The sequence below is a fragment of the Monomorium pharaonis genome, chromosome 1 (genome assembly GCF_013373865.1).
Source record: "Monomorium pharaonis isolate MP-MQ-018 chromosome 1, ASM1337386v2, whole genome shotgun sequence".
NCBI lineage: Eukaryota > Metazoa > Arthropoda > Insecta > Hymenoptera > Formicidae > Monomorium > Monomorium pharaonis.
In genome coordinates, this window is record NC_050467.1 from 34,097,946 (window position 1) to 34,170,034 (window position 72,089).

At 38.5% G+C, this 72,089-nt stretch overlaps 4 protein-coding genes across 4 annotated transcripts; all 4 read right to left on the minus strand.

Moving 5' to 3' along the window:
- Positions 1–3,290: 3,290 nt before the first annotated feature.
- Positions 3,291–8,850, minus strand: LOC118647202. The gene is made up of 2 exons (XM_036291619.1): positions 5,101–8,850; positions 3,291–4,043 (listed from the first exon to the last, which is right to left on the minus strand). The coding sequence occupies exons 1-2, from the start codon at positions 8,848–8,850 to the stop codon at positions 3,291–3,293; spliced, it is 4,503 nt and encodes a 1,500-aa protein (XP_036147512.1).
- A 54-nt stretch (positions 8,851–8,904) lies between these two features.
- Positions 8,905–10,191, minus strand: LOC105841044. Its single transcript, XM_012688156.1, has one exon. The coding sequence runs from the start codon at positions 10,189–10,191 to the stop codon at positions 8,905–8,907; it is 1,287 nt and encodes a 428-aa protein (XP_012543610.1).
- Positions 10,192–42,281: 32,090 nt separating this feature from the next.
- On the minus strand, positions 42,282–43,471 carry LOC118647324 (putative uncharacterized protein DDB_G0286901). The gene is made up of 2 exons (XM_036291991.1): positions 43,258–43,471; positions 42,282–43,112 (listed from the first exon to the last, which is right to left on the minus strand). The coding sequence occupies exons 1-2, from the start codon at positions 43,379–43,381 to the stop codon at positions 42,583–42,585; spliced, it is 654 nt and encodes a 217-aa protein (XP_036147884.1). The 5' UTR covers positions 43,382–43,471; the 3' UTR covers positions 42,282–42,582.
- A 2,810-nt stretch (positions 43,472–46,281) lies between these two features.
- Positions 46,282–47,481, minus strand: LOC118647207. The gene has a single exon (XM_036291622.1). The coding sequence runs from the start codon at positions 47,479–47,481 to the stop codon at positions 46,282–46,284; it is 1,200 nt and encodes a 399-aa protein (XP_036147515.1).
- Positions 47,482–72,089: the final 24,608 nt, after the last annotated feature.

A 72,089-nucleotide genomic window follows, 5' to 3' on the forward strand; every position in this document is an offset into this window, starting at 1 on the left:
CGTTTTTTGTGCTCGAAGCTCGTTCGGTATGTCTTTCGATAATTTTTGCCTTTCGGTCTCGGATCTTGTTGATCGTTCGTTCCTCCTTATTCGGTCGCTGCTTCCCCTCGTCACTCGACGTCGACTCGATTTTTAACTCTGACGCTGTTGTCGCTTTGGCACTTGCTTCGTCATTCGAGTCAAGTACGTCTATCTCCTCTTCGATTTCGTCGCTGTATTCTTGGTTTTTGGTTTTCTCGCTCGTCGAGATAGGTGAGATATCCCAGCACAGAGGATCTTGCAGTTGGTTGTTCGGGTACAAGTCCTCTCATCGCAGTGTCGTCTCCGCTGAATTTATGCTCTCGATGCGCTCTTCGCTGGCTTGGCAACGATCGGAGTCGAGCTTCGCGCTCCTGAGGCTTTTTACGGGAATCCGGTCCTCGTCTCTGGGTCGCCTTGCCTTTATCTCGCACTCGTTCGTTAGCCGGTACCAAGCGGTTGCGTTAGGGTCGTTGGCCTGTAGTAGGCACGATTCTATCGCCTGGGATATCACGTCTTCGCTTATGGTAGCGTTCGCTCGCGCTCGCTTTTCGCACTCGCGTTTTCGTTTCTCGCTCGCCGTTTTTTCTCGGTTCGCGCTCTCTAATTTTTTCAATGACTTATCTAGTCTAATGATCGCTCGCTTAGTTTTCTCGCGGGTCGCGTTTGTTTCGTTGATATCGCACGTTATCCATGGATCGTTCGCATCGTATGGTATCTTAACCATCGGATATACGTTATAACCTTGCTCGATCGTAACGCTTATCGTTCTGTTTCGCGTTCGTTTTCTTCTACCTCTCCTGAATGCATGACCTTCGTCGGTCGTAACGGCCTGTTCGAAACTGTCTCGATCGTAACGTTCCACTATGTCCGGTTTCGTTGCTCGGATCGCGTCTTCCCTTGTCTCGCGCGTTAATGCGATTACGCCGCGTCTCGCGGTGTCGCTCGCGCTTCGTTCGCTCTCGCTCGAACTGAATATCACGGGCTCGTCGTCGTTTTTTCGACGTCTACCTCTGTCACGTCTCCCGCTCGATTTCACGCTCGGTTCGCCGATCTTCGACCACTCGGTGTCGCTCGCGGTTGTCTCGCTAGCTGCGCTCTCCTCGCCTATCTCGCTCTCGATCGAATCGTCTCGCGATCTCGCAGGCACGGATCGCTCGCTATCCGCTTCGCTTTCCGCACTCGGTTCGTTTTCACAAAGATCGCTCGCTCTTGCGTCTCTCGTCTCGCGTTCGTTATTCTCGGGCGATTCCTCCTCGCCTATCTCCTCCTCGTCTGTCTCCTCGTTCGTTCTGTCGTCTGAGTCAGCTTCTCGTACGTCTGACGTGTCTCGACGGTAATTTTCGTCTCCTGGGTCAGTATCGTCGCTGTACTCGTGTCGTTCGTCGTGGTCGTACCGTCTCAGCGTCGCTCGTCTATGCGGTCTCAGCTGTCTCGTATTGTACGCTCCAACGACCGTTCCGTCTTCTCGTCCTATTAGGTAGGCGTTCCTCCTCAGTACTCTCAATACGTAGTACGGGCCATCGTATACTAGGTGAATTTTTTTCGTCACCCTACGGTTAGCATCCGATTGACGGTGCAATTTCACCCATACTCTGTCTCCTTCTTCGTAATTAGTGGCGTGTGTCCTCTTGTCGGCTTGCGTCTTACGCTTTCGCGCGTTCCTCGCCAAATTCTCTCTCGCTCGTTCGATCTTCTCACGCCATTGTATCGTTCTGTACTTCTGCGGTAGCAGGTCTCTATGCAGACCGAAATTTTCCACTCGGTCGCGCTGAAATTCGTTAGGAGTAAACCCCGTGCTGGCGTGCATGGTGTTATTTATCACATTTTCGGCTCGACTGACTATTTTGCTCCACGCACCTTGTCTGTGGCTTGCGTATGCTCTTATGATACGACCTAACTCGCGCATAACGCGTTCCACTGGGTTCGACTGCGGATTGTAGGGCGTTGTCTTTTTTGCCGTGAATCTCATTTCTTCTGCGAAATCTTGCCATCTTCTCGTTACGAATTGACCTCCGTTATCGGTCAACACCTCGTCTGGAATGGTCATTTCTTGAAAATAGCTTCGCATCTTCTCGATTATGGTATCTAGTTTTTGGTTCGTCATGGGATAAAGTTTCACATGCTTGGAAAACTTGTCCATAACAACCAGGATGTATTTGTATCCTCGCTGTGCGGTTGGTAGTGGACCGAATATGTCCACGGCTATCGCTCTGCACGGTTCGGTGGGTAATTCGTAATATTGTTCCCCTACCGTTGCTTTGGCGTAATACTTGGTCGCGTGGCATACTTTGCACGACGCCACGACGTCTCTAACGATTCGCGCCGTATTTTTGCCGTGAAAGTACGCTGACATGAAGCTTAGGAGTTTATCCGTTCCAAAATGCACCAATAGCCTGTGCGCTCGACTCGCGATCTTCCACATGGTCTTCGCTGGTAATGCGATTCGGTCTCCGTCTTTGTCTGCGCGACGTATGAAGCCGTCTCGCGCGAAGTATCGGTCTGGCTCGTTGTTTGTCAAGTCTCGCAACACTTCGCTCTCTTCTTGCGCCTTTCGTATCCACTCGCACCATTGTTCCGTGTCGCTTCCGTCGTTGGAATCGCGAACTAGTGCTATGGTCTTAACATCGCTCGCTCCGTCGCGCGCGTCGTCGTTGCTTCTCGACAACGCGTCTGCCAATTGATTATCCCTACCGGGTATGTGTATAATCTCGAGATCGAATTCCTGTAGGAAGGTATACCATCTCGCTATGCGGCTGTTATTTCGCACGCATGTGCTGAGGAATTGCATGGCTTTGTGGTCCGTGTGTACTCGCACGTGTCTGCCGAGTAACAGGGTGTGCTATTTTCGCAATGCCACGACCAGTGCCATAATCTCGAGTTCCGTAATCGTGTAATTCACTTCCGCTCTTCTCAATTTACGGCTCGTGTAGGCCACCGTATAACGTTCCTCCTCTCCTTCACGGTACTGATACAAGCGCGCTCCGATTCCTGTTCGGGCCGCGTCGGTTTGTATTCCGAACTTCAGACCTGATCGGATCAGATACAACGTTGGCGCCTCGTTAAAAGCCTGTTTGATTTGGCTGAATGCCTTTTGCTGCGCTTCCGTCCATATAAACTTGCGGTTCTTTTGCAACAGCTTCTCCAAAGGTTGAGTCATTCTCGCTAAATTCTTAATGAATCTCCTGTCCCAATTGATCAGCCCTAGAAATGCCTGTAGCTCCTTCTTGCTCCTGGGCCTCTCGAAGTTTTGTATAGCCATTTTCGTCTCGTTATTTATCTCGGCTTCCGTTTCGTTGAATGTGTGTCCCAGAAATGTGTCCCTTGATCTCGCTGCGTGCAAACTCGCACTTGTCTCTATTTAAGCGAAATCCCGCTTCTCGCAATTTTCTTAGCACGTAATTGATATGCTCCAGATGTTCGTACATGGAGTTTGATGCTATCAGGATATCGTCCAGGTACACTATCATAAATTCCGCCGCTTGCTCGCCTAGAGCCAGGCTCATCGCTCTGGTGAACGAAGCTCCTGCTGTCTTTAAGCCGAATGGCATTCTCTCGAACACATAGGATTGTCCACCGAATAAAAATTCGGCGTATTTCTTCGATTCCTCCTCCAACGGTATCTGCCAAAAGGCTTGCGATACGTCGAGGGTTGTGAAGAATTTTCTCCTGCCTATGCGCCTAAAAACCTCGTCTATCGTGGGAGGTTGGGCGTAATCGTCGACCATTCTTTTGTTCAGCTCGCGGGCGTCTAAGCATAGGCGTATCTCGCCGTTCTTTTTAACAACAACTACCAACGGATTGATGAACGGTGTCGGTGCCTTGGTCACGATGCCTTGTGCCTCGAGTTGGTCGATTTTTCTGGCTACGTCGCTGTAATGTCTCTCGGGTACGGGATACGTCTTTCCCTTAAACGGTTTACGAGAGTTCAGCGTGATCTCGTGCCGATAATGCCGTACTTTTCCGACTTCCTCGTCGAATATTTCCGCGTTCTCGCGCAGTATTTCATTTAATCTTTTATTCGTCTACGCTTATCGCGCATAATCTCGTTGCTGTCTTCAACTCGTACTGTACGATAGCGCGTGATCGTATTCCCACCTTTCGATAGTTCTCGAATAAGCGGGATAGTTTGTATGATTTATCGAGATGGACGGGATGTGTGAAGATGTAAAAAAATGAAATTGAGCTCTGCGTTTAGGGCGAACCCAAGGAGGAAAATCCTCGTCAGCAGTTGCCGACAAAGGCAAAAACCCCCTTTTTCAAGTTTATTTAAAATTAAAGCACTACACTGATCTTACAGTCACGACAAAAAATGTATTAAATGAGGTGCGATCGTTGCGTCGAACGGCTGTGATGAGCGGATTTTAGATCGAGTAAAATCGCTACTCGTGGTGGAGGCGCGGCTCCCGTGAAATTGATGTCGGATCGATTTGGATCGCGACACGTGGAAGACCAGGCTTCCGTTCAGTCGGATCAACGAGATCGCGACGCGAAAGGACGCTGTGGTCCTGCGGATCGGCTGCAGACTCGATCGCGCGGTGAAACTTGAGAGCGACTCAAGATATCGCCCAACCTGCTAGGTCGAGGTTGCGAAGATTAGCTACGTAGCACTGATACGCCGAGAAAATGGCTCGAAAGGTTTCCGTACTGCTTAAAGCTCGAAGTTCGCCGTGGTGCTGGCTAAGGCGTCCAGGAAGGAACTGAAGCCACGTGTCCGGCCGGTCCACGAGACCTCCCCCTCCCTTCTTCCCGCTCGCAGCGCCCACAAACCGAACGCGTCTCGAGTTACATTCGTCGATAGGCGACACCGTCGTCGTGTCGCCCAAAGGTTTTCGGACAAGTTTTAAGTTAGTCCAATTAGGCGTGAGAACGCTCGCTAAAATGCTATGTTCCGACGGAACAGACTCCCCCGCGAAGTGCGAGAGCAATCGAGTAAGGTTTACACCCGTCGCGGGATTGAGATGACAAAGTGTCAGTTACAAAATGTTCGGTTTAGGCGAGTCGTGATCATTTCTCAGGGAGCGGACACAACTGCGTGATGTTGCGCTTGTAAGTCCCGTTGGCTGTCTTGACTGTCGCTACCCGGGCGATGCCGTCGCTCCCAGGATGCACCTCGAGGACTACACCCAGTGGCCATCGTGCGCAGGGTAGATTTTTGTCGACAATGACTACTATCGCATCCTTTCCGAGTGTTCCGTTTGGTTCACGCCATTTTTGACGAGTTTGCAATTCATTCAGGTATTCCAGATACCATCGTCGCCAGAATTGTTGTCTAGCCTTTGTAATGAATCTCCAAGTAGAGAGTCGGTTATCTGGAATCAAAGAAAAGTCGCGATCAGGTAGCATTGTAAACGGACGACCAATTAGCAAATGAGCAGGTGTCAAAGCCATCGGGTCGTTTGGATCGGAGGAGATGGAACAGAGCGGACGCGAATTTAAAATTCCTTCGATCTCAATCGCCAAAGTGTTTAGCGCCTCAAAAGTGAGCAATTGGTCCTTCACGACGCGTTTGAAGTGATGTTTGAAGGACTTTACTGCCGCCTCCCAAAGTCCTCCGAAATGTGGTGACATCGGCGGATTAAAATGCCATGTGATGTTTTTAGTCACGGCAAACGCGTGTACGTCAGTTTGAAACGATTCTGAGGCAAACAACACGTAAAGTTCGCGAAGTTGGTTGTTCGCGCCGACGAAATTAGTGCCGTTGTCGGAATATACATGCTCGGGAGTGCCTCTACGACTAATGAATCGACGGAAGGCTCCCAGGAAACCGTCCGTAGTCAAATCGCTCGCGATCTCTATGTGTACAGCCTTGGTGGCCATGCATATGAAAAGACATCCGTATGCCTTAACCCGTGCTCGATTGCGCAGCTTCTTCTCCTTGATGAATATTGGCCCGAAATAATCGACACCAGTGTGCAAAAATGCGGGTGCTTCGTTCACTCGTGACTCCGGGAGATCTGCCATTCGTCCGTGCAACGGTTTAGGGCGTTGTCGTATGCAGTCAACACATCTACGCACGATTCGTCGGACTTGATCCTTGCCGTTTAGGATCCAAAATCGAGCTCGCAACGCGTATAGTGTGGCTTGAATTCCGGCGTGATATGTTCGGTGGTGAGTCTCTCTAATAATAAGATCGGTGACGCGATTATTTGACGGAAGTATAATTGGGTGGCGCGTCCCGAAAGACGCCTTGGACTTTCGTAGCCGTCCCCCGACGCGAAGCAACCCCCTTTCGTCAATGAAAGGGTCTAGCTCGTCGAATCTGGTACTCTTCCGATAAGGCGCCGTAATCTCACCTAGTTTCGCTTTACGTGACGTCGTAAGTCGTTTAAGCTCGACTGAAAAGTTTTCCCGTTGAATAATTCGTAAGATTCGTGATTCAGCGTCGTTTCTTTCTTCGACAGTGAGCAATTTACCTAATTTCGCCGGGCTCTTGCGTTTGGTCGGAAGCCATCGCAAGCAGCGTGCGACTCCGCTAATCAGTGTCTGATATGAAGATGAACAATGATCAAATTCGCTCTTTGGTCTCGCGTTGGAAATCAAACAGGCGTTCTGTTCCGAATTAGAAACGAAAATCCCAAGATTCGCGGGCCAGTCGGCTTCGGATCGCGAAAGCCACGAAGGACCACCAAACCATATTTTATTCAACAAGAAGTCGCGTGGTAGCTGTCCTCTGGACAATGCGTCCGCAGGATTGTCCTTTGACCCTACATGTCTCCACTCGACCGCATCTCCTATCGTCTGAATTTCTATTACGCGGTTTGCCTCGAATATCTTTAGACTCCGAGGATCCTTTCTGATCCAATGTAGCACGATCGACGAATCGGTCCAAAATATGACTCTATCGAATTTGAGGTTAGACTTCGCGTATGTTTCCTTGTATAATTGAACGAGCGTTAAAGCCCCACAGAGTTCGAGGCGGGGAATAGTTGATCCTTTTACGGGCGTGACTCGAAACTTAGCGCAGGCCAAACGAACCGTTGTTACTTGGCTGTGACTCGAGCGAATGTACAAACAAGCCCCGTAGCCCTTCTGACTTGCGTCGCAGAAACCATGCAGTTCGACGTGGGTTGGATTGTCCATCAATAGTCGTCGTTCCACGACCAGGTTTCGGATACCTCCCAGCTGGTCTGCGAATGTTAACCATGCGGAGTGCAGTTCCTGAGGCACCGACTCATCCATTTTCACCTGGCTCAACCAGCATTTCTGCATAATGACTCTCGCGTACATTATTACCGGACCGATCAGACCGAGGGGATCGAATATTCTAGCAGTTTCTGACAGTATGTTTCGCTTCGTTACCTTTCTGGTCAAGTCTATTGGGTTGACGGTAATGATTAACTTATCACGGCTCGAATCCCATACGACACCTAAAGTCTTTAGCACGGCGTTTGGTTGGACGGCGCAATCTAAATCTAGAATCTTCTCGTTTATGTTGTCGAGTGCGTGTTTGTGATTCGACGCCCATCGCCGAATATTAAATCCGCCGCGTTGCAGAAGCTCGATTACCTCGTCGCGAATTTCGAGAATCTCTTCTAATGAATCAGCGCCAGTTAATAAGTCGTCGACATATAGATCACGTTTCAAAATGTCGCGTGTTCGCGGAAGCTCCTTCCCTTCGTCGTCCGCGAGTTGCTGCACGGTTCGAATCGCGAGGAACGGAGCGGACGCGACGCCGAATGTTACCGTGTTAAGCTCGTACGTTCGAATGCCTGAATCCGTTCTCCAAAGGATTCGTTGAAACTTCCGGTCGTCTGGGTGTATCAGCACTTGCCGATACATCTTCTCGATATCAGCCGTTACGACGTATACATGCGAACGAAAACGCAACAGATGATTGAGAAGTTTGTTTTGAATAGTCGGCCCGATCAATAACGCGTTATTAAGCGAGATACCGCGGTTCGTTTTCGCGGAGGCATCAAATACAACGCGAACCTTGGTAGTATTACTTGAAGCCTTAGTAACCGCGTGATGAGGCAAGAAATATCCGTCCTGTGGATTGCCTTCGACCAACGACATGTGATTGAGTTCGATGTATTCGTTCATGACCTTGCGATATTCCGCTTCGACGCGAGGATTAGCTTTAAATCGTTTCTCAAGCGAGTAAAAACGTCGGAGAGCCCTTGATCGCGAGTTACCGAAATCTATATCATGTATACGGAACGGCAGTCTCACAACGTAACGTCCGTCTGCGTTCCGAGTTGTGTTCCTTGCATAGTGTGCTTCGCACATCTCATCGTCTAAAACTTTGTTGGACGTGTTATCGATATCTTCTATTTTCCAAAGTCTCTCTAACTGAGCGGACAATTCTGCCATTGTGCAACAGACTTGCTGACCATTGTCGCTGTGGATTCCCCCCGCGATTACCCATCCTAACTGCGTTTTTTGCAAAATCAAGTCATTCTTACCGCGAGATAAATTGATCTGTCCTACACACAACATTGACAGAGTGGCCCCGGCGCCGATCAACATGTCAACGGGTCGCGGCATGTGGAACTGCGGGTCGGCCAGCTGCAGATTCGCTGGAATTTGAATAAGTTCGCGAGGAAATAGCCTATCCGGCACTGCGGTAGCGATTTGCGGGATGGTTAAGAAAGTCAAACCTCGTTCGTAGTTGCCACGGAACGATTGTAAGCGAACTTCAACTCGATGCCTGGAAATGGTGTTCATTCCATTGATCGCGTTGACCGAAACTGAACACGCTTGTGTGGGTATTTGTAAAAGGCTAACAAGTTTTTCGGTAATAAAGTGCGCGGTCGCGCAGGTGTCTAGCAGAGCACGGGCTGTTATTAGTTGACCCTTCGCATTTCGAACTCTTACTACCGCGCTCATCATTAATTGGGCCTTGAATCCCGGCGACGCGGTGCTCAGCGTGAGGCACTCTAGTCACGTTTGCTTTGTGCCTCCCGACGCGTTGTTCGTCTGATTCGGTTCGGAACTGATACCCGCGGCCGATTTTGCCTTGTTCGCCGTCCTCGATGATGTCCTCGGTGGATGCAGGAGCGAATGGTGAAACCTTGGGCAAAATTTGCAATGCGTGCTATTACACGCCCCGTTATGCACGCGAAGGCAGTTTCGGCAAAGCCTATTCTGCCGCACGAGGTCCCAGCGCTGTTGCGTGTTTAAGGTCTCAAACTCGGGACATTTGTACAAAAGATGGTCTCCCTTGCATTTTACGCAAGCGCTTGTGGCGTTAAGGACGAGTGCGCGTGCACCTGATCCGACGCGCCGAGCCTTTGCCGTCGGGGCCTTAGAATCCGTGCGTCGTTTGCCGCTCGTTGCCTCTCTACGCGTGTTGTCTTGTTCGAGCGTGGAAAGTCGAAAGATGGCTTCGCTAATAAATTTGTAAAAAGGTGCTAAACCCGGTACTTCGTCGAGAGTTATTGTTTCCTCCCATTTATCCCGAGTTTCTCGCGGTAACGCTCTCTCAAGAATTCGAACGACCATTCTTTCGTCTACTGGCGCCTGAAGTGTTTCCAGCATTCCTATGTGTTGTCGCGCGTCGTCAATTAATCTGGCGAGTTCGGTGGAGGTCGCCTTAGATAATGGTCTAATGTCGAGAATCGCGTCTAAATGTTTTAACACGAGTACGCGTTTCTTCTCGTACGATTCAACGAGCAAACCCCACGCTAATTTGTAATTGGCCGCGCTAGTGTCGTAAACCGATATTTTGTTTAATGCTTCTCCCTGCAACGTGTTCTTTAAATATAAGAATTTAACAAGATCGTCTATATCCGAGCGTGAGTCAATCATGGTGAGATATGTATTTTTAAATGAGAGCCATTTGTCATGGCTTCCGTCGAATTTCGGGAGTTCGGCTACCGGTAGCTTTAAAAGCCTTTGCTTCTCGAGGAAAGTCGTCTGTCCCATGGCTTGCTGAACAGTTTCGTCCGGATTCGACATGCCTTGAACACGAGAAGCTACATCGTAGTACGTATCCCGGATCCACGTGATCTTACCGACGAGTTCGTTATCGCTGTTCAATTCGACCAATTCCTCGTGCAAATTTTCATACTCGCAAAAAAGATCGGTTACTCTCTTGAGTCTCAGATTGACGTTGATTCTGCTGCATCTACCTTCATTGAGCACGTTATCTAGCTCTATCAAATGCTCTTCCATCGATTTGAATTTCCGCGCGATAAACGCAATTCTTTTCTTGGACGCCGCGTCCATGATGTATACCTCGGTGCAAGAGTAAGCGAGACGAAAGAAAGACTCGAATCTTCTTCGCAAGGAAAGACAAAGAACAAAGTGAAAGCGTATTCCGTCTTTGTCTTACAAACCGGTATCGATCGTTTTGCTGTCGCCGGGTCTATTTGCTTAGGGTCGCGCGACTACCTGAGCGTCCGACCCTAAAAAGGGGGGGACCCCCCGAACATGCACAAGCAGGCAACTGAGCTACACGAGCAGGCCGAAAGGGAGATGGCGAAATGGTGGATAGAGAATAAAGAAAATGAATTTATTGTCAAGAGAATTTCACTTATCTTGTAGTAATCCGCCCAATGCTGGAAGCACAGATGTCCACCGGGTGAGCGGGTGACCTAGTGCGAGAGCGACGGTGACGGTGTTGTTGATGCGGCGTTGAGATGGTGATCTGCAATTGCTGCTGGCCGTTGCGTATGGCGCGGTTATGCGCGGATCGTCCGCGTGCGCGATTTCTCACCTCAACACAACGTAATAATTTCTCCACCGTCGCAAGATCGAACCTCACAGGAGGCACCAAAATGTACGATAGCGCGTGATCGTATTCCCACCTTTCGATAGTTCTCGAATAAGCGGGATAGTTTGTATGATTTATCGAGATGGACGGGATGTGTGAAGATGTAAAAAAATGAAATTGAGCTCTGCGTTTAGGGCGAACCCAAGGAGGAAAATCCTCGTCAGCAGTTGCCGACAAAGGCAAAAACCCCCTTTTTCAAGTTTATTTAAAATTAAAGCACTACACTGATCTTACAGTCACGACAAAAAATGTATTAAATGAGGTGCGATCGTTGCGTCGAACGGCTGTGATGAGCGGATTTTAGATCGAGTAAAATCGCTACTCGTGGTGGAGGCGCGGCTCCCGTGAAATTGATGTCGGATCGATTTGGATCGCGACACGTGGAAGACCAGGCTTCCGTTCAGTCGGATCAACGAGATCGCGACGCGAAAGGACGCTGTGGTCCTGCGGATCGGCTGCAGACTCGATCGCGCGGCGAAACTTGAGAGCGACTCAAGATATCGCCCAACCTGCTAGGTCGAGGTTGCGAAGATTAGCTACGTAGCACTGATACGCCGAGAAAATGGCTCGAAAGGTTTCCGTACTGCTTAAAGCTCGAAGTTCGCCGTGGTGCTGGCTAAGGCGTCCAGGAAGGAACTGAAGCCACGTGTCCGGCCGGTCCACGAGACCTCCCCCTCCCTTCTTCCCGCTCGCAGCGCCCACAAACCGAACGCGTCTCGAGTTACATTCGTCGATAGGCGACACCGTCGTCGTGTCGCCCAAAGGTTTTCGGACAAGTTTTAAGTTAGTCCAATTAGGCGTGAGAACGCTCGCTAAAATGCTATGTTCCGACGGAACACGTACGTCTGTTGAGGTATCGGGTCGAATCTAACCTCTATTCTATCATCTACGCACTCCATTCTCATTTGGTATTTCAATTGAAAATCGACGCCTAATATTACGTCGTATACCATTTTTTGTACTATATAAAATTCATGACGATATTTCTGTCCTTCGTAGCTAAATTCCAAGCTCACTTTGTTCGCTATTACTGCTCCTCTCTCGGAGAATGCACCACGTAACACGAACTTACGTATGGGTACCGTGTCCATCGGTTCATCGCCGTCGAGCAGTGTGTCGTAGGGTTTTGGTTAACGCCGATAATTGCGCTCCCGTGTCGACTAATGCTCGGATTTGGACATTGGTCAATCGAATGTCGATCATCGGTGTTTGAGGCTCGCTTTGTCGCTTTGCCTGTTCCGTTGCGAAAATTTCATCGAGATCCCTTAGGACTGTCTCGGTTCTCAATATGTTCAAGTGTCTATCGGTCTCGCGTTCCTTCGTATCTCCGGAATCGCGCTTCGTCCGTTTTTCGCCTCCAATGTGCGTCTTCTCCTGTTCGCTTTCCGTAATTTCCTCCGTATTTCGACCTCTGTCGTTCGTCATAATCGCTATGTTTCCCTTTCTGAGCGTTTGTCGCGTTTTTGCGCTCTCGGCGCGTCGCGTTTGCTCGTCGCTATCACTCAACTCGGTGATTATCACTCCTCCTCTACGCGTTTCGCGATTGAACGTCGCTCTGGCTCTCGCGCTGTCACCCTTTCTCCACGTTGTCGGGTTCTTCGTCGCGTTCGTACGCTCCGTCGCCTCGATGGCTCGTGGTGTCTCGCGTGTCCATTGCGCTGTTCGATCGTTCGTACTCGCTTCGCTACGAGGTCTCGTGCCGTCGCGCCACGTAAGCGCTCTCGCACCATACCTCCAATTACGGCTCGCGTCGCCGTTGTTTACGGTCGACTGCCGCTGATTCGGCCTGTCGCGTCAATTTCCATAACTACCGCGCTCCTTTGCGCTCACGTTAGTCGGTGTCCTCGCGTTTCTACTCGCCGCGTTCTTGGTTATCGCCGTCGCGTTTCCGCGTCCTTTTCTCGACAACTCTATAGAATCGAGCGTTTCCACAAGCTCAGCCATACTCGTCACTATTGACGGTCGCAATTCTCGTGTAACGTCGTTCGGGTAATGACTACGGATCAGATGCACTATATCCGCGTCGTTCATAGGTGGTTCAAGCACTCGCGCTTGTTGCGCCACCCTCATGGCATATTCGGCCATGGATACGCCTTTCGCGCGTTCGTACTTTCCGATGTACAATGTCTCGCGTACTCGCGTCTGGACCTCTCGGCTCCAATAATATCGTTTGAATTCGGTTTTGGCTTGCTCGGTCGTTGTCGGCTGCGTTATTTGGAACCAATCTCTCGCGCTGTCCTTCAACGTTCTTGCGAAGTGATGTAGCTGTTCGCTAGGAGGGACGCGTTCGTACTCGGCCGTACTCTCGAATTTTTTCAGAAAGACTACGGGGTTCTGCCGGTCAATGCGCCCTCTGTAGGCTAACTCCTCGAACGGATTTCGCAACCATCCGCCTCTGGGTAATCTAAGTCCCATCGTCGAATTCTCGCCGATTGCTACTCTCGCGTCTCCTTCGTCTTCGTTCGCGTTTCGCGCTAGACTCGATTCCTCTCGCGTCGCGATCTCGTCGTCTCCTTCGATCGTCTCGCTCGCTCGCGCTCCATGGGAATGAACGTTTTTCGCAGAGGTATCACCGTAATTTGCCGTACTTTTCGGTCCTTGAACTGACACGATCCTCCGTTCTCCCTCGCTCGCGTTTTCGCTCGCGTTCACGACTCGGTCGGACTGACTGATTTTTAATTCGAGGCTCTGCATTCGCTCCTCTAATCTTTCCATCAGGCGTATCAGGTCGATCTGTCGCGAATCTGATACTCTCGCCGTTATCGCGCTTTCTCGCATCGTTTCGCTCTTTGTCGCGCGTATCTTCTCGTTAATCTCCTCGTCACTATCGGTTATATCGGGGTCTACGCTAAAGTATTGCGTTGCCTTCGCGAATTCGACTCTCTGCTCGTTATCGTCCGTAATTTCGCGGTTTTTTATCTCTTCCGCGTTTCTTTCCTCTCCCGTCTTGCCACTTCGAGTGCGTTTCGGCGACATGGCGGTCTCCATATCGCTACGCTTCTCGTTCTCGCTCATATTCGCCGCGTATTAACGATCTCCTTGCCGTTCTCGAATCTCCTCCTACACACTCGCCTTGTAACAATATGCTCGGTCGTCGATTCGCGCTTGTGAACTCTCGGGTTCGCGCTTCGGACTCGTCGCGTTCACGTTCGCGTATGATGATTCGATGGTAACTCGAAGGCTTAGTTTGGTCGATTAGTCGCCTCGCACGTCAATCACTCGCGGTCGATAATGCAGTTCGCACCGTTGTCGACCGTAGTTTCGGGTAACTCATCTGTCTACAGTTACCTCGCGGATCTTCCGTCTCGCTCGGAAACTATCTCCGTCCTTTTCTTTGTTCGGCTTTCCTTTGAAGTCTGTGTCGGCTCTAACGACAAAGGTTTGCCGCTTTCTCGTGGCTCTTTCGAGTTTTTCTCGTTTCTATCTCGCTATCGGGATCAAAGGCTCGCCGCTTCTATTGATCCTCGCCGCGTCTATCGTTCGGGTATGCCGCGTCGTTTGCGCTTGGGGTGTGTCCCCCTCGTCGCCGTTTTGGCGTCGGCACTCTTTGACTTCGCGTATCGGTTTCTCTCTCTCGCTCTCGCGCGTCTCGAGTCTCATGGCGCGTTTCCGCCCTTCCGTCGCTCGATCTTTTGACGCGTGCCGCTCGCACGTACACTCGCAAGATTATCGAGATGACCTTTTGCCGGTGGATTTAAATTTCTCTCAACGCGAAATTTACTCGTCGCGTCTAATTATTTCTCGTTCAGGTCGGTTCCGCCGGTGTACGATTTGCATCACCGCTCGTACGGAACGACAGTGCTCGCGCTTATTTTAACACACATACAGAAATATATTCGTATATATATATATATATATATAGTCGCATGCGAATTTTTTCATGCATCCACGACTAACATGCGCGTGCGTAACGTCGCTCGGGGTCAATACCTTTCCCGTCTCTATCGCGTTCGTTACTCGCGTCTTTCTTTCTCCTTTCCGCGCTCTGTCACTCTCTCGATTCTTTGTTCACGGTCGCGCGCTCTCGCGCTCAGCAACAGCGTTTCGTCGCACGAATCTCCCAAGGTCGGGAAAGATTCCGCTCTCGCTCGCGCTCTCGCCTCTTCGTCGCGTCGTGTTTCCGATCGAGTTTTTTCGCGCTTCGAACGTATCGTTCGCTCTACTCGGCTTGTTTACCTGTCTCTGCGCGCACTGTTTACGTTTGCTATTTAACGCGTCGTCTCGCGTTTCTCGACCGTTTCTCGAATTTTATCGATCGTTTTTCACTTTTCCGTCGCGTCTTCGCGTTTTCCGCGTCTTATCGACACTCGCGCTCATCGAATCTGACTGGGTCGTCCTGTCACGGTCGCCATTTCGGGAAGTAGAGTGGTGGTATTGTCTCCCTTTTATCTGTTTGCATGCAGATTCTACTTTTCGAGTTTGCGACTGACGGATTGTCGACGACTAGCGTACTGCCCGATTATGTCGCTAAACCTCGGCTTTTCAAGCACCGGACTCGAATTCACCAAAGACGCCGAGGCCACGCCGCTCTCGTGTGAGGGTTTTCCGCGTGCACAGGTTCCTGACGACACCAGAAAGTCAAATCGCGCTCGCACTATCACTGTAGCCGGACGGGTCTCGCCTGGTCGCGAAATGCCGGGAAATTACGGTCACTCGCGGGTCAGCTCGGGGATCGACGCGTCGCACCGTTATTAACAACGACTTACCGTTTGGTGTCTTCACACGCCCCCCCCCCCCCGGCTCGCCTCGTCCGTCCTTCCTCTCCTTCTCTTTGCTCTCGTAGTCGCGCCTCTCAAGTTCGGCGCTGCTCACGGTCGCCAGATCGGTTTAACCTCCAACCGTCAAGGTCGCTTGGCCTCGTCCGGGCCGCTCGGCTGCGTCTGACGCGTGTGCAGGTCGCTACGCGTCTCGCGTGGCAGGGGCGGGTATGTCGCGCTCGAAATAACTGAACAACTCTGCGTAGGCTCGGAAATTCTTCGACACCTTTATTTTCGCTTTTCTCACTATGTACACAACTCTCGCGCTATCTCCCTCGCTCGCCTCTCGCTCACGCACGCACTCCCTCTCTCGCACACTCGCTCGTCGTTCGCGCCTCTCGCTCTTCGTGTGTATCTTTATTGGGCGTATCGGGTGTACACGATCGCCTGGCTTTCCGTGGGCTCGTCGAGTTACACTCGCTCACGGTTGCACGTCGTTTTACGATTCGTTACAGATCGTTGCGGCCGCTCTCGCACACGGTCGCACGATCGATCACGCCCGCGCTTCGCGCGTCGCGTTTCCGATGTTCGGGAAAATTTTACGAATCTCAGCCGTTCGCGTCGCGTCTCGTCGTTGGCGCGCTATCACCGATGCATATCCGTGTCGACGGGGCACGACGTATTGATAATCGCGTCGCCACGACTCGCGTTAGCTGTCTTGAATTAATAATCGCACGAATAATATTCGCGGAGCCTCCCGTGGTTTGCGACTTACTTCTTCGTTTGTCCGGGAGAGACTGTCGGTTGTCGTCGGGACGATCTTACACCTCGGTCTCTGGTTTTCCCCCGCTCGCTGTACGCGCGCATGCTCGCCACGCCCTCCTGCGTCGGGGTGGGGCGCCGTAATTACGGGGTAGCCGTATTTTTCCGTTTACCGCGCTCGGACTCTTCGCCCTCGCGAAAACTACGGTTGTAACGTAAGGACGGTACTTTTGCGGATACGGTTTGCGCGTCTCGCGTCATTCAAACCTCGATTACGGCGAATCGGTCTCGTACTTGGAACGACGTTCCTGTCGGTTCCATCCTTCACCCTGGTCGTCGGGTGTAAGGGCGCATGCTCTTTCCCCGGCGTCGTCCCAGGCTGCACCGGACTGCTGCTCTTTTCTCTATAATAAGATACAGCGGCAGTGTTTGTCCCTCGACTTTCCTACGTACCTCGGTACTGTAGGTAAATACTTGCCCTTATTCGCTGTCCTCCGGCTGTCCGGGGCCCCGCCGCTCGGTCGTTTATGCTTCTTATTAACCTTCCCTCGACGGCTGGTCCATTAATTACAATTGGTAGTCGTGGCACACCACTTCTCCTGCGGATCGCGACTTCCGCTTGGCGGATACCTAAGTGACTTAATACTAAAGAAATATTACTCAGGAAAGGAGAGGCCGCTCTCCCCCTCGGGGTAATAAGCGGCCCCAAATGACCTTTCCCGGTCGGGCCACCCGACCCTTGTGACTGGCGAAAAACGTCACGTCACAATATGTATATGTGTGTGTGTGTACGTGCGTGCGTGCGTGCGTGCGTGTGTGTGTGTATTAAAAGTTAAGAAAATAGGACCGTTATATCTAGACCTTAATTTTATAAAATTTAATAAATTTATTAGTCCAAGATCTAGATATGACGGTTCAATTGTTATAATTTCTAATCTGTAATCCAATTGACATTATGTAATGTTATAATTTGTCATTTTTAATTTGTTTAAATTTCTAGATTTTTTAGGTTTTTTTACAGCAATTTTTATTCCAAAATATTATAAAAGAAAAAGTTATAAGAATATTTACCAGTTATAAAATAAATTGATATAATATAAATAAACTGAAATAATATAAATAAATTGATATAAAATAAATTGATATAATACAAATAAATTAATATAAAATAAATAAATTTAACATGTACGATGTTGAAAAATTAATCAACATCTTAACCAGCGAAGGATATAAGACCATAGATGATAATGGTAAAGTTCTACCACCAACTCATCCTGTTTATCAAAAAGTTGCTGGGGCTATGATAAATAGTGGGTCCTGTATGACTCCCAAACATATTTATACAATAATATGGAAAGATAGGAATCATATACGCCAAGCCGTATTGAAAGCATATTTTATTAAAGAATCAGAGATACCCAATGAATCAAATAACGATAGCTCTTGAAATGTAATTAACTTAAATGATGGTTCTACTCGTGAAGAATCAATAATAAAGTTCAAATTAATAGTTTCAGAAGAAAAGTGGACCCAAAGCCTACTAAAATGCAATACAGATGCAAACGACAAAATAAACGTAAATATACGTCATTACAAACAGGAAAATGGACCCACATATTTGCTGATAACATATGGCAACAAACAAAAATACCATGTGCACTAACATTTAAGCGTGTGAAAGTATTTGAAAGTAGCAATGCTAAATGCTACGTAAATTCTAAAGGCAGTTGCAAAGAATGTGGTGCAAGACTTACAGGTTTTTTATATAGTAAGCCTAAAAAAGGAAATGATGACATTTTTGAATGCACGCTTACCGGTTTTTCTTCAGATGTCAAGCACACTAAGAAAAGATAATTAAGAGGTGCATTACGAGAAAAAATTGCAAACGAGTTGGTGGATGGAAATAAAAACGCTAACGTATGGCACAATGAGGAAGCCAACAGAATAATGGAATTTATTGATAATATTCCACCAATTTTATATGATACAACAGTTCTGCGCAAAGCAAAACAAGAAGAAATTGCTAAACGATTACAACTGAAAAATACTAATCCAATAGAGAATTTATATACTGCAAAGTATATTAGACTGACTGGCATTATCCATAATATTGGAATGGATCCATTTTATTGTATATATTGAATTTAGAAGCAACAACTCATGTATAAAACAGCTTATAAGGATAATAATAGCTTTTTAGCAATAGATGCTACAGGAAGTATAGGAAAGAAATAACGCCTTCCTAACGGCAAAAAATCCTCACATTAATTTTTATATGAATGCGTTTGCGTATCTAAATACGGCAACTTTCCAACTTTCCAAATGATATCCGCAAAGCAAGATGCAGCGGTAAAACCCAGTGAACACATTTTATAGCGGCAATGTAACATGGAAGTTACATGTAATTTAACATTGTTATTCTTGTGATATGTAGGTGCTATATGACATGGAAATAATCTGTTACGTAATATTTGTTATACGCAAGTAATATAGCTGTTATACATCGTTTTGGCGTTACAGTTATTCAACAAAAATTGTATAATCGTAACATAACACGTTCGTATCAATATTATTACAGAACGATGCGTCGTAGTTGACTCAGAAATCAGACATTATAACATCCTGAATGACAGATCTATTTAATAATAAAAAAATTATTATAAAGATAATGTTTTCAAAAATAACAGTTTGTCTACAATTACTGCGCACAAAAAATGCACAAAATCTAAATTTATCATGTGCTGAACAAAACATAACAATAAATGTATACTATTCAATTTTTCTTAGAATTATGATCTATATAGTTAACCATCTAATTAATCATTTGAACGCTTCAAAGATTAGTGCTAAATAGATCGCAATTTCCATGAAATTATTAAGGTTATGGAAAAAGATAAATTTAACAATGAAATTAATAAGTAAATAAATTAATGCTATTTATTTTTAATGTGTTTTGCAAAATTTAATTGCTTTTATAAAAAATAATATAGTTGCGTCAGTTTATAACATATAAGTATATGTAGACAATAACAAGTACCCATATCGATGAGTCAAATTGGCGTAGCAGGTAGAGTACAAGATTCGTCATCCTAAGGTCCCGGGTTCAAACTTAGCAGCGGCAAGTAAGAATAAAATAAAAAATTACATAATTTAAATTTAATTAATTAATAAAAATTTATTCTAAATGTAGTATGTGCTGTTGATAAAAATAATTTTAAAAAAATGAAATTTTTATTTTATTTTATTTTTCTTTGTAACTGTTGTGTAACGGTTAGATAACATGTAATTATAACATGTTATATTGCTGAGTCGGAAATTGTAACTTACATGTAAGTTACGTGTAATTTCAGAGTAACGTAACCTGTTATATTCGGTTACATTGCTGTTACACTGCTGCTATATTATTGTGTTCACTGGGAAGCTACTTCTTTTTGGAAATTGTAAGAAATGGTGCACCAAAATTTCGAACAGTTGTGATAGATTTTGGAAAGGCAATTTTGATCGCTGTTGCACGCGTACTTGCAAATTGTATTGATTTAAATCATTATTTGCAAATATGTTATAAAATTGTTAATAATAAATATACGGATATCCCATCATGTTATATGAGATTAGATGTTAGTCATTTTATAGCTATGATTGCTAAATGGGATTGCTTAAGAGGTAAAGCGACAAAAATACGTCAATTTTACTTACAATGTTTGGCTAAATTATATCAAATGGATAATTTTAAAGACATTTGTGAATTACTAAAACATATACTGGTCGTAGCATTAAGTAAGGATATAGGCGATGGTGTGATTGACCCGCCACTGTTGCTACCATCTGAAATATATCTTATGCAAATTAATAATATGATTAAAGGAGTTACGGTTAATAATCCGAACATGATGAAAATTACGAAAACGTAGACAATGAAATTAGTACAGAAGGTTGTTGGAATACTTGGGCAGAAGATATATTTGTTAGAACTGTCCTTGCTTGCAAAAATGGAACTGTCGTAAATGCATTTTACAACGTTGAAGCCGCAAAAAGATCTTATATGTTATTTACCATTATGGACAGGAATAATAAGATCGTATTGCAAATATGGTTTACCAATTGCCACATCATCCTTTGTTGAAGCTGAATTTGCAAAATTAAAGACCAGAGTTTTTAAAATAAGTTACCCATGCAAATAGACAAATTTATATTTCAACATATTGATTACCTTGATGGTAGACTTAAAATAACATGTGGTTTATCCAATAAAAAAGTAAATTTGAATAAGACAGAATCGACAGAACCAACAAAAACATCAAAAAAGAACAAAATAAAATCATCTGCTAATGATAAAGATTTGAATGCAAAAGAATTAAGTCCAGTAAAAATGTCTGAAGAAGAAAGTCTCACAAAAATACTAAATAATACGGATTTAAATGAAACAAAATTAAGTTCAACAGAAATGTCTGCAGAAGAAAGTCTAACAAAAACACATTCAAAGAACAATACTGATTTAAACGAAACGGAATTGAATACAGTAAAATTGTCTGATGACAAAAATTTCATAAAAACGCTTTCAAAAGAGATTGTGGATTTGAATGAGACAGAATTAAATCTAAAAATATCTGATAAACAAAGTCTCAAACACATTTTCAAAAGAAAACATTGATTTGAATGAGACAGAATTAAATAAAGAAATGTCCAATGACGACACTCACAAAAACGTCTTTAAAAAATATAAATTTAAGTGACAAAGCATTAGTAGAATTATTTGATGAAAGTACTTCAACAAAGTCATTTTCAAACCAAAATAATCCGGATGAATTATTTATAAATATAGATAAAGAAAATGTAGAGCCAAATTCATTAAATGAAATCGAAAATTGGCGATGTGAAATAAAGAGAAAGGCATCTATAAAACATGAAGCACACGTTTCCAAACGATCAAAACCCAATTACCTAACGCCATACGCCGATTGGGATTTTAGTAATACATCTAAGACTATAGGTCTACCAATTTAAAAAAATAGTTGTATATGTAAACCAACTGTTATTGATAAAAGAAAGATAGTTATTCGTGAAACGTGTGCATTTGATTCTATTTTTCAAGTAATTGGAACGGTATGGGTATGCACGATACGTACAAAACAAATATGAGTGCATTTATATCATCAAATATTTTTGTGAAATTTGCAATAGATATATTAAAACGCGGAAAAATTACTGCAAATGATTACAGTACAAGAGCCTCAATATTATGGGATATATCAATTTAATAAAAAATCATATCACGCGTACTAATTTGTCACTTAATGCAAATTGTAATGTTGTGCATTTGACAGCATGTTTATTTAAAAATATTCCGGGTTACACAACTAAATACAAATGTAGCAAATGCGGTCACAGTTATAAAAATACATCATCAACGTATAACATAAACGTTGATGAAATTTTAAGAAACGGTTTCAATAATTTGCAACAAGCGATTGACGATAACATTATTTGTGCCAAAAAACAACATGTCATAAATGTAAAAATACCATTTATTGTAATATATCATATGGACCTCAAATAATTATTGATACAAGTGTTTTAAGTGATACAAATTATATACAAACAATTGGCGTGCAAGAGCGAAAACATACATTAGATGATGTGATTAAGGCTATTACAATTGAAAATAATAACTACTCTCTGGCAGGTCTTGTTTCATATAGGAAATGTGGAAAAAGATACAACGATAGACATTATGTTGCGTTTGCATATACAGGACTACACTGGTATATGTATAACAACATGCCTATAAAGCGATCTATAGTCATTGGAAAAGAAGAAATATGTCCACACGTATTAATGTATGTAAAAATATCAAGATAAATTAAATAATAATTAAAATTATTGTATTGTAAATACTAAAAATTGAAAGAAAAGGAAAAGGAAAACTGAAGAAATAAATATAAAAAAAGATAAACATAAAAATATTTAAAAAATACACAAAAAAACATTCGAAATAATAAATGAAAAAACTAAAAACAATATTAAAGTACATAATAATTACTGTAACAATGCATTCTGTGTTATACGCAGTGATGATTACAAAAATGCATTCTGCGTTGTGCGCAGTGCTTATGAAAATGCATTCTGCGTTTTGCGCAGTGCTTATGAAATGCACTCTGCGCTGTGCGCAGTAAATTTTATTAAAAAATTCTATTACTTAAGTAAAAAGTTAGTAATATTATTATTATATTTAATAAAATGGCAAGGATGTATTTAAACACGCAAGGAATGAGAAAGAACAAAAACCCAAAGAGAGACCCAAAAAAGAACAAATGCGCATGGGTGCATTTATATCTTACCGTTAGAGTTCATAATAAATATTCTCTAATGGATAGACATGATTGCAACTCATGTGCTTATCAACAACAGGTGACCAGAAGATTATCCGGTAAGTTTAATTAAACGTTACTCAAGTTTTCGATCTTTTTAATAATCTGATGGAAATAGTTGAGTTGTCAACAATTAAAGTAAATTGATAAATTATTATAGTGACCAATCTGACAATATTTATTTATATAATTAATACCACCTATTTTTAATAATCTGTTACTTTGGTTTAACGCTTCGAGCTTTAAAAGTCATTGGTAGAACTCCTACTGGGACAAACAAAAATATCAAATTTTCACAAAAAAATTTACACATTGTGACGTTGACATTAATTTTGAGTATAGAAATTTTTTAATTCGCGAAAAAGTTCTGTTTTGCACCCGCACAAGTTCTTTCAATGTCTTTTAAGGCTCAAAGTGCTAAACTCTAAATTAACAAATTTAGCCATTCAAAGTTTCAGCTTCCAAAAATATTTAGCAAGGAGAAGATGCCGACTTGGGGCCTCCAATTGGAAAAAAGCATTTTAGATATTAAAGTACTCCACCAGAAGAATACTTCAGTGAAAGGATAGAAGTAACAAAAACGTTACAATTTATTGTAATATTAATATATAAAAAATTATTTATAACAGTTTTTATAATTTTTAATAATAATTGTTACTAATTTTTTATTATTTTCTATAGCGGCGTCAAGTTTTTCCCAATAAGAGATTATCTTTATTATGTTTTTTTGTTTTTATATAATATTAATAAATTAATTAAAACACTTAAAACACTTTATTATTATTACAATATATACGGAACCATATTATTGAATGTGATATAATATTAAAAAGTAATAATAATTTTTATCACTTATATAAATAATTATGAACGTCTGTTTTTATATTTAGCGCATTTTATATTATTTTTATAGAGAAAATACATTTTATATTTAAAATAAGCTTTATTTAAAAAAGCAAATTCTTACTGATTTATAATTTATATTCATTTCGTAGAAAAATGAAAAGTGTAAAATAAAAATGTTATTACTTAAATTTATATAACATAATGGCGTTTTTCTTTTCATATAGACATTTGGCGCACTTTTTTAATTAATTAAAAAAATGTAATTTTATTTAGATATAATACATTTTAAAAGTATATGTAAAGCATTTTTTATTGTCGAGTATATTTTTGTAATAAAATCTTTTTATGATCATGTCTTTTATTTGTAATATTTAATTATATTACATGTGTGAATGAGGATGGATGGTGTGAATGCTTTTTCCCTCTCGTTGAATGTGAGTGTGATGTGATGTGAGTGGCGAAAGTAGTTATAAGTTAGATATAAGCTAAAATGTAAGCGGAGCGGAGATCTGCTTGTACCCCGCGGGAGAAAAGCAATAAAGATTATTATTATTAATTAATTATTTAATTATATTATTATATAAATATGTATATAGTAGAATATGGTTATATATTCTACATCGTTATTTTGTTCACATTAAAGAAAATTTATTATCAGATTATATGATAAGTGTATTTTTATTATGAAAAAGGCTTTATTTTAGTCTACAAATAAACATTTTTTTCCGTTTTTTAAATATTTATTATTAATTTTCTATTTTCACATTATTACTTATTATATAAATAACGGTATACATAATATACATTTTTAATAGAAATAGTATAAGATATTACTATGAATACTTCAATTATTCAAGTTTGTAACAATTTAATTGCTTCGAACAATTATTACTGAAAATTATTGAACATTAATTAAATGTAATTAAATTTTTATATAAATATTTTCAAAAATTATGTTACCATAAGAAGACTTTTCTTGATTTTTCATTATATTGCGTAAGATATTTGGAGTCGAATTTTTCCGTTACTTACAACTTAGTAAGTGTAAAGAGTGATCGTAGATAAACATAAGATAAAGCACGTTAATGCAACGTCAATTAATATGGATGTACATCACACAGCATCTGATCCATTTGTTTCATCGTCAATATCATAAGTACAATTATGTCAACATTTTAAGAAAAATTTGTCTAGATATTCTTATTGTCTAAATAGTCTTATTTAAACATGTCTAATGCCAAGATAATGTTTAAATAATTACTTAAAATATAATTATTAAACGATATTACTAAACATTAGTTAAATTTATAATTAAATAATTAAACTCGAAGTGTTAAAGTCAACATTGACGAAGATGCAGCCACAAAGATTCAGATTTGAAAAATTTTTAAGTCCCCGAGCGAAAATTTTTTTTCAGAATTTCGAAGTTCTCGCTGGAGTTCCGTTGGCCCCCGCATGAGTTCTATCAATGTCTCTTAAGGCTCTAAGCACTAAAATGAATATTGACGAAGATGCAGCCACTTAAAGTTTTGAAAAATTTTTAAGTTTAAGAGCAAAAAATTTTTTTCATAATTTTAAAGTTCTGGCTGGAGTTCCGTTGGTTCCCGCACGAGTTCTTTTGATATGTATTAAGGCTTGAAGCGCTAAAGTCAAAATTAGCAAAGTTACGACAAAATTTTAGTTTTAACTTTAACTTTAAATTCTAACGTTATTTTAGCAGAACTTTTCCGGAACTCCTCAGAGAACTCGAGAACTCTCCGAAATCTTTCAGAATCCACCGTAAAAAATTGGTTTTTCGAAAAATGGGGGGGCTGTGTGAAGTTAGCTCCCCCCCCCATTTTTAAATTGCAGTTTCTTCATTTTAAACGGCGGAACTTTTTTAAAATTCGATTGGGAACTCTAGAACTCTTGCGAGGGCAAGCGGAACTCCGATTAATTATTTCGAAATCCAAAAATGGGGGGCTAACTTCACAGTCCTGGCTATTAGCGTGTACTGAGTGCGTTCGGAGTTTTGTGCGGCGCGGATTACTGCGCCTGGCGCCCAATAGAGAAAAGTGAGCACGACGAAGTTGCTGACGCGATCGGAATTCACGTCGCAATATATATATAAGTACTTTAATAAATAATTTAAGTACTGTGTATGTATATATATATATATATATATATATATATATATATATATATAGACACTGGGGCAAAAAAGAAAAACGAAACAAAATTTTTGACCGATTTTTAGGCAATATTCAAAGTGATGCAACTTTGCGTAAAATCATCCAAATTACATGTACTTTTTTTTTAAATTAAAGGACAAAGACTCTATTTTGAGAATTCCTACGCAAAAGTTTGATTTTTTAAGTGTAATGTTTTTGTATCGCATGAACACCAAACATGTTTCTTTTAATTGAAAAAAGTAAAAGTTTGTTATTATTTTGCACAACTTTCTCGTTAAAATCTTGCTAATATTAATTCAGATTCTTAAAGTTCATTCTTTTCTAAGCAATTTAAAAAAAACATGTCGATACGATGTTTTTTGTTGATTGCACGCGAGTTTAAAATTTGCATTGCATTTTAAGGTATTTTAGCGAATAAATACGGTATTTTTTGAAAACATGAATTTTGAGTATCAGTTTGATATTGCACATTAATTTTATTCGTATTTAACTCAATCATACCGCCGTCATCAGAGTGACTCGATGTGCACCATGTGGAAGTTCAACGGTCGGATTTTGCACATCATGCGGCTCTGAAATTCATCGGTGGAAATTTGTACTTACTGATCTAAATATATCGGATAGCTGATATAGCGCCAATTTCAAGTCAAAGATTCGCAGCCATTTTAGCAGCCTGCTCAGATCAGTATTTGCATTGCATTTTATGTTAAATAAAAAATGCCGCAGCATTTAACTGAAATTCAACGTGCGCAAATTGTTGCTCTTCTATAAGAAGAAAATATGATGCGTTATGTTGCAGAATGAATGCAAATTCATTATTCTGCGGTTTTCCGTGCTCGGAAAAATTTCGAACAAAGAGGAAGATTTGATCGTCGTGAAGGTTCTGGTCGAAGGCGAATCACTACGCCTAGAGAAGACCGTCAAATCATCTATGCTACCATGCGAGAACCTGCTCAAAATGCGCGTCAAATTCTTGATGGATTAAATTTTGGAAGACGAATTTCTGACGTAACTGTCAGAAATCGTTTACATGAGGCAGGTCTGCATTCACGCAGCAGAATTCGAGATCCAGTGCTAACCAGATACCACCATCAAGCTCGTCTTTACTATGCTAGAACGTATTAGAATTGGACTCAAAGTCAATGCCGCAATGTTTTATTTACTGATGAGATTTTATTAAGAACAAATAGAATTGAATAAATGTAAAGTTTTTAAACGATTATTATTTATATATATATGTAAATAACATTTTGGTTTATATATGCAAATACATATATTTTTTAATAAAAAAGCAATTAACTTATGAATTAAATGGCATAATATAAAATATTGAAAGAACACATAAAGTGGAAAGTATATTAGAATAAAATTAAAAGAATGAATAAAATGAATTTATTGGTGGGAAAAAAGGATTTGTTTTGTGAGAAGATGACGTTTACGAATAGGTAATAGAATTTCTTGATTATAAAATTTAGAATAACTATACAAACGAATTTTTATGTATCTATAAGCTACTGCAGTTATTAGTTTTACTTTGTGTGATGTTTCCAGTAATTCTACATTATCACAAGATAAATTTGAAAAAATTGTCTTATCTAAAGATAATGTTTGTTTTATTTTATTTAATATTCTGAGAACAAAATTCTTATTTGTTAAGTCTGTTAAACTAAACGTTTCTATTCGAATATATTTTTCTGTATTTATTATTAATATTTTATAAACACTTCCAGATGGATAAATTAACCTACCTTTTGTACTATGATGTACAAATTTTGCAAAAGGTTCTAGTGCATAATTATGTTTTTGTTGTGCTTGTGTTAAACTTACATAACAATTGTAGCAATCTATGTTTTGTAATTTACGTACAATATAACCACTTGTGTAATATATTACATTTTCACTAATATTTTCTAAGTGCGATGGAATTATTAATTCTTCTGATAATTCTTCTTCCATATTATTAAGAGTATCATTATTCATGTTTAATATAAACATATTTTCTTTTTTTTTTTGTTTCCATGTAATATCAAAGACAGCACCAATCGGATTATTTAATTCCATGCAATTAAGAGGCTGGCTACTTTTAATGTCATTATGTAATAGTATTTATTTCATAACATATTGAAATTGTAATACATTAGGATTATTGTTATGGCCATGTCGACTCCTAATTTTTGCAAAGAACAGTTCGAGGTGGTCTTACGAAAATCTGTAAGTTAACAAATATTTTAAATATGCATTTTCTCGAAAAAGAACTTCAGCTACATTTAAAATCGATTTAGCTGCTATAGCCAAACCACATAAGAACGATTTACGTCTTGAATTACTTATTAAAATTTCGTCATCAGTTTTTAATGAAAACAAGTAATTAATTATTTCAATAACTATCAGTTTTAATGTACACTTCTCGCAAAAATTAAAGGAACAAAAAAATTTTCTAAATTTTTTGCCAATTTTCAACAGGCTGTATTTTAGTGAAAAATGGTCGTACAGGAAATAAAAAAACATAGCTTTTGAAGCTTGAAGACTCTAGTTTTAGAATTTTTTGGTTAAAAATTTTTCTGAGCACCGGTAGCCATGCAATTCTTGGATAAAGCACGAAGAAAAAATTTTCAAAATTTTTTACATCTTTTTTTCGCTCTACGGGCATGAAAAAAATTTTTCGAGCTAAACCAATGCATAGGTCGCATAGCCTGTTCATTCAGCTTCAATTTGCTTTTTTCGGAAGTCAGATACGACTATTTGTCTTCGAGATATCGAATTTTGAATGCAAAAGGACCCTTTTTCACTCAACTGCCGATATCTCTGAAACTACTGGTCGCCTAGCGAGCTGACGAGCGGTTTCGTTTTCTGCAGAAAATTTCCTACAAAAATCTGTCATGGTTGATTGAAAAAAAAATTTTATCCCACCTGAAACGGTAACGTGAAAAAAAAGCAAAAAATGCCATTTTCCCCTTTTTTGGTAAATCGACTGTGTCTTCGACAATATTGGGGCAAAAGCTTAGGTTAGAAGAAAATTTTACAGTCTAATGTACCCCAAAGACCCCCCTAAATTTTTAGATCGATTGGTTCAGCGGTTTCCCCGGACCGATTGATTGAAATTTTGAAAAAATTAAGGGAACAAGACTTTGTTCCTTAAATTTGACCTAATCTTTTTAAAATTCAATAATTTTATTTTTTTTTACTTTTTACTCAATTTTGAGTTTTTTGAAGATTGAGTAACAAAAAAAAATCCAAAAAAATTTTTTCAAAAATTTTTATTCAAAAACATTACATTGTTGAGGCATCCTGCAATGAGTCCTGACCTGAATCCGATAGAGCACGTCTGGGACATATTGGGCCGCCGATTGCGTCAAAATTATCCGAATCTGAATAATTTGGCAGCATTAGAGAACGCTTTGATAAGAATTTGGCGTCAGATCCCTCAACAGATGATCCGAAATTGCATTTCGAATATGCGACAAAGATTGCAAGCTGTGATTAGGAGTAGAGGCGGGAACACTCGATACTGAACACGAGACACACACACTTTACACACACACACACACACTTTACACACACACACACACACACACACACACACACACACTTTAGAAAATGAGTTTGGAATCGCAAAATACTGTGGAGCTGACGAACCACGGGGTCTCATTTTTTTCGAAGAATCATTAACACACGTGCGTAAGCACAAAAGAAGCGTAAATCCGACCGTTCAACCTCCACGTGGTATGCTTTGGATAACGCTAATGCCGGCGGTAAATCAATCATCAATCAAAATTTTCGTCAGAAAGTTTGATTTTCTTAAAAACGAAAAAAAAGAAATTTTTTTTTTAATTTTTTTTTAAATTTTCAAAAAAAAATTTTTTGGAAATTTTCGAAATTTTTAAAAAATTTTTTTGGGATTTTTTTTTGTTACTCAATCTTCAAAAAACTCAAAATTGAGTAAAAAGTAAAAAAAAATGAAATTATTGAATTTTAAAAAGATTAGGTCAAATTTAAGGAACAAAGTCTTGTTCCCTTAATTTTTTCAAAATTTCAATCAATCGGTCCGGGGAAACCGCTGAACCGATCGATCTAAAAATTTAGGGGGGTCTTTGGGGTACATTAGACTGTAAAATTTTCTTCTAACCTAAGCTTTTGCCCCAATATTGTCGAAGACACAGTCGATTTACCAAAAAAGGGGAAAATGGCATTTTTTTGCTCTTTTTTCACGTTACCGTTTCAGGTGGGACAAAATTTTTGTTTCAATCAACCATGACAGATTTTTGTAGGAAATTTTCTGCAGAAAACGAAACCGCTCGTCAGCTCGCTAGGCGACCAGTAGTTTCAGAGATATCGGCAGTTGAGTGAAAAAGGGTCCTTTTGCATTCAAAATTCGATATCTCGAAGACAAATAGTCGTATCTGACTTCCGAAAAAAGCAAATTGAAGCTGAATGAACAGGCTATGCGACCTATGCATTGGTTTAGCTCGAAAAATTTTTTTCATGCCCGTAGAGCGAAAAAAAGATGTAAAAAATTTTGAAAATTTTTTCTTCGTGCTTTATCCAAGAATTGCATGGCTACCGGTGCTCAGAAAAATTTTTAACCAAAAAATTCTAAAACTAGAGTCTTCAAGCTTCAAAAGCTATGTTTTTTTATTTCCTGTACGACCATTTTTCACTAAAATACAGCCTGTTGAAAATTGGCAAAAAATTTAGAAAATTTTTTTGTTCCTTTAATTTTTGCGAGAAGTGTATTTAAATTACTTCTATTAATAGGCCTTTTGAAACCTTTACCAAACGGATTTCTTGAGTTCATGAAATCGAACAACCAGTCTATTGTTATAATAAATTCAACTGTAGCTTCGCAATTTTGAAATTATTTCAAATTTTCATTTCTTAAGTATTCCATCAACGCACTTGCTACTGAGGCATTGAATGTGTGCGCTGCATATTTTATTTTCATTTTATTTTGATGCCAGTTGATACACTGTGCACACAATTTACTTTTTAATTTAAATGTCAATTGACATTGAATATATGCAATGATATTATACAGGGTGGCTGTAATTTTTTGACACAACACTTGCATAGAGGTAGAACGGACCAAACCGAGTAGAAAAGTCCTCTACCATTTTCCAATTGTGCTATAGTTAACGAGTTATTAATTAAAAAAAAATAGCCATTTTGCCCAGCCTACCGCCGAATGCCGGCAAGCGCGCGGCAGCGTGCGGCAGCGCGCGGCGAGACAGGACCGCCCAGCGAGACGCCGCGGCGCGCGGCGCGTTGGCGGTCCTAGGCACGCAGAGAATTGTTTACAAGCAGCAATGGCTACGCCAACGCACGAAGCGCGTGGCATCGGATTTCCGCTTTATACTATTAATTATTCCCCGTTTTCCTGGATTAAAAGAAAATCTTTAAATAAAAAAAAAATATTTTTATATGACGTACGCGTGCATAAACAACGAGGGTTGTGTAATGCAAGACCGCACAGCGAAAAATAATTTTATAATTTTCATTCGTCTTTTCCGTAAAAAAACGACAGAGCGCTATCATTTCCACACCACCTTGCGGTAGATAACATGGTGCATTTTTTTTATAGTAGTTTCCCCAATAGGCCTAATCCACTCTCACATTTTAATGTAAAAATTGTTCAAAGTGTTGCCCTCTCTCTCGTACGCAAAGTTCGGCTCTTCGAATAATACTATATGTTGCACGATGCGCCATTTCTGGCGTAATAGTATTAAATGTGTCAATTATCGCTTAACGCATTTCTTGCTCCGTGCCATTACGCGCATGTTCGACTAAATTTTTTATGTACCCCTATAGAAAGAAATCTAATACATTTAGATCTGGCGATCGTGGTGGCCAGATAATTGGATCACCTTGACCCATCCATCTATCGGGGTAATGCGCGTTCAAGAAATCGCGAACTTGTCGGCTAAAATGCAAAGGAGCTCCGTCGTGCTGATAAATTATCAGTGCTCGCACATGAAGTGATATATTTTCTAAAAGCACAGGCAATTGATTTTGTAAAAAATCTAAATAATTCTCGTTATTTAAACGCGGCGGGAGAAACACTGGACCGATCTGAAAATTATTGATAAAAATATTTGCATTTATCAGCAAAATAAAATTATTTATACGATTAACACTTACTACTTGGTTCGCGATCATTCCTGCCCATACATTTATGAACCATCTATATCGAAACGCGCCTTGGCGAACGACGCGAGGATTTTCCTCTGCTCAATATACATTATTTCGCAAAGTAAAAATGCCGTTTGGTATGAATGTTGATTTATCGGACCAGCAAATTAATTCACAAAAATCTTCATTCCGCCGACATTGCGCGAGAAAGCCTAAACATATCTTATTAGTGATCATTATATGCTAGAAATATCACGAATATGAAAAGTTAGTACTGACAAATACCTTCACAAAAATTAACGCGTTGTTCATAATCTCCCGGCAATTGCACACGTTGGTAATGATATGGGTGCTGGTTGTTCATACGTAAAACCTGATGGTCGTAAATTTTGTAGACGTGTACGTTGATCCGCCAAAATCGTCGTGCTTCACGGTCAGGCAGTAACATTCGTCGCACGCTTGTCTTTTGTTTTTGTCGCAAATTGTCGCGTATACGTCGATTGTTTCTGCCTGGCCGTGCAGTGCGACGTTGTTATTACCTGGTCGTGTAATGCGACGATTGTTATTGCCTGGCCGTGCAGTGCGACGATTTTGGTGGATCGACGTACACGTTTACAGTCGCGGCATTTACGAGCCTGTGTATTTTCTGTGGCAATTATAACAATGAGGTTTACTTCGCAAGAATATACCGACATAGTAATTGCCTACGGTTTAGCGGGAGAAAACGCGCGTACCGCGGCACGGATTTACGCGGAGAGGTTTCCAAGACGTGCGCGACATCCAACGGGTCGCCAAATTTATTTAATTGTGCAAAAGTTGAGAGAAACGGGGTGTCTCGTGCCCCATCACAATCGTAGAGCTGCTGGTGCAGTGCGTTGGGCTGTCCGACGTGAGGATCAAATTTTAGAGACATTTTATAACGAACCCGGAAGCAGCATACGTCGTGTGGCACGCAATCTTGGCGAATCACGGTACGAGGTGCATCAGGTTTTATATATGAACAGCACCCGTATCATTACCAACGTGTGCAATTGCCGGGAGATTATGAACAACGCGTTAATTTTTGTAAAGGTATTTGTCAGTATTAACTTTTCATATTCGTGATATTTCTAGCATATAATGATCACTAATAAGATATGTTTAGGCTTTCTCGCGCAATGTCGGCGAAATGAAGATTTTTGTGAATTAATTTGCTGGTCCGATAAATCAACATTCACACCAAACGGCATTTTTACTTTGCGAAATAATGTATATTGAGCAGAGGAAAATCCTCGCGTCGTTCGCCAAGGCGCGTTTCGATATAGATGGTTTATAAATGTATGGGCAGGAATGATCGCGAACCAAGTAGTAAGTGTTAATCGTATAAATAATTTTATTTTGCTGATAAATGCAAATATTTTTGTCAATAATTTTCAGATCGGTCCAGTGTTTCTCCCACCGCGTTTAAATAACGAGAATTATTTAGATTTTTTACAAAATCAATTGCCTGTGCTTTTAGAAAATATACCACTTCATGTGCGAGCACTGATAATTTATCAGCACGACGGAGCTCCTTTGCATTTTAGCCGACAAGTTCGCGATTTCTTGAACGCGCATTACCCCGATAGATGGATGGATCAAGGTGATCCAATCTGGCCATCACGATCGCCAGATCTAAATGTATTAGATTTCTTTCTATGGGGGTACATAAAAAATTTAGTCGAACATGCGCGTAATGGCACCGAGCAAGAAATGCCACAAGCGATAATTGACGCAATTAATACTATTACGCCAGAAATGGCGCATCGTGTAACACATAGTATTATTCGAAGAGCCGAACTTTGCAGATAGTCTTTGCTATAGACTTTTGTTTTTCCTGGCTGTCATGTTGCAATCCTTCTCAGTAGTGGGTGGCATCTAATAGTTGATTTTTATTGTCACGTTGCATTTTTCGCTATGGCAGAAAGAAGAAAAAATAATCCAGCAAGAATTAAACAACTAAAACTGGAATACGAGGGATACACTTTCTATCACAACAATTTCTGCGGAGATACAGTGTAAGAGTAGAAATAGAGTATGAGTATGAGGGTATGATTTAGAAGAAAATATTTTCATTTATTTACATAATCAGTGTAAGAGTACATGAATTGCATTTAATTATGAATAATTTTCTCGCAGATATTACGAATGTAATTTCCGCAAAGACATGCAATGTAGAGCTCGTTTAAAAATAAAAAATGGGAAATATATTGTCAATGGAACACACAATCACGAAAAACCTGTGCTTGATCTCGGAGAAATAAAAAAAGAAATCGAAGCATCAAAACCATTTGAAACAACAAAAATGATAAAAAAGAGAATAATTTCCAAATGAGTAAGAGGCGATGAAGAAGAAAACAGTAAATGCACAACAGTTATGAAGCTAGACGATTTATTATTATTCATAATTTGAAATTTGTACATTTACATATAGATATGATCATTTGCTGGACCTGACAACTATTGTTAATATCGAAAAAGCCGTTGAGTGGAATAGAAAGCAAAATATGGGATGCAGTCCAAAAAATCTTAATGATTTATGTGATTTATTAAAAATACATAATTGGAAACAATTATTAATGATATACACAGCAGACCATTTCCTCGTTGAGTTTGTCATAAAAAATAACTGCACAAAAGCAGTTATTTTTATTGATAAAATTCGGAATATTTTTTCGGAGAAAAACGGAAATATTAAATAATGAAATGAACGAGAAAAGAACAATTTGTGTTGACGGTACTTTTGCGACAGTACCCCAACTTACTAATAATATTTGTCAATTGTGGATGATTCTCATGAGACACAATAATATAGTAAGCAAAACAATTCATTAGTTCATTAATTAATTATTTACTTCATTTAATTGCAAGACACTTTATTTTCTATGTGAGTAAATTTAATTGCTTTCAAATTTCAGACATTTCCAATTGTCTACGCCATAATGGAAGGACACAGAACAGAAAATTATATTGACGTCTTGAGAAAAGTAGTGGGTATTATACGATTAACACCTACTACAGCAATGTCTGACTTTGAAAAAGCTGAACAAAAAGCTTTGAAAACAGTTTTTCCTTACGCTAAAGTTATTGGTTGCTTTTTCCATTATAGCCAGGTAACAAAGAACAATACACAATAATAAACATAAAATGCACATAAATTTTCTTCATGTTGGTTTCTTCTTACAGGCGTTAATAGATGATGCTGACAAACACTTTAATTTTAAAAGGAAGTAATTTTAAGGCATTTTAAAGGCATTTTAAAAGGAAGTAATAAATAATTAGGTTGGGATGCAACTAAATTGTTGATATATCTGGCTCTTTTACCAGAGCAATTAATAGAAGAAGGCTTTCACATAATAGCCAATATTATTTTTGACGGTTGCATAAATGTACAACCATTTATCAATTATTACAAGACACCTGGCTAAATGGCTTTAAGCCCGGTTCGTTTTGCATTTTTCGACAAAAACATAAAACGAATAATATTTCCGAATGCCACAACCGGGAGTTTAAACAGAATCTGAGAAAATGTTCGACAATTGTTGAATTTTTAGGTATATGTAAACGTCTCATTGCAAATACTTTTCCTTCCAGAATATTTATATTCTTCTTAAAATTCAATATTATTTACAGCTTATCTTACCGAGCACCAGAAAAATATTTCTGGCTTGACAAGGCATCCAAAATTCTGGGCGAGATTGAAGCATGATAGCCTGAAAAAAGGGAGAACGAATTAAAAAAAAATTTGGACAGAAATAGAAGAAACAAGCGCAGAAAATTTAGATTTAACGCTAATTTTAAATAAATTATTAAAACTCGTCGGGAAAAGAGAAATAAATTAATAAATACTATAATTATTCTCTATTTTTCTTTAATGTTCCTTCTTTCGCAAAAATAAAGACAGTGTAGTAAGATCAAGTATACAGCATCACAAGCCATTGCGATTCCTTGATTTCTTTCATTATTTTCATAAGTTTCATAAGACTCTTGTATATCTTCCATTTACAATATGTTAATAATTTTTTCAATTTTTGTATTTTTAATATTGCCATATACACTGCGTGTTTTGACTTTTGCAAAAATTTGTAAGACCTGTAAAAAATTCTTTATATATAAAGTTTGTGACGCTTAAATACGATATGTAATATATTTAATATGTATAATTACACATATTTGCGGCGGTTAATCATTTTCTTATTAATTATTAATATCTTTTTAATTATGTGTCAAACAAATTGTTTCTTTTATGAATCAATCCTCGATTTTTTGAAGAAATTCCATCTTCCATTCCATCTTCAATTCCAAAGCTATAAAATAGAAAATTAATGAAAGAGAGAATCGGTCCAACAACATCAACAATTACAGTGCGCATATAGATAAATTATCTTTCACTTTATAAGAATATTAACTATTTATCTGATATTTACCTATTCTTTATGTAGTACTTCTTCCCTATTCATCTCTTACAGGTTTCATTCTTTAGTTGACGATTAAGACAAATTGATTCGTTGATTCGACGTTTATCTATTAGGCATGTCACAAAACTGAAAAAATAATATTGTTTAATTACATAATAATAATTTATTTACTTTTATATATATATGTACATATATCCAGACAGCATACAATATTTATATGCTAAATATTCATAAATATTTATTTCTATTTATTTTTTAAAAATATATTAATATTTTATACATTTTATAAACGTGAAGAAAAAATCTTTATTCAACATATTATTAAAATATAGACTATTTTATACAATATTTATGGTAAATAAAAAATAAGGATTTGTAGTAATATTTTGTAAATGTTCAGAAATATGTCATAAATATTTTTCTAATATTTATAATTAATTTTTATGATCTGTTCAATCTAAGATCACAAAAATATTTATGAAATATTTTGATAAATATTTATTAAATATTCAAACAATTATATTATTATAAATATTTTGTTAATACATATTTTATAAATATTGTGTGCTGCCTGGGTATAAAACACAACTTTTTTATCTTGTTAACCTATATGCACTTTATAATGTTTTCAGTTATTTGTGTTATTTTTATTAATGTCATAATGTCTTTAACATTTATATTAAATAAAATATTTATTGTTTTACATATGCGCGCAACGCGCACGCATATGTCAAAATGTTTCCGCAGACACAACAGATTACTACTTACACAATGTTACCAATCCGCAGAAATTAAGGATGTCTTCCGAAATGCTTTGAAGGTTGAAGGTGACAGTTTTCGTGTTCCAAAATTGTTTTCAGCGTGCTGCAAGAGAATAATAATTACTATCTTTTTAACGAAACTTGACCCTAGGGAATTGCTAACGTCCGGCTGATTCTGCACATGATCTCGAGGTAGTGCAAGTTCAGTAATGTATATGGCGGCCAGTCAAAAATGATTTCTTGAAACGATATCATTTCGATGTCGTTAATATCGAAGAGCTGTCGATTCGAAACTTGTGTCGAAATTTCAACATTTTCGAGTAACCAATAATTGTGTATAAATAAAGTATAATGAAAGTTTTCAACATTTTTAATTTTTTAAGTATATATATGTGATATATAATCTTATATTACCAAAGATTTTATTCAAAATTCGAATCGATGTTATTTAGATCTCATTTCGACGTTTTGACAGTTGATATTATTTCGATCTTATTTCGACATTTCCGGACGGAGAGAAAATTGACATTTAAATAATTCTGCCAATTAACTAATGCAATTAGTCAATTCTCTTTTCACTCGAGATTTCAGATCGATTTTTAATATCGGATAAAAAATGCTGTCGCCATGGTACAGATTTTTCCCGTAAAGTATATCGCGTGATCAATTATATATAGAGATGTAAGGCCCTGCGCACAATAGAGAAAATATTAGGAATAGAAATTAAATATTAGATACCTATTAGGAAAAGAGAAAGAGAAAGATCTTCCCGCGTAATGTTTTTGATTGGTTACGCGTAAGGGTTCCCGCACAGACTTTTGCATAACGCATAACATAAATGCATAAGAAATTCGATTGGTTGAATTTCTTATGTACTTTGTTTATGGACCAATCAATTTGCTTATGTACATACGTTATGCAAAAGTGTGTGCGGGGGCTCTAACGCGAAAAAGTTTATAATAATCTTATATTTTTCAAATTCAACCGTCTTTTATCTTAAATAAGTAAAAAATAAAGGAAGTATAATGCAGGGGGTCGTAACTCGCTCTTGCTAAAAGAGTGCACATGTTTCAGCGCCACCATACCTTGTACCCCGGAATTAACGAACTAAAAGGTATGCGCGCGCGATATAAATCTATAGATTGCTCTATATATATATGCGGTATATTTATATATATATGTAAATACTAAATTATTAATAATTATTAATTTAAATAAAATGCAAATATTATTTTTTATTTTTATTGCAATTATTTATTTATTTATAATATAAATTCTTACATGTACAATATCATACATATATAAAACTCATTTCTTTACAATTATTTTTATAATAACAAATTTATTACATATAAAAAATGCAATGCACCTTATTTTTCCGTCCCACTTAACAGACTACGGACTGTCGGATAAACATAGATAGACATTTATTGAATATCCGGTGTGGTTAAAAAATGAGATGCACAGCATGTATAATTACATGTACCACAGCATCTCAACACACATCATTCATACTTATAAAAATAATACAATAAAGATCATAAAGACTATAACACATAAATATAAAACATAAATAAAATAATATTAATTAATATATATATATATATATATATATATATATATATATGACATCGCGTTCCGAACATAAAATAAAAAAACAAACTAAAAATGTACAAATGTTAAAAACATAGAAATTAAAAAATTATGATTACATATTAATTCATACATGGTACATTCATACATCATACAGCTGAAATTATAATAATCAAATTAAAATACATAAGTTCTAATTACTAAACTATATATTCCCTAATATAATTTTTTTTTGCAATACCACACTAAAGTTTTTTTCGCTACAATACGCACTATTATTTTAAATATATTGTCATGATGTTCTATGCATTTATGCCAGTCCAAATTAACATTCCAATCTTCAAAATGTTTTACAATAACTTTTAAAATATTATGTTGGTGAGCTCGCGTTTTTAATAACTTATTAATAGCACATATTATTTGTCTAATACAAACTGAAAAATTATCATTTTTTAAATTTTCTTCGCATTCTGAGCAAAAATTAATTCCTTTCAAAATAGTTACAACAATTTCTTGTAATTGTTCGAATACTAATGATACCATTGAATTTTCCGAAACAATTTTATTGCTAATTAATTCTACCTCTTCATCACGATCATTGTCGCAATCATCACGCACCTGAACATTTGAAGTATTACTTTTCAAATATTCTTCTAATGAAAACAACATGAAGCCATCATCAGCGATTTCGCAATTACCACCAATGACTTTAATAGACTTCATGTTGCTCACCAATAAAGTGATGAACAATTCTTCAAACTGTGCAGGTGTCGGATTGATATGACGAGCAGCGTGACTTCGAATTTGACCAAAGAAATTTTCTATCGGATCTTGATTACAATATCGCGTATATAATTTATTAAAATTATATTTTAAATGAACAACTTTCCACAATTTTTGAAAATTATTAATAGTAAAATGCCAATTTTTAATACTTGGCACTGTTGTCTTTATTTTTTGCGATATTTTATTGACATAAACCATATTTTTCAATGTTTTTTTCGCACTCACCCAGAACGCATGATGTGCGCTGTTCTCAACAACTGGACATCTCAGTTCATTATCATCATCTTTTACTTTTTCGCAACTATTCACCGAATCAAAAAGATCGTTAAAAAAATTTACAGCCTTCGCAGTCGCAAGACCTTCTTCTTCATTAATTTTGAAGAGACTGTCGTCTATTAATACGTTATCTACAACAAACGTGAAAATGTCATAGTTAATATATATTTCATCGCATAAAAAATGTCATAATTAATATATATTTATATATTTTTTAAACCATTTTATAAAAATAAATTAAAATTTGTATATTAATTATATTTCCTATTTACAGATTTCTTTGTTTTATAAAAAAAATTTGTATATTACTATCAAAAATTAAAAAAAAAAACAAAATTGCTTCTATGACAAACACATATTTCTTATTTATTGCTTATAATTACTGTAGTACTTACATTTCGATCTAGCTAACGTTTCTATATAGCTCGCTACTGTCCCGCTCAACACTTGAGTTGCGTATTTCACACGCATCTTCTTTATTTTTTTTTCTACTACATGCTCCTCAGTCAATTTCTTCAATTGCGGTCGAATAGTATTCACTGTTCTGTCTATTAGCCATGCGGTCTTCACTACATCCCATGATGCCACGGAAACAGTGTCGTTTTTATTTAATAATAAATTTTTTGTTAAGAGGTTGTTTCTCACGCCTTTTATTAAGTGGGGGCAATCAAATAGCGGTATGATTTCCACACCATTCACTTCGAAAGTTTTACCTATTAACATTGTAAATAATTAAAAATTAATGTTTATATTATTACGTAAAGCTATAATTTAAAACAGAATATTAATACTTACTTTCAGGTTTATTTTCCAATCTTCGTTTTATGTTAGTGCGCAATATCAACTATTGCGGTTACATTGCTTGACCCTTGATCGCAAACAGTACAAACGATGTTAAAGCCTGCTTTATTAATATCACGAATATGGTTTTTGATACAACGTAATAGCTGCGCGGTTTTCGTTTGTTTATTACAAAAGCTGTACGAAATCGGCATTTTCCATCCCGAATTTATGCCACGTAACATGAAAACTAACGCATGATCTGCTGTTTTAGCGGTACGATTGGTGCCCCAGTCTTCAAAACCATATATGATATCCTTTTGGGTATCATAAGTGAAGGAAGGTTGTATAGAAACCTCATCCCACATTAGAATACACACCTTATTTTTCAATGACATATTTGGAGATATTTTCTTCAAATGTGACAGAATAAAAGGGTTTATTCCAGTGGTAAAGGTATTCTATGTAGCGCCAACTGCAATGTTTTAATTGACGGAATATCTCTAAAAACTTCGCGTAAACATGTATATGCACGCTTTCCCATCGTTTTGTACATTGTTAGTGCAAAAGCCTTTTCTTTTTCATCGTATCGGTGACCCTTCGCAATATAAAATCTTATTAATATATATTAATTATAAAAATTATCATGCAAATATAAATAAACATGTATTATTTCAGAGAAAGTAAGTATACGCATTTTAAGCAAAGGCTATGATAAGTACATATTAAAAACTTATTTAATAAGTTTACAAGCATTACAAGCATTGCAAATATTAAAGCATTAAAGCATATAAGCATTACAAACCGTATAACAGACTAAACATTATATAATAAGCATAACAAGCATGCCTGATATAAGAATAAACATGTATATATTTTCAATAAAGCACTATCATCAATAAAATCTATTTAATACTATGAATTATTAATTACTGTATATTCATTAACATAAAAACAAAAGAAATATTACATGCAACCAATTTAAATTCATAACAAAAAATATTTTCAATTATATCAATTTATAGTTATTAAAAATGATGTGCATTCTAAAAAATAATTAAAGAGTAGTGCAGAAAATAGTGTAACAAAGAAAAATAACGATATAAACATAAAGGATATTAAAGCTACGACATACATATACTTACATCTTGTGACACAACGTATTCTTCAATGTTATGAAATATCCCATTTATTTGTATTTCTTTTCCCATCCAATACTTATATCTTTCAGTACGAAATTTGCCATCCACAAATGATGTAATATTCTTTCAAAATATAAAATATTTGAAAGATTATTATCAAGTTTCTTTACACTATTGCTAAAAAACCTAGCAAAAATTGTCTATAACCCGGACATTTCAAATATAATGTAACATTTTGTATTACAACAGAACATAACATATTAATATTTTGCAATTATTACATATATACAATTACATTACAACATATTTTACAATATCATAATATCTACTAGACATATATATATATATATATATATATACTATCTATCTAATACTACATATTAATATAAATATCTAAATACTAGATATTTATATAAATATTATTATTACTACCTAATGATTTATACTAGCTAAATACTACACACATATATATAAATCATAAACACTATCAAATTAATTTCTAAATTAGTATCGTGTACGAAATAAGTGTTAGTCAAGCATAAATACATAAAACATTTATGAAACATTAAAGCATGAAAATTGAATTTTAACAAAGAAATAATGACATTGGCAAAAATATAATTTTGAATATTGATTATCAAGTATTGAGTAGTTTTTTTTGTAATTGTATGTTAGGATAGAATATATAAAACATTTTTAGTTTTTGGAAATTTTACTTATAAAAAACGGTGTGCAAATTTTATAATATAACAAGTACAGTTAATGAAAAAAATATATAAATAAAAATAGGTGAAGAAAAGTATGTATTAGAATAGTATATACACATGTGTGTGTGTGGTATATTTTACGACAGATAAATGCATGAAAATTAGGAAAAATAATAATTCTGATATTTTTTGTTCTGGTTAAGATCTCATGAAAAATAAACATACAAGATTGGAAAACATAATACACTTTTTCAGATCAAATATATTCTGTCACTAACAACTGTATGAAATTTGATAAAGTGTTGTTAACGTAGCAAATATTAATGTTAATTTTAATATTACAATATTACTAAACATACTTGTAATTTACGTTTACGATTTCTTTGCATCATCTCAAAAAAAAATTTTTTGTGTCTTAGTCATATTTTCTGTTATATTTTCCCATGTGTTCTCACAACGCAGTTTTTTTAACTTTTGTTGTAATCTTTTCAATTTGATTTTCTTCATGTATAAATTTTTTTTTAATCTTCTTATAGTTTGCAATCTATTTTGTTGCACAGTTCTTTGTATTCTTGATGTAATGGTCAAATTAACTTTGTCCTGAACATTTTCCACATACATGTTTTCATTAATAATATTTAAATTTTGTAAATTTGTATCAAAATTGCAATTAGAATCATCAAAATTATTTAGCAAATGTAAACTATTTGCATTATCATTCTTTTCTAAAATGTTATTATTAAAATGTGGCAAATTTGTATTATTTTCATTGTTTTCTAAGGTATTATTATTAAACTGTGGCAAATTTCTATTAGGCATAGCATTATCAATTAAATTCCTTTTCATTCCATAAGGTTTAATTATGTCTTCTGAAAAATGTTCTGTACAAATTCTCAATTTGGCCAATACTTCTTTTGATGACACTGTGACAAAAATTTAAACATTTTGTACAATTATTATACACACATACATATATTTAAATAAAAATGTCAAATATTAACATATATGTATATACAATATAATTTTTTACATCTAATAATCAATATTGCTATTATTCTTATAACTTACTGAGCATATCAGTTTTTCCAATAATTTTCAACCATGCTTCTAATTTTTCTGGTTTTGATGGAAATCGATGCACTGGAAATTTACTGGATAGTGTGCAACCTGGCACACAGCATTTCCAAACCATTTTGCATAACTCTATAATCTTTCAAAATCTAAAACTAATGTTATCATAAAATTAAACTCTTAAATCTATTTACTTCATTAAATAAATCCTTAATTGTTTTGTTTAATAAATCTACTGAAAAATAGAAAAATAAAAAAGAAAGTTAAAGATAAGATAAAGAAAAGTTAAAGATAAGATAAGCGAAAGTAAAGATACGAAAGAATATAAGAGAAAGATATAATTTTAAAAAATAAATAAAACAATGTTTTTATCTCATTGGAATTCTCCAACGCTGTCCAACGCTGAAGGTTGCTGTGAACACAAAAATCCTTCACAAAATCACAAATCTTTGCAAGACAATCTTCTTCTTCCCGGATGAGTAGGAATACAAGACCGGTTCTAACTCGGGAGCTCTGAGGGGGGTGCGGGTGTGCGGGGGGAGGTTGTGGGCGCGGGGGGGGGGTACGGCGGGGAGGGGGTGACGTCACCCGGGGCTCCGGGAAAAACCGCTTATCAGAAGTAAACTGATATCCCGCTTATCAGACGTAAACTATTTTGCGGTGCCTTTGAAAAAACTTGATATGTTTTTGAAAACTTGATATGTTTTTATAAGGGGGTATTGATATAAAAAATGCTACTTTTTTACCTTCTCCCTGTTTTGGGTGTTAGAGGGGGGGGGGGGCAACGTTGCATTAAACATGTTGCAACATGTTTCGCGATAACGTGATTGGCTCTCGATGATCACGTGATTTAAACGTTGGCAACGCTGTAATTTTATAAACGTCGGCAACGCTGTAATTTTATTGGGTGTGATAAGTGCTCCAGTTGAGACAAAGGATTAAAAAATTTGTGGAGGGGTGTACAATATAAGAAGAGTTCTGACAATGGTACCGCATCACTCGCGTGTTACAAGACGGACAGCAAAACTTCTCGTTTGCTCCTCAGTCGGTGGAAGACAGACTTCAAAAGCTTCCCGAAACGTACAGCATGAACTATTACGTTCCGATCCAACAGAACGAGGCGAATGATAAACCGTAAGTATTTTTTATAATTTTTAAAATTTTCTTCGTATTAATATCTTATATTTTTCTATAGCGAGCTATATTTTTTTTACAGAGCATTATCGCAGCCGCGTTATACTCCACGCATCTTGGGTAGGAGATACGCCTTGACCGCCACGGCATACAAATACTTGGATATTGCAATCGGCGTGGGACCTATATCTTATGTGGAAATACTGCTTGGTGACAACAGGGGCAATCAAATAATTTTGCCATACGCAACATGGAAAACGTTTATAGATCGACGGGTGGATATTGAACGATTTGTGCGGTCAGCTTATTTTGACTGCACAACGATTTGTGCAGTATCTTCAAGATTTGCAGTTTGTGATCTGATTATAAAACTTGTAAAAATGCGCGATGAAAATATTATAAAGTTGGTGTTACATGATAATTGCATGTACATGAAGCCGTCAACCTTACTGTTCCTATATGAACTTGAAGATTGTGTTGATTATGTATGTCATCAATTAGATCAACATACGTACAGCGTGAGCGATAAATATAAGAAGTTTATTACTATTTTGCGTCAAAATCATATTACTAATCAAAGCGACGCTGCAAAGTTATTACGCGAAAAATATGATAAAACATGTCTCGTAGAGTGTGAGCTAATTGCTTACGCTTTCGATAATATTGTATATGATGCTTTATATGACAAGTAAAAATGTGTAAAGAAAACCAATCTTGTAAACTGTAAGCTAATTACGTTGTGAATCATATTGTACGTTATGCTTTATATAACAAAATAAACCCAGATAGCCAAATAAAGGCAACGTGTTGTTATTTTGCTGTCACTTATTCCCTATTAATTTTATCAAACTAAAGCCAAGGTGTTTCCTCAAACTGTCTGTTGTTCTGACATTATGTAAAATTCTACATTAGAATTCAACAAACTGACGGCAAGTTGTCAACATGCATGCACAATTGCTGTCAATATGACAAGTTTATTATTCTTCAATGCATGCACTTATAATTTTATAAACTCATGAAGGTTATTTGCTCTCCTGATGTTAACTTCGTTCCACGTTAAATTACAATGACAGCAAATTGTAGGCAAGTTCACAATATACATGCAGTGCATTAATTTGCCCGATATGCTTAATCTCGCTTGGCTATCTGGGAATGTATAAAAATGATATTGTTCGAATTATTTTTTTCTATATAGTTTTAAGTTAAAAATTATTGTATAAATAAAACGAGATGGGGAAAAAGAGAAATATGAGGGGGATAAAAGAATGTAAAAATGGATACGATATATATTTTTTATTCTTAAACCACCAATTAAACAGCTTAAATACATTTTGTAAAGCACAGTTGTTCACATGATTCTGACATCGTAAAGTGTACATAATGTCCAACTTGTTTAGAGGTTCTATGTCTTCGTAATGCGTCTCGATATTCTCGACGTAAGCTTCCTGTCTCGCCTCGTCCAGAAGCAAATCACGCAACCATTCTCGTTTCTCACATCCCTTGACGTACACGAGAATTTCATCATCGGTTGCAGTTGTACCCATTACCGAATTTGTAATCAAACTCCTAGCCATGCTGTGTGGAATTAATCCATCCTCCCATGATATTCCATGATGATTCACTTTCAACCATGCCACCTGACATCTTTCTGCCTTGGTAAGGTATTCCCATGGATAAGTGGGTGTAAACAAGTAGTGGGTGAGTTCAAATCCATCTTTGAGAGAGGCAAATTCCTTAACGATAAATTTTCCTCCAACGATGAAACCTTGCAGGTCTACGAACGTTGGTACAAGCATGACAGCTGTCGTTGAGAATACTGTGATTGACTTCGATGCGTCGTAGAGTTATATATTGTCTTATCTCCCTCTCCTTTAATGTACAACGTTGTTAGGTGATTTTGCGCACAACGTTTGTCAACGGGTTGTACTGAACCACGCGGTCGTGTATGATGAGGCAGTACGCGGTGGTATTCATCGACACATTCTCTTTGCATTCAAATTCTATGCGCACGTCCACGGTTGCGCTCTTGATCGATTCATTTTGTCGAGAGCAATCGATGATTACGAATGGACCGTTAAGTAGAAAAGTTGAAGTGGTGAGGTTCGGCTCGAGATACTCGTATCCATAATAACCCTTGCAGAAACGCGCGTACATGTCGTACAGAATCGCCCATTTATTTTTATCGAAATCCAAGTTCATATCGTCGTATGGATAACATTCCGAGTTCAGATACAGTTTCACGTTTGTCAATTTGCAATGATCGAATCGGCTTGGATCCTCGGACACAATGTTCTTTCGACCCGTCTGCAGAGCAAAGATAACATATCGTGGCTTCTCAAGCTGAGTAGCGGTCTTGATGGCCCACGAATGCTTAGTTGTTTGCTGAAATAGTGGAAACTCGTACAGATCCCACGAACGAAAAGCCATGCTCAGGTACCGTCCGCTCTCCAGAGTACGCAGCATCGATAACTTATGTATCTCGTTCAGCAGTACGTGAGGCATGCGCCATTGTATCTTGAATATATCAGTCGTGGGTTCCAACTCCGAACTTCCCATTAGACTGTTGTTATCGTTACGCGCGCGTATTAAAATTAACTCGTGACGAGCGTTGATCACCACGCGTCTGTAATCCTCGCAAAACCCCAACAACATGTTGAGTGGTACGCAATAATTAAAGTATCCATTTACGTCCCAACCCGAAATCCATCCTGCGTTCCTCAGAATCACGTTTTTGTCTGACGACACAGTTGCATAGTTTTTCAGTGTGCTGGTTATTCCAACATTTCTGTTGCGATCAATTTCTACACCGTCGAGTTCGTATCGAATCTCATCGAACATGAACGCAACACAATTATTTCCCAGTACCACCGAAAATCCCTCGGCTGGTTTGTTTATTGTCACTTTTTCCTCGATGTATAGAAAACTTTCGAACGGCAATGTGTACAGATCCTGTTGGTGTATGGGTATTCGTATCTCGTCGCTGTGCCCGAACATTGTGTTGGCAAACGGATTGTACGTATGAGTCTCGATCTTGACGATGCGATCATCGAAGATCGGCTCGTCTCCGATGTTTAGAATGTCAGTCATCGTTATCAGACGTTTCGCACCGCGAATCACAGAGATTGTAAAAATTTAACGTTTGACGCGTTGAGCTTCTTTTTCTCGGGACAACAGGATGATTGAATATTATTAAACGTTGTCGCAAGAGTATCGGGTGACTGTTGGAATGTTGGCACTGGTGTAGAGATAACGTTATCTTTCGCGCGCTGCGATGTGTTTAGCACGAGCATCTCACGTTCGCGTTATTGTTGCGACCGTCGTCGCACGTGCAGTCTGACGGTGATTTCTTCTCCTCGAAAATCAAGCAATCGTCCGTTCTGATCGACGGCACGTATTGTCAGATCCGTAATGCACCGCACGATGATTGGCAGATAAATGATTTGTGTGGGCCTTTCCGATATCTTATATCCTGGTGGCACGCTCGGTGAAAACTCATGTATCGTGTGTACACTCTTATTGTTGCTGTACGCGCACGCGGTCACGTTGCATTCCACGCGAATAATGTTCACGTTCATTATGTTGATCGACACGTCCGATTTGTGCCATTTTCGCGGTAGCAGTACACCACGCTTCGGTGAGAATCCTAGCAGCGGTCCTATGTTGTTGGGTTTACCAAAATGTATACTGTAGGCGCATTTGATCTCACATCTCATTGTATTGTAGTTGGCGCGAAGCGTTATCGGATACTCCCCATCATTATCATTATCGTTGCCCCCACGCGTAACGTCACCGGAATGAGTTCCATCGTGTTGCGGACGTTTTCGTGAAATTGTGCGTTTCAAAAATTCGTTTATAGCTCGCAGTTCGTACGATCCCTCGGGAATCGTAATCTCCGTGTTATCCTTGTCAAAGTAAAATCCAAATATTGTTTGAGGCATTCACGTTCGGTATCGTGTTATAGGTTTCAAAAATCGTTAGACCGAGCTCATAATCATCGTCGCTCAAATCTATAGCTGGAGAATAGTGTGCCGCGAGAACGCTGCTCTTGCCGCTCAGAGTAAACGTCAGCGACATGATGGTGGTGAAATACTGAGTCTTTGCGGTACTAGTTCAGCTTTTTAAATTTACACGCGTTGAAGAAACTGCAGGCAGAGTTGTCCACAAATGCTCTGATCGTACGTTTGATAGGACGTTCGATTATACTCAATCGTTGTCACCCCGTCCCCAAAGTATCGTATTAGTTCTCTAGGTGGTCGAAGATTGCCGAAACTATCGAAATACGCGACGTGGTTACCCCTCTTTGCGTACGCCACCCAGTGAGTGCCGGGGCCCGTCGTATCGTCCAAATTTATGATACCACTCTCGTTTAGACGCGCACCACTCGTCGGTAACGCGTTACGCATAAAAACACCTTTGAAATATGGAATACGCGCGCGTTTTGCTAGTTGCGTCAATTGCACGTTCGTCGTCGCACCTGTGGGTAGTGTTAATGTTTCTTCGACGTTTTTTTTTCTTCTGTACACCTTTTCCATGTTTGTACGGGGCGAGATACAGTCCTCGCCCGCGTTTGTATGGGGCGAGATATAAGCCGTGACCTTCCATCGCGCGATTGTGACGCTGTAACTCCTCGAGCTGACGTCGCGCGGCTTTGTTGTTGTTCACCGCCTTTGCCACACCAGCCGCTCCACCAATCAAGGATCCGAGTGCACCCAATATTGGTAAAATCGGTAATGCACCACCTCGTTTTGCAGCCTGAAGTATGTGTTTTTTTTTCGTCGATTTTTTCGTTGAATTCTTCTTCATACCCATACCAATCTTCGTCTTGGCTTTCATGGCTGCCCAGACAGCAGCAGCTGCTGCTCTTTCCCCGAGAGGTGAATCTTTCGCGATTACCCGTTTTAGCGCTTTGTCCGCGAGTATCTTGTCCGCCGCGTGTCTGTCGATGAGCTCGTTGCTCTGGGAGTACGCAATGTCGTGTTCGCGACACGCCGCGTCGAGCGGATTTATACCTTGATCACCTCTGGCCAATCGCTTTTTCAGCCGAGTACCCGGACCGCAAAACTGGTAACCGGGAATATGTAATTCGAAAGGAAGAGCGTTTATCGCGCGATTCAGCAGTTGACCACAGCCGCGTTTTACCGTTGCGACAGCCGGCATTCGACACAATTTTTGATCAACGGCGCGGGTCCGTCGATGTGCGTCCGCTGCCACGGTTGATTGTAATGCTCGTAGCAACGACGATAGCTTCGAACCTCTAGATCAGCCCTTATATGTTCCGGAAGCCTGTCCCAAACGTGTTCGATGTAGTTGCTACACACGCGTAGCAAAATAGGTTTTGGCACAAATTCTAACTGCTCGGCGCTCAATTCGAGTATATCGGAGGGGTGTGACAGTATAAGATACATGTTCGATACTGAGCGATGCGTGATTTTACACGCCTATAAATAGCCTCAGATCGCAACATGTTTCGTTCTAAATAAAGAAAAAAATATATAGAGAGATGTTAAACATGAAACGGTTATACATATACGTAAGGATGTTTAAAACGTGAAATGAACGTAAGAAGTACGTGAACGAATGTGGAACGAACGTGTGAAGTATGTGAACGAACGTGAAATAAACGTAAGAAGTATGTAAACGAACGTGGAAAGTACATGAACGAACGTGAAACGAACATAAGAAGTACGTAAACGAACGTGGAAAGTACGTGAACGAACGTGAAACGAACATAAGAAGTACGTAAACGAACGTGGAAAATACGTAAACGAACGTTAAAAGTATGTGAACGAACGTAAAAATATTAATTCTATATTAATTTAGCAGTCATCTTCAACAGGATCGCCCATTAGTACGCACGGTGATAAATTGTGTCACGCCCGACTATTGATAAACACAGCGATCACGCCCAACCATTGCGGGGTATAGCGTCACGCCCGCGCAGCCATTGATACACGCTGCGACGAGCTTATCTTCCTTCTTCGCGCGGCCATAAATACGCACCGTAATGAGCTTATCTTCTTCCTTTATGCTTTCTCTATCCGTACGCTGCATTCACACACACGCACACATACTCATATACAGCATACGCTGCACTCACTCGCCTATAAATAGGTCGTTCGATTCCACTATATAATCAGATTCCGAAAACATGAGATTCGTGCGACAACCGTTGGCGATATGCGTTACGAATTACGATGACAAGTTACGACTAATGGGGGATGACGGAGAGAGGCGCAAGCATGGCGCGATGCTGCCTACTACCATACGCGCGATTATTTGTGGCCAATCGAACTGCGGTAAAACCAACATTATGATAAACTTGTTGGAATGTCCGCAGGCTGTACGTTTCGAGAACGTGTACGTGTACTCGAAATCTTTGCAACAGCCGAAATATCGGTATTTGGAAAATTTGTTAAGATCGATGAATGAAATTAACTATTTTACGTTCTCCAATAACTGTGACGTCATTCCGCCGAATGAAGCGCGTCCAAACTCAATTTTCATCTTTGACGATATTGCGTGCGACAAGCAGGATGCCGTGAGAGAGTATTTTGCGATGGGTCGGCATTCGACTGCTTTTATCTTTGTCAGTCGTACGCGAGAATACCTAAACATCTTATACGCGACAACGCAAACCTGCTGATCCTGTTTAAACAGGATGGTACCAACCTGAAACATGTGTACAACGATCATGTTAACACCGATATGTCATACGATGATTTTTGTGCGTTATGTCGTGATTGTTGGCGGCGTGATTATGGATTTCTAGTAATAGACAAGGATAGTTCACTTACTAACGGGCGATATAGAAGAGGATTTAACGAGTTCGCGACGCTGCGGAGCGATTAGTCGTCATCGATACTTCGTTGGGGATGAAACGTGAGCGATCGACGCTGTCTGTCAACATGATTGGGAACAACGAAACGCGTGAGCGCGAGAAAACCGCGAAGGAAATTGAGAAAACGAGCGAATCGATTCGTAAGAAACATCGCGCTTTGAAGACCGGTAGGATCGAGGAGAATATCGCGGCGAAGAGACACTTCGAGCCGCTCATCGAGCCGCTGCAAAAGATCGTCGATAATTCCGGCGTCCGCGTGATAAAGGAAGAACCGCGTGTCGATGACGTAGGCATCGAAACATCGTTCATCCAGAAGGATGTGATAAAAAATAAGAGAAAACGAAAAGACAGTTCAGTGGATCATGCATTAAGTGAATCGAACAAATGGATGCGATATATGTCAAACGATGCAATGAATTTACCGTCGCCATCGGTGCAGCATACGTCAAACGATGCAATGAATATACCGTCACCGTCGGTGCAGCGTACGTCCAACGACGTGATAGATCCGTCAGCGATAACGTCCACACCGCGTACGGTAGCTGTACAATCAACGATTGAAGCTCCAAAACCGTTAAATAAGGATCTCGAGACTGTTTTTGAATCCGCCGACGATTCGTTTGCGACAACCATTCGAAATCGATTACAAACGTCAGAAGGTCTAGAAACGTTATCTCAGCACTTGGGGCCGCTGGGTCAAAAGTACATCGGAGATTTTCTCAGCGGTCGTGGTGAAAAAGAGAAAATTATGGATACCGTGTACGGCGTTCGTTTAGACAAGGATGGTATGATGTTGGGTAATAAAACGTTTGACGTCAACAGTAGTGATCACATTATTATCGGTGATGTAAAATACGTTGGTACACACGGTCTTTACGAACTGATCTTTAAACGATATCCCAACAATTCAGTCTACACGGAAAACGATAAAGGAAAGTACAAAGATATATTGTTGGCTACAAACACGCATAAACGTAATTACGTTACACACGGCCGATTATTAGCCAATAAGGGATACAAGTATAAATATATAATTGCACCATTATTAAAATATGATTTTACGAGCGGAATGGGATTACCTCGCGCTATGACACCAAACGATGATGCAATCGGAAAGGAATTACCTTGCGCTATGACACTAAACGACAACATGATCGATTACGTGCATTGGGACGGTCCTAACGAACTGGTGGATCGTCTACGGTTGCTCGAAGCCTCGCATCGGGCTGGTCATAACGCTCATGACAACGAGATGCTGTCCATCATCGAAGAACTTTGCGAGGCAGGCCTTATTATAAATTAACTTGCGTATCGTCAAAACAAATCAGTTGATCGACGTCACCCCATACATCAAACATGAAATTACCGAAATCTAATGTTAGTTCCGAAAAACGACGACTCGTCGAGGAACTGCACGCTTCAGCGAGAAAAAATTTTCCGCGGAGACACGTCATAGTTCGAGGATACGATGATCTGTGGCAGGCCGATATCGTCGAGATGATTCCGTACTCACGTTTCAACAAAGGTTACCACTACATACTTACCGTCATCGATGTGTTGAGCAAGTACGCGTGGGCTATACCGCTCAAGAGCAAAAGTGGAAGCGAGACAGCTGACGCTATCGCTGAGATAATACAAGAGAGCGGCAGACGTCCGAAAAATTTACAAACCGATATGGGGAAGGAGTTTTACAACGCCGACGTGCAGAAACTATTGCAAAAACATGACATTAACCATTATTCCACGTACTCGGTAATGAAGGCGTCGGTCATCGAACGCTTTAATCGCACGCTGAAGAACGATATGTGGAAGCAGTTTACGCTCAACGGTAATTACAAGTGGATTGACCTGTTATCACGTCTCGTGTCGAATTACAACGTTCGGAAGCACCGAACGATCGGTGTGCGACCCGTCGACGTAACTCCTGCGATGGCTGAAAGACTCTTAAATACGATATACAGCACTATAAAGATTGCTGGTCCAGCGAAATTCAAAGTAGGCGACTCTGTACGCGTGAGCAAGTACAAGACAATTTTCGAGAAAGGTTACACACCAAATTGGACAACCGAGGTGTTCAAGATCGTTAAAGTGCAGCGTACCAACCCCGTAACTTATTTACTCGAGGATTATCGTGGAACATCTATCGCTGGAGCGTTCTACAAGCATGAGTTGCATCGCGCGACTCACCCGGATGTATTTCTGGTAGAGAAAGTATTGCGCAGGAAAGGAAACGAGGTTTATGTCAAGTGGTTGGGATTCGATGGATCACACAATTTGTGGATACACAAAGACAATGTGATTTAATCAGTATAAAAAATTGTTTTTTATTATAAACATAAAAAGTGTAGTGCATACATTATATAAAAAATATATAATTTTTTGTGACATGTATGAAGCATCTTTATTATTCTTCCATCGTCCATTTCTAACGTTACACATAAATTATCAAATAATTTTTAAAAATACATATAACATAAAATACACAATATGTGTAACACGTAAAATATATGAAGTATTAAATGTAAAATTATAAAATAAATGTAAAACGTAAAATACATAAAATATAAACTATAAAATATGTGAAACGTGAACATTAAAATATAAATGTAAAATATAAAATACATAAAACGCAAATATAAAAATGGCTGTACAATACAAAAATATTATAAAGGTATTTGATAATGCCCCCACGGCAACGTCTTTACCGAATCAGGTACGAGATACCGCTTGTCGTCGTATGGACTTAGAGCGATTTTCGTTTCACGTACCGTGTATACCTCATGCAATTTAGATCGTATACACGTCTGATGACGCGTCATCTCTATCTCATCTCGCAGACACCGCATGTAGTCGTCGAATGTTATCGTTCTTGCGACAACGTTACACTTTACACCCTTTGCCTTTTTAGCGTCATTCTTTCCATCCACTTTTAACGCGTACATTTTCGCTCTGAGTCCAACGAACTCGGTCATTATCGCACCGTTGTTTTCGTCCTTCATTAGCCCGGGAACTTTCTTGTTCGCAAGAGGCATACCGTACGCGTTACCAGTCGGATAATCGCTCGTGTCGAACCTTGCGATATCACGTTTTATATTTTCATATACGTCGTCGCACTCGATGTGATACACGAGACTATCAGTATCTGTGTACATCACTCTAGATTTGTCATGGTACAAAGGTAGCATGTACTCGTGGTGAAATTCATACAAGCAAATTTTCGATATGTCTAGTATACACATACCTACATAGATCGGCTTGTTGAATTTCACCTCAAGTTTTCGGAGTTCGACTGCAATTAAATTTTCTGCAAAAATACTGCGACTATGGAAATTTGGTTTAGCGATCATTGCCTCCGCACCGTATCGTCCTGTCCATTTTGTCAAAAGTTTTACATCTACGTGATTGCGCACATTTTTCATAGTTTTTCCGAATACGGCGTTATTCATCAATTTATATAAATTTTTCTCGAAATCGTTTTTTGCGAGGGTACGAAATTGTGTGTTTAACTCGATATAATCGCGAAGCCAGGCGGATTGAACGAATTGTAATACACGGTGTATCTGTGTTATACGGAGACCATGACGAGTGCATTGCTGCAAGTTGCGATAATGTATGACGTACCGCTTCTTATCGTGCAAGGTCGCTAAAAGTTTACGTTCTCGCTTACCAGGCGGCTTATCGCGCGTTGAACAGAACGGTAGGTCAGTGTGTCGATCATCGAAAATTTGCTTGTATGAATTTCACCTCAAGTTTTCGGAGTTCGACTGCAATTAAATTTTCTGCAAAAATACTGCGACTATGGAAAACCTATAACCCTTTGTCTTCCTTTGTCTCAACCAGAACATAGGCATCGCCATTTTTGTTTATATATAATTTCAAAGAAAGCTCCTAATTCTGCGAACAGCTGGATATCGGTGCTAAACCGCGAATCGCATCCCTCGTAGCGATTGAGGTGTCGGTGGGACAAACGTCTTTTATTTCTTCATCCTATACCACTTCTCAAGTTTTCACATTATTTTGTCTTCGATGGATTTCAAGAGTATCTTCTCCCATGACTACGCGTCTCATAAGTTAGCAGCCGACAAAAAATTATAACATTGTTGTTTACAAATTTTAACCGTTTGGACAATAGATTTCGTCTATCGCTGATAGTAGAGAGAATTTCAAAATTTTTTTTCCAACGACTTCCCCCCTACCCACATCTAAATTTTGTTTTTTAACTATAATTTCACAGCGAGCCGCTATTTTTACAAGCAACTATCAGGTATCGATACTTAACCGCAAATCGCATCCCTTCCACGAATCGCATACCTTATTTACAATTCAGTTAAAACGTCAGTCGGTGTGACAAACGTTTCTTATTTTAAATTATACACCACTTCTCAGATTTTTTATATTATTTTGTCTTCGGTAGGTCTCAAAAGGTATCTTCTTCCACGACTACGTGAATTGTCCCCCCTCATAAGTCGACGCCGACACAGAAAATTACGGCGTTTCTATTTACAAAATTTTAACTGTTATGGCGACACATTTTGTCTATCACCGATAGCAAAGAGTAAGATTATTCCCACGACTTCCCCCTCCCCACGTCTTCCCTTATTAATATCATGAGCTTGGTGTGAGTAAAAACGTGCAAAAATATATATGCGGTGAATGAGAGTAAGAGCGCGCGAGAGAACGCTAGATCGCATCCCTTATTTACAAGTTGTATCGATCGAAGCGTTGGCGCTATCTTATCTAACGTCTAAATAATAACTTCCGACTGATGAAAGATTCCGCTACGTACGCAGCATCTCGCACAATAAGAAAGGTGTACTTACTCATTGTCAGTCAGTCAGTCTCGAGTCGTCCACCCGTCGAGATGGACATTTCCGCGTCGGGACGGGCGTTTCCGCGAATTCAGTTTTTTTACGCTTGTGAAAATTACATGCGATCGGTCGCATGGTGGATGACTGCACTTCGCCTTCGGAGTCCGAATCATTCATGTCGTAACTGTTTTCCCCTAATCGATAAATTGTTATATTTGTAAAAAACTGGTAAATATCGAGGTCTTGCGTTAGATCTTGAAAAATTTTTTTACAAATATAACAGTTTATTGATTGCGGGAAACAATTACGACATGAATGATTCTGACTTCGAGGGTGAGGTACTTTTATTCATCACATGGCCCATCGCCTTATCAACTGTGTTAGTGAAAGTGACGAGTCGCCTGATGGATGGGCACACTTCGCATCACCAACGAAAAATACATTCGCGTCACTGCCATATAATCGGCAATGGCATGTTACGCTATTGATGCAAATATATTTTTCTTTGGTGATTCGAGGTGTTCTTATGCATCGATCGACTTGCCACCATATCATCGTAATTAAATTCATTTGTGTGGTAATTTCAAAAACGGGAAAGGGGAGGGGAAGATTTTTTGGACTCTGATTAATACTAGAAAAATTAAAAAATCTATTATTGCTCAGAGTCCATTAGCTCTTTTTGCTCCCAGTTCAACACACAAGTGACATATGGATTACGCAAGTGACATGGATTACGTGAAAAAAATATCTCCTAACACGACGAAAGTCGTAATGTAAGTCTAAAAACTATACGTTTCTAATATCTTGGGGGAGAGGGAATCTTTTGGAGTCGGCTCATCGTTAGAAAAATTAAAAAATCTAATGATGGATTGATTCCAAAAGATCTCTTCATTCCCAGCACAACATGGTCTACAGTGACATATGGAGTACGTGAAAAAATCGAGGGGGGGGGGGGGTTATTGGTTCAAAAACTCCTGAGCTCCGAGGGGGGTGTGGGGGTCTCTTGCTGTTAAAGGAGGAGGGGGGGGGTGTCACGTTGGTGGGGAGAAAATGACGCCTCCCCCTCCCCTTTACCAGCAAGAAATCCCCCGCACCCCCCTCGGAGCTCCCGAGTTAGAACCGGTCTAGCTTTCCTACTCGGATGGTTTTCTGTCCCTCGCAGGACACATTACCACGAAAACAAATCTTTACCGTGAACTATTCACCTATTCACTATTCACATTTCACAATGTTTCACACGTAAAACCGCACCATAACATAACCGTCATAACCGCGCGATCAGCACGACAATGCCCACGTGATGACTATTTCAAGATGGCGGGCGATAGTGCTGCGATCTTCGGTTGTACCATCAAAGCTGAATTTCCGTCCATCAAAAAATACGCGGAGTTACGACCCCCTGGTATAATGTTACCTTCCCAACTTGAATCAATGGACGAGTTCAAGTCAGCAAAGCGGCTAGGCCTGCCAAGCAGTTGAATATGATTGGTTGGATCCGAAGGTGGAAAACAATCATGTTTAATCGCTCGGCAAGCAGACCTAGCCGTTTTGCTGACTTAAACTCGTCCATTGATTTACGTTGGGAAAGTGAAAGTATTCTTCCTTTATTTTTGGCTTATTTAAGATAAAAGACAGTTAAATTAAAAAAATACATCATTATTATTTATATTATTAATTTATATTATAGCCGGCTTGAACTCGCTCAATAAATCAAAGTAATTTCAATTTCTAAATTAATTTCCTAATGAGAAATAGATTCTCGAAACGACGTCGTTTCGATGTCAAAACGAAAGTCGACAATTACTCGAAATTGGAGTCAAAAATCCATCGAACCGAACAGAAATTTCGAAAATTTTCAACTTCTCTTTTCAACATCGAAACGACGTCTTTTCGAGAAATCATTTCTGACTGGGTGATCGTTTTGTAAAAAAGTAAAAAGTAATTTCACAATGTCGTTAAAAAAATATTCCATATTAGATGTAAAAACTAATAATAATTATGAAGTATTCTTAAATCAAAATGATTACGAGAAGGCATTAACAGGTAAGTAATAATTATTGAAGAAAATTTTGATTAAAATAAAGCAGTAAGAATCTTCAAATAAGTTACCCACATAGAAATGAAATCTCCAATAGACGTCCATTAGACATCTGCCATTGAAGTTTGAACTTCCAGTGAACGTCCATTATACGTCCAATATAGAGCCATTAGAAATCCACAGTTCCGCACTGTGTACGTTTATTAGACATCCATTAGATGTCGTCAAAGAGGTCTATTAGACGTTGTGTGGATTATCGACGATGTGGATTATAGACGATAGAGGCTTCACGAAACCTCGGTGGATGACTGGCAGATATTTTGTGGATCATTAATAGAGACTTCATGGAGTCTCGATACATGATTGACGAAATAAAAATTTAAAATAAAAATTTCATTTTTTTAAAATTATTTTTATCAACAGTACATACTAAATTTAGGACAAATTTTTATTAATTAATTAAATTTAAATTATACTATTTTATTTTATTCTTACTTGCCGCTGGTGAGTTTTGAACCCGGGACCTTAGAATTACGAACCTTGTACTCTATCTGCTACGCCAATTTGACTCATCGATATGGGTACTTGTTATTGTCTACATATACCTATATGTTATAAACTGACGCAATTATATTATTTTTTATAAAAGCAATTAAATTTTACAAAACATTAAAAACAAATAGCATTAATTTATTTACTTATTAATTTTATTGTTAAATTTATCTTTTTCCATAACCTTAATAATTTGATGAAAATTGTGATCTATTTAGCATTAATACTTTGAAGCGTTCAAATGGTTAATTAGATGGTTAACTATATAGATTATATATTCTAAGAAAAATTGAATAGTACATTTATTATCCTGTTTTTGTTCAGTACATGATGAATTAGATTTTGTGCATTTTTTGTGTACAGTAATTGTAGACGTTATTTTTGAAAACATTATCTTTATGATAATTTTTTTTAATATCAAATGGATCTCTCATTCAGAATGTTATAGTGTTGTGTGATTTCTGAGTCAACTACGACGCGCATGGACAGTTCAAAAATCGGACAGCATTGTGATATCTTTTATGAGACATTAAGGGGATGCTAAAGTTGTCCTGTTTTACCGACAATTTAATTTCTCACTAATCTTTTAATTGCGTTTACAGAATGAAAAATCCTTCTCCAGAATTAAAATATAAACGATAACAATTCTGTATCGTAACGATTTTGTAGGAAAAACGACAAAAAATTATAAAATTGTTGGCTTCTGGCGCCGACTTGTAACAAAATGTGCCTGATATAAAAATTTTAGACCTCGTACGCATAAATCAAGCCTGCAGGCAAGAAAAGTGAACATTTACGAACAATATTACGCTTTCAGATTGAGCGTAGGTGTTCTAATAAAAAAGATTACTGTGTAACAAAATTTCATGTCTGAAAATTTCGTGTGCCTGCCTGAAATGCATATATATAGCATATATATTGGTTGACGGATGTTCGGATAGATGCCGCTACTTTAGTTCAGCACTTTCTCACTTCTTTTTACCATCGAACTGTACGCTCCCACCCACCCACCCACCCACACACACACACACGCACACACGCACGCGCACACACGCACACACGCACGCACGCACGCACGCACGCACGCACGCACGCACGCACACACGCACGCACACGCACATATACGTGCATAGATTGCGTACAAGAATTGCGTATATAGAGTAAAATAAGACAGACAGGGAGAGAGAGAGAGAGAGAGCGAGAGAGAGCATGCACGTGCAAGCGCGGGCGTGCCAAATTTTCAGACACGAAATTTTGTTACACAGTAATCTTTTTTATTAGAACGCCTACGCTCAATCTGAAAGCGTTGTATTGTTCTTAAATGTTCACTTTTCTTGTCTGCAGGCTTCATTTATGTGTAGAAAGTCCAAAATTCTTACATCAAGCACATTTTGTGACGAGACAGAAATCACGACAGAAATTTTTAGAAAGTTCTGGCGCTTTATATATCGCATTTGTAACATCGATTTCAAGAAGGCTCTTTGGCGACAAGCAATGAGCGAGTGCCTATCGATCTGCCGACCCGGGTTCAATTCCACAGTTTTTTTCACTTATTTTTTATAATAATATATACAATCAACCAAACTTTTTTATTACGTAAGACGAGATTTATTAATTGTTTTAAATTTTTTTGTACAAAATTATTTTTTTTTAGACTAAAGCACAATTACGGTCAGGTCTAAAAATTTGCAAAAATGAAGAAATGAAATTGAAAGTTTTGACTTACGTATAAAAAATAATCACAAAATAAATAAAGAAAAAATCTTTATTTATTATATTATTAAAATATAAACTATATATTTTATTCAATATTTATAATAAATAAAAAAAAGATTTGTAGTAATATTTTTTAAATATTTAAATATTTTATAAATATTTTTATAATATTTATAATAAATCTTTTTAATCTGTCAAATTTAAGATTTATAAAATATTTTGATAAATATTTATAAAATATTCAAATAAATATAAATATTTTTTATATATTGTATGCTATCTGGAAGTTTTATAGAAAAAAATTATTTTGTACAGAAAAATTTAAAACAAATCTCGTCTTACGTAATAAAAAATTTTTGTAGATTGTACATATTATTATTTAAAAAAGTGAAAAAAAAACTGCGGAATTGAACCCGGGTCGGCAGATCGGTAGGCACTCGTCCATTGCCCGTCGCCAAAGAGTCTTCTAAATAAATTTCACAGACGCTATATATAAACCGCCAGAACTTTCTAAAAATTTCTGGCGTGGTCTTGTCATAAATGTGCTTGATGTAACAATTTTAGATTTTCTACACATAAATGAAGCCTGGAAGCAAGAACAGTGAACATTTAAGAACAATACTACGCTTTCAGATTAATCATAGGCGTTCTAATAAAAAAGATTACTGTGTAACAAAATTTCGTGAACCTGTATGAAACACGTAGCGGTATATTAGTTGACGGTTCAGATAGACGTCGCTAATTTAGTTCAGCATTTTTTTGCTTCTTTTAATCATTGAACCTTAGATGCGCATACACACTTTCTCTTTTTTTCCTCCCCTCACCCCACACACACGGTTTTTTATAGAACTACTGTACACAGGAAAGAAAGTATATATGTATACATATATATACTATATATATAAGTACTTCCTGCCCTATGTACAGTAATTTTATAAAACAATAGATGTATACATATATACATAATATATATTTAAAAAATTTTAATAATTGTTATAGTAATTTTTTAAATATTTAATATGTGATATTTTTTAATATTTTAAATAATTAATATAGAAGTGGATGCAGATGGGAAAATAAAGAGAAAACAATTTTATTTATTTTATTTTTTTTGCAGGATATAGAAAGCGGAAGGACAATTAATAAATTAACGAAAGTTCTTTTTTGTCTTTTTATTAGTACAAAATCTTTTTATTCTAACCTAATCTACACAATCTAGAGCTAACATATATCTAATCTATATATTCATTTTTTTATTAAATAAAATGGCCGTGGCTCTTATTCCTCTCTCGCTCTCTCTCTCGCTTTACATTTCGGCGCTCTCCTCAATTCGATTGTTGGAAACACTTGTAACAATGCAATAAATTAAAAATTATAATAAATACAGTCAATATAGAAAACAAAAACTAATAAAATTAAGTTAAGTTTTTGGCACACGATTTTTTATATCGCATACGAGGTGTCTTATTACGTATATCCATTGGCTTGGTGTGGACATAATTATTCGAGTTATCAGGGGTCAATTCTGTATTTCTGAAATTTAAAATATGAAAAGTGAGCAGCATTATCTCCACTGATTGGTGTATACTTTTAGAATTAACAATATATACCAATCACTGCTGCCCACTTTTCACAATTTTACTTCTTTAGAAATACAGAATTGACCCTGGATACGTAATAAGGTATTTCGTATGCAATCTAGTACCTATGAAAATTGTACCATGTGTCCAAGGTTTTAAATGCAAATTATTACTTGCACTAATAATTAAATTTTCTTACGTTAATTGCGATATGGAGGATGCATATATCCTGGTGCATATATATATTGTCCATTTGTGGCCGGATACACAAATTGGGCTGGCTGGGCTGCGGAAGAATTTGCCATCGCGTGTGGATAAGCTGGCGGAGCAGGTGCGGTGTAAATTGGCTGCGTGCCACTTTTCTTCTTTTCATTCTGCATAGCCTTTCGGATCATGTTTTTAATTTGCTGAAACAAAAAAATATATACATATATATGTATGTGTGTGTCTAGGACGTTTTTATCACATATTACATTGTTATGTATATTTTTTAACATTTTTTCGGCACATAATTTACTTGTGTAATTTTTCATTTTACTTACTTTGTGAGTCGGCGCTAAACTTGGTGCTTTTCCACCTCTTCCGCCTCTTCCGCCTCTTCCGCTTCCTGGAAATCTTGGCGCGGCATACATCGGCGCAGCATGTGTCAATGCGGCGTATGTGGGCACGTGTGTCGGTGCAGCGTGTGTCGGCGCAGCATATGTGGGCGCAGCGTGTGTCGGCGCAGCATATGTGGGCGCAGCGTGTGTCGATGTGTATGTCGGCGCAACGTATGTGGACGGCGCGGCGTGTGTCGGTGGGTAGTAACTAGAACAAAAAAAATTATACAATAATAAATTATTAATCATTATTTAATGTAATATTAATTTCATAAGCCAAAACTTATTTAAAAAATATATTAACTTACCCATCCCTTGCAGGCGGCGGCACCATGAATTTAATGTATTCCTGTGGCATGAGAACATATCCTGGCGGAATGGTATGTTGAACGCTTGCCGCCGCAGGTGGAAAACTATTTTCATCGCTTGCTGCCGTAGGTCTTGGCGGCGGGGTATTAGTCTCAGTCCTTGCCGTACTTTGTGACAGGTCGATTTCCTGCACAATCTTTGGTGAAGTCGATGCAGCACCTTCCAAATTTTGAAGTTCCAGATTTTCAATTGACGATAAAGGCGGTAATAATGGTTCCAATTTCGGGATATTTTTCTTTTTTGCCGAGACACAGCCGACACAATGTGTCAGTCCGCCGCCCTCACTTCTTATTATAACAAAAAAATTAAAATTTTATAATGATTAAAAAATATGTATAAATATGTATAAATATTAATAAAAATACGTAATTTAACGTTTATTCACCTTTTCGAGTTTCGGCCTTCCGCACATTTTCTTGTCCCCCCCTCTTTTTTTTCTTTCTCGTTTGCGGGCTTCATTATCTGCCTGTGATCCACGTGGTCACTTGCGTAGTCACTTGCGGTATCCGTATTCGCACTCGCACTCTCTCTCTCTCACGCTCCTTCGTCTGCCTGCTTCACTCTCCCTATGATCCACGCGGTAGCCGGGTTCGCGCCGTCTTTCTCTCTCGCTCTCCTTCGCCCGCCTGCTTCACTGCCTTCACTCTCTGCCTGCGATCCACGCGGTTCGCGGTAGCCGGGTTCGCGCCGTCTTTCTCTCTCGCTCTCCTTCGCCCGCCTGCTTCACTGCCTTCACTCTCTGCCTGCGATCCACGCGGTTCGCGGTAGCCGGGTTCGCGCCGTCTTTCTCTCGCTCTCCTTCGCCCGCCTGCTTCACCCTCTACGTGTGTTTCGTTTCACGCATGATGCGCATAATACGTTATTCATCCTCGTTTAATGTTGGACAAACAAGGATGAACGATGCACCATGCGTATCACGCGTGAAACGCAACACACCCTTTGCCTCTGATCCACGCGGTCATTCGCGGTTCGCGATAGCCGAGTTCGCGCCGTCTTTCTCTCTCGCTTTCCTTCGCCCGCCTACTTCACTGCCTTCACTCTCTGCCTGCGATCCACGCGGTTCGCGATAACCGAGTTCGCGCCGTCTTTCTCTCTCGCTCTCCTTCGCCCGCCTGCTTCACTGCCTTCACTCTCTGTCTGCGATCCACGCGGTTTGCGGTAGCCGGGTTCGCGCCGTCTTTCTCTCGCTCTCCTTCGCCCGCCTGCTTCACCCTCTACGTGTGTTTCGTTTCACGCATGATGCGCATAATACGTTATTCATCCTCGTTTAATGTTGGACAAACAAGGATGAACGATGCACCATGCGTATCACGCGTGAAACGCAACACACCCTTTGCCTCTGATCCACGCGGTCACTCGCGGTTCGCGATAGCCGAGTTCGCGCCGTCTTTCTCTCTCGCTCTCCTTCGCCCGCCTACTTCACTGCCTTCACTCTCTGCCTGCGATCCACGCGGTTCGCGATAACCGAGTTCGCGCCGTCTTTCTCTCTCGCTCTCCTTCGCCCGCCTGCTTCACTGCCTTCACTCTCTGCCTGCGATCCACGCGGTTCGCGGTAGCCGGGTTCGCGCCGTCTTTCTCTCGCTCTCCTTCGCCCGCCTGCTTCACTCTGACGCTCTAATCTTTATCCACGCGGTCGCTCGCGGTAACTGATGATTCGAGATTCGCACTTGTTCACGTCCGCGAATGAAAAGACGAATGCTCACTCACACATACACATCGCACGGCTAGGTCTATCCGTGAGTCCGTGAGCCGTCGCGCGCTCGGCGGACTGTTTCGTGGCGCGAATTGTTACCGACGTAACGCGTTTGCACAAAACGACAACACGCGAGGAAGACGTTCACGTTGTAACGTGTGTCAGATCTCACGTGCAAAATAAATAACTGAGTAAATCAGTAAAGTGATATATATATATAGTGTAAATAATGAGTGAGACGTATAAGCGGAAGTATTTGCCACTTTCTCGTCGTCGACTTTCTACAAAGAGAGGCTGGGTACAAAGGTTAGTATCTATTATTATGTTCTATGAAGGAATTATTTAACACCATAAGCCCAGATAGTCAAATGAAGGCAACGTGTTGTCATTTTGCTGTAACTTATTCCCTATTAATTTCATGAAACTAAAGCCAAGGTGTTTCCTCAAACTATCTGTTGTTCTGACATCATGTAAAATTCTTCATTAGAATTCAACAAACTGGCGGCAAGTTGTCAACATGCATGCACAATTTGCTGTCAATGTGACCAGTTTATTATTCCTCAATGCATGCACTTACAATTTCACAGAACGGAATTCATAGTTCAAGAATTGTCTAAGTCTAGCTTCGAACCGAATTGAGACTTACTGAAATAACAACATTGACATCTCAAGATCGTGCTAAGATGAGTCTTGAATAAGATTCGACTATGAATACCGGCCATAAACTCATGAAGGTTATTTGCCCTCCTGATACTAACTTTGTTCCACGATGACAGCAAATTGTGGGCAAGTTCACAATATACATGCAGTAATTTGCCCGATATGCTCAATCTCGCTTGGCTATCTGGGAGTGTGAAAAATATTATATAGCTTATGTTATCTCATTTTCGTCTGTATGAAAAAAAAATAGTAAATGTAATTAGCAACTTTAAATGTGTATGTGTGTGTGAACCTGGCGTATTATTTCGTGAAAACTTATTAATTACTTAGACCGGTATTCATAGTCGGGTCTTATATTTAAGATCATCTAAGTACTGTCTTAAGATGCCATCAGCCAATCACAAAGCCATATTAGCATTTTAAGATATTGCTTGAGACGATCTTGAAATAAGATTCAACTATGAATACCAGCCATAGAGTTCTGTTCTTATTTTCAATAATTATATAATTCCTTATAAATTGCATAAATAGTTTCGTTCAAGCAAAAAGTGTTCTAGTATAAAGTGAAACAAAACGTCTTATGTTCCATGTGACGAAAGTTTTCGTCACATGGAAACTATTTATGCAATTTATAAGGAATTATATAATTATTGAAAATAAGAACAGAACTCTGAGTAATGTTTTCACGAAATAATACGCCAGGTTCATACACACACACACATTCAAAGTTGCTAATTACATTTACTATTTTTTTTAAAGTGGCTTTCTCAGTAATCTAAAGATATGTTACTGTTTAGGTCAAAAATATAATAATTATAAAATACCCCAAATAAATTAAAATTAATATATATTATATTTAAAAAATTTTGCAGGCGACGGTTAATGAAGCAGTTGCAAACAATTCTTGAAGATGGTAATAGTATTGAAACAAACAATACTGAAAATCAATCTCTCCATTGTCAGGAGTCAATAAATCGAACTACTCCCGACGTGATAGATTTGGAGAATGCAACTGAAAAAATATCAAACGTAAGTACAATACTAATCAAAGAAAGTAAATACGAAAAAGTCGACAATAGCGAAAATGACGACGTACTTGTTGTTGACAACACAGGTGTTCTGGATAAAGGTGCTATCCAAGAGAACTTACCTGAAGGTCGTCGCATTGTCGATCTACGTTTCGTATTGAAGGAAGTACGCAGATCCTATGTTGAACATAAACGAGGAATAGATTGCTCGTTTAATGATTGGATACCTGTGAAGTTCCATTACCGTGGGTTATTGACGCAAGTATTTTACAAATGTAAAATGTGTCATTATGAAACCAGCATTTGGTCAGAACCCACGGAATCTGACAAGCTAGATATTAATACAGCTGCTGTTTCCGCAACGATTACAGCTGGAATTGGTTATTCAACGTTGCAAGAGAGTGTGCAGGCATGAATATTTCTTGCATGTCTGAAGTCACTTATATTAAATATCGAGAAAAAGTTTTCGAAAATTTTCAAGAAACTGCCTTGGAAAATATGAAAAAGGCAGGCGAGATTGAAAAACAACTAGCGATAGAGAATAATGAAGTAATAGATGGAAAGGGACTCATAGCTGTTGTTGCGGATGGCAGTTGGAATAAAAGATCGTACGGTAAAGGTTACGATTCCCTTTCCGGTGTGGGTACAATACTTGGCTACCGAACACGGAAAGTTCTCTACATGGGTGTTTTCAATAAATATTGCTCGCAATGTGACTATGACGAGCGAAATGGTTGTGAACCAAAAATTCATAAGTGCTTTAAAAATTTTAATCGCAATATAAGTTCCACACGTATGGAAAGCGATGCTATTGCACAAGGTTTCAACTGTAGTATTGAAATGCATGGATTAGTTTACAAAACACTTATCGCCGATGGCGACAGTAGTGTATATAAAAGCATAAGAGACAATGATCCATATTGCAAACTGATGATAACGGTTGAAAAAGTAGAATGCAATAATCATATGTTTCGCAATTTCGATAAAAAGATGGATATCGTGAGTGCAATGACTCAATCGAAAATGAAAAAAAGATCTGGTTTTATTGAGACAAGAAAAATCGTTAAAAAATATAAGCAAAAAATTCGAGAGGAGGTGATACAAGCAGCTTCTTTGCAAAGAGAAAAAGACCGACCTCAGCATGAGAAGGTGAGGGAATTACGATTCGACATATTGAACATTCCCAGCCACGTGTACGGTGAGCATAAACGATGTAAGGAACGTGATCGTGAATGCAAAATTGACCGTGAAACGGAAATAAATTATGTTCCGCATTTGAAATTACACGGTTTCTATCAAAAAATTATGGATGCTATCAAGTATCTAAGTATTCACGCTGATAGCTTGCTACAAAACGTAACTAATAATCCTGCAGAAGCGTATCATTCCAATATCTGTAAAGTACTGGGTGGAAAGCGTATATTTTTTGGCGCACGAGGTTCTTACAACGCCAGAATTGCAGGATCAGTTCTGCAACACAATACACAGCAAGTTCTTACAGAACTGCATCAAAATATGGCTAAAACTGTTCCTGTAATGGTTGAAAAGTTAGAAAAACGACGACAAATAAAAGTTACAAGAACCAGGGAATCTCGAAAAACAGATGGGAGAAAAAGGAAATGGAAACAAGAATCAAAAACAGATTGTCATTATGGCCCCCAGTCACAAAAACCACATCTTCCAGATGACGTTTTTGAACAATTTCGGGAAAAACATATAGAAAAGCTTACCGAAAATGCCAAAAAATGGAAGCAAATCGAACGAGATATGATAGAACAAAGTGAATCCGAAATTTGGTTAGCATTGAGACGTGAAATGTTGACAGCATCCAATTTTGGAATTGTATGCCGTATGAGACCGACAACTTCTTGCGCATTGACAGTCAAGAATATTTTATACCCTTCCGTAGTTGATACTGCAGGTATGAGGTATGGTCGAGAATGCGAAAAAGAAGCCATAAAAGATTTGGTGACAAAATTAAACAAAGACATACAACCTTGCGGATTATTCATTGATTACGAAAACCCATGCCTTGGTGCTTCTCCTGATGGTCTAATAGAAGAAAATGGTCTAATAGAAATTAAATGCCCTTTGTCTGCAGAAGAATTGACAGCGGAAGAAGCCATAAAGACATTACCCGCTCTAAAAGGCATATTTGATAAAAAAAATCCGGAAGAAATTAATCGGAATCACCGATTTTATTATCAAATTCAGGGTCAATTAAACATTACGCGGAGAGATTATTGCATTTTTGCGATATGGACACCAAAAAGCATAAAAGTAGTGCATGTTAATAGAGATGCTGCTTTTTGGAGTAATAAAATGTTGCCTGCCTTATTACGCTTCTATTATGAGTGCATGCTTCCAGAAATCTTGGACAGTCGTCATACTAGGCATATGCTTATCAGGAATCCAAGATATATTTTAGAAGCGCAAGCAGAAGCAGCTAAGAAAAGAACAAAAAATATTCCGCAAAATGCAATAGAAAATAAAGATATAAAAGAAAAAAGATTAAAATGTGATATTTCATTGACAGAGAAATCAAATAATACTGCTGCAGATATAGTAAATATGGAAGATGACGACTGCGTGATTGTCAGTTTTACAAAGGAGACGCAAAATAAAAGTGACAAGCAGATGGCAAGTGTGAGAAAATATTTAGATGAAGAAATTCCTCTCATCTCAGATGTGAAAAAAAATGTCTTGCCAGTAAACAGCAAATTAGATGACGAATCCTTAGCACAATTTTTACGTGTTGTAAGAGAAACATCTCATTTTGAAACGCAAAATGTGCTATATATAGCTTTTCCTGATATGATTGAAACTAGTCAAAGCAATAAAAGTTTACAAATCATAGGCGGAAACTGTAGCGATCACTGGCGATGTATATTTTTTGATGGTAACAAACTTCATATGTATGATAGTTTACCCAACTGTACATATGATAGGTTGGTAGCCGAAGAAAAAAATTATATACATCGTCGTTACCCTAAAATAAGTCAAAATGACATTATATATGAAAAAGTTCAAACCCAACCTGATGGCACAAGTTGTGGAATTTATGCAGCAGCTTTTGCCACAACTGTAGCATTAGGAGATAACCCTTGTAATACAAAATATTCCAAGGATGTAAAATGTATGAGACAACATTTTATAAAAATTATCGAGAATAATAAACTTATGCCTTTTCCCAGCATATAAAGGTGTGGGCTTGTAAAATTATTAAAACTAAATGTGTCTATTTAGACGGCATAAATAAAATAAAAAAACTAGATGCGTTTATTTATACGGTACTAGTAAAATTATCAAAACTAGATGCATCTGTTTAGATAATATTGATAAAATTAATTATTTTAAAAAATGTACATAAATTAAAATCAGATAAACGAAGAAAGGAAATGGTTGCGTTTCCAGGACTGAGCGATGGAGGGGCTCATTCCATAAATGTAAAATTAATAATACTTCATGCGTCTATTTAGATGGTACTGGAAAATTTTATAATACATATACATCAATTTAGACAGTACTGGTAAAAATAATAATACCTAAAGTATCTATTTAGATTGTACTAAAAAATTTTATAATACCATGTAGCATCTATTTAGACAGCACTGGTAAAATTTATAATACCTGAAGTGTCTATTTAGATGGTACTAAAAAATTTTATAATAACATATGGCATCTATTTAAACAGGACTTGTACAATTTATAATATCTGAAGTGTCTAATTAGATGGTACTGGAAAAATTATTAAAACCAGATGCATCTGTTTCGACAGCACAGGTAAAAACTAGATGCATTTATTTAGACGACACTAGTAAAATCATCAAAACTAAATGCGTCTATTATAGCGTTAATAAAATTAATTATTTAAAAAAATTGTACATAAAATAAAATCGGAGAAACGAAGAAAGTTAATGGTTGCGTTTCACGGGACTGGGCGATGGAGGGGCTCATTCCATAAATATAAAATTAATAATACCTCATGCGTCTATTTAGATGGTACTGGAAAATTTTATAATACCATATACATCAATTTAGACAGTGCTGGTAAAAATAATAATATCTAAAGTGTCTATTTAGATTGTATTAAAAAATTTTATAATACCATATAGCATCTATTTAGACAGCACTGGTAAAAATAATAATACCTGAAGTGTCTATTTAGATGGTAGTGGAAAATTTTATAATAACATATGGCATCTATTTAGACAGCACTTGTACAATTTATAATACCTGAAGTGTCTAATTAGATGGTATTGGAAAAATTATTAAAACCAGATGTATCTGTTTAGACAGCACAGGTAAAAACTAGATGCGTTTATTTAGACGATACTAGTAAAAATCATCAAAACTAGATGCGTCTATTTAAATAGCGTAAAATTAATTATTAAAAAAAAATGTACATAAAATAAAATCGGAGAAACGAAGAAAGTTTGGTTGCGTTTCACGGGACTGGGCGATGGAGGGGCCCATTCCATGAATATATAATACCTCATGCGTCTATTGGTACTGGAAAAAATATATGCATTTCTTTAGACGGCACTGATGAAAATGATACCTGAAGCGTCTATTGAAATGGCACTGGAAATACCAAATACATCTATGCTCTAGTTTACACCGAGCACTTGGTACGCGTATCAAGTAGTGAATTTAAGCTGATCAGCCAATGATTAAACACATTCACTAGTTATTTACTATTTGATACGCGTACCAAGTGCTCGGTGTAAACTAGAGCTATTTAGATGGCACAGATGCGCGCAATAAACATACACAGAAAAGCATTCAAGCATGGTCTACAATACGTAGAGTAAGCATGGAGTAAAAAGTAAGAGTATAAGAACGTCACTTCCGGCGTAAGAGAGCTGATGTAACAACGTAGGCGAAATTAATTTATTTTATTTTCTATTCTTACTCTAACTCTTCGGCAGATCAGGGGCTCGATTCTTGAATTCATTCGCAAGAAAACGTATCCGCAAATACCCGCTCTAACAGAAAAGTTGCAAGTTTATTGGTTAAAAGCCATACGATAGCCAATAAATTTTCAACTTTTCTGTAAGAACAGAATTTGCGAATACGTTTCTCTTGCAAATGAATTCAAGAATCGAGCCCCAGCGCGATTTTTGTTGCGCGCAACGCGCGATGTCCAATGAGCGATCGCCTTTCCGCTTATCTCTATACGCTCATTAGATGTCGCGCGTCGCGCGTGACAGAAATCGCGCTGGTCTGCCGAAGAGTTAGAGTAAGAATAGGAAATAAAATAAATTTATTTCGCCTACGTTATTACGCCTGGTCTGCCGGAGCCATTATGCTTAGGGAGAATTCACACCTTGGCAGAAAGGCAGAAAACATAAAAGCAGAAGCCAATCAGAGGTCGTGCTGGTAGTAAATAAAGCATTCAGCAAAAACTCGACTACCAACGCGAGTTGTGAATGGTTTTCTGCTTTTCTGCTTTTTGCTTTTCTGCCAAGGTGTGAATTCTCCTTTACGCTGTTACGCTCAGCTAATCAGAGCAATTTGTTTCCTATCCTTGATTTCCAATTGCTAATTGGCCGTATTTCTACGATTACTTTATCGTTCTAGAAAACTGTTGTAAGCATTTTACGCCAAAGTTGTCACTCCTACACTTACGCCTTATCTTATGCTTACTCCATGTATTGTAAATCACGTTTCACACGCCGCGATCGCCTTGGAGTCACAGCTGGGGCTCGATTCTTGAATTTATTCGCAAGAGAAACGTATTCGCAAATTCTGTTCTTACAGAAAAGTTAGAAATTTATTGGCTATCGTATAGCTATTAACCAATAAACTTAC

Coding starts and splice junctions, on each gene's coding strand:
- LOC118647202 (XM_036291619.1), bottom strand. CDS start 8,850: ATGAGCGCGGTAGTAAGAGTTCGAAATGCGAAGGGTCAACTAATAACA. Junction 4,044..5,100: donor GGAGCGACGGCATCGCCCGG/GTAGCGACAGTC, acceptor CGATAAGCGTAG/ACGAATAAAAGATTAAATGA.
- LOC105841044 (XM_012688156.1), bottom strand. CDS start 10,191: ATGGACGCGGCGTCCAAGAAAAGAATTGCGTTTATCGCGCGGAAATTC.
- LOC118647324 (XM_036291991.1), bottom strand. CDS start 43,381: ATGGTTTGGAAATGCTGTGTGCCAGGTTGCACACTATCCAGTAAATTT. Junction 43,113..43,257: donor TGGAAAAACTGATATGCTCA/GTAAGTTATAAG, acceptor TTTTTGTCACAG/TGTCATCAAAAGAAGTATTG.
- LOC118647207 (XM_036291622.1), bottom strand. CDS start 47,481: ATGACTGACATTCTAAACATCGGAGACGAGCCGATCTTCGATGATCGC.